General features: G+C 40.0%; 1 long non-coding RNA gene and 1 other non-coding gene across 2 annotated transcripts; one reads left to right on the forward strand and one right to left on the reverse strand.

The window, feature by feature from the left end:
• The first annotated feature begins 4,213 nt into the window (after positions 1-4,213).
• On the forward strand, positions 4,214-4,339 carry LOC120362268 (U6atac minor spliceosomal RNA). Its single transcript, XR_005578224.1, has one exon. It is a non-coding gene; the product is annotated as a U6atac minor spliceosomal RNA (small nuclear RNA).
• Positions 4,340-6,895: 2,556 nt separating this feature from the next.
• On the reverse strand, positions 6,896-35,609 carry LOC141585723 (uncharacterized). Its single transcript, XR_012519391.1, has 3 exons — positions 35,523-35,609; positions 32,189-32,246; positions 6,896-7,648 (listed from the first exon to the last, which is right to left on the reverse strand). It is a non-coding gene; the product is annotated as an uncharacterized LOC141585723 (long non-coding RNA).
• Positions 35,610-72,089: the final 36,480 nt, after the last annotated feature.

Here is a 72,089-nt window from a genome sequence, read left to right on the forward strand (position 1 = left end):
GTCTTGAGCCCCAGAAGATTTTGGAGTTTGCAGCTGCGGATGACAATTCCTATTCTTTTCTTTCTTTCTTTCTTTCTTTTGTTTTCTTCTCAAACTGAATTTCAACAATGAAGCAAGTGATTGCAGTGTGGCAATAGACAAAAACTGTTTTCAGAGGATTGCCTGCTTGCAGAGGCCTGGGAAATCCATGCTTCCAAGTCACAAACAATAGGTCTTTTAACCTAATGCTTTGCCCTAAACTGGGTAATAAACACATTTCCCAAAATTGTCACAGTCCAACATATCAGGAAACCTGCAAGAAGAAAAGCTTAGCATAGTTTTCTGTGCTCCAATTAAAAAGAAGAATCTTTTAGAAGAGCTTTCACAAGCTGGATAGCAGCTTCCTCCAATCAGGAATTGAAGTATGAGTCTCACTTTCACATGTATCCTTGGGCAGCAGGATCATTCCCACAACATAAAGATGAATGTGTGGTCCGGCTGTGTGGGGCACACTGGGGGAGATGGCAGGGATTTATATGGATGAAGGAACATTCCCCAGGGAACAAAGACAATCACTTGGATTATTATTTCTCTATTTACCCAGTCCTCCAATTAAGCTGTATTTTGAAGGAAAGAAATGATTAATTTCCTTCTGCCCTGAATATCTTGTGCATTTTAATGGTATTTTAAAATATATTTAGAAATGGGACTGACCCCTGCTAGATAGACAAAGACATTAAAAGGTCATTCATGCATTCTTTCAATCAACCGACTGAAAATACAAAGTCACGGCATTACTGTCCTAACTTCTGGAGATACAGAAATAAATATGGGGGGGGGGGCCTTCCCTTGCTGTTTATCAGGGAGGGAATATGTTTTAGTATTCTTACTCTGGAGCCAGTTAGATGGTTGAAAAAAACTGAACTTAAAATGCCTGATGGTGTGAATAATCTCTAGGTTTCTCAGAGAAGGCAGGAGTTGAACAGATAGCAGTTGAATAGTAAAAAAAGAGTAGGAGTTTTCTAGATGGGCGAGGATGGGAAGGACATTCTAAGCAGAAGGAATTGCATAAAGACACAACACCGTGAGATAATAATAATAACTTGTATTTACTCAGCATGTGCTCCAGGGCTAGGTTAAACACTTTTCAAGCACTATTTCAGTTATTCATTGAAATCCCCTTACAACACAAGTGCTATTATTATGCCTACTTAATATAGAATAAATTGAGGCTTTGAGAATTAAATAATGTGTTCAAGTCAAATAGCTAATAAGTAATGGAGGTGGGACTCAAACTCAGGTCTTATTTTTTATTTATTTTCCAGAAACTGAGCTCCTGATGCTATATTGTCACATGGTACATGACCCGGAGGTGTGGAGTCAGGACAATAAGAAGCCCCACATTAGGCAGGGACCCTCCAGCTGCAATACACAGATAAGTGGAGTGTTTACAGCACTCCGAAGAAGAGAGTGAGAAGACCATAGGGATGTTTTCAAAAGATTCCTTTTGTAGCAATTGTGCAGACAGGATTGGTGAGGAAGACTATGGAGGGAAGGAAAGCAGGGAGAATAGTGGGAAATTTCAATCCCGATGATAAGTAATGATAACTAAACAAAGGCAACTGTGTGGAGATGGCCTGCAGAGGACTGATTTGCAAAATACATAGCGTTAAAGAGCTATGTGACTTGGGCAGAGGAGAGAGGACTCAGAGAAATGCCAGCATCTTGCTTGGTTGGGAGCCTTGGTGAATTGAATGACCTATAACCAAGATTCTGTAAACAGAACAGCTAACAATAACTACAATGATATGCTGTCTGTCAGCATCAATCAGCTGTTCCCGGGTGGCGACATGATGAGGGGAGGTGAGCGTAGGCAGAGCAATACGGCTAACCTCAGGGCTGCAGGAGCCTCCACAGAGGTCAGGAGAGAGCAAACAACACAAATAACCCTGCAACAACACCGGATCATACTCTACGAGGGAATTGGAGGGAGAACAGAGGTAATGAGTGCTACAGGAGATCAGGAGAGAAATGCTCACCAGGGACTAGATTTATGGAGGAGGTGGAAGGGCTGTAAGCTTGGAAGATGGGAGAACACCTGAAGCAGTCAGTGTATTCACGCATTAAAAGTTGGAGTTCACCTTCCCTGTAGAACCTGTCTGCAGCATATAGATTAAATGGTACACTTCACTTGGATTGTAGAAACCCTTGAAGAGGCCATATTAAGTGATTTGCTGTTGTGTATTTTCTGCATGTGTTTAAATTGCTTCCCTATTATTGTGAGCAGTGCTGCAATAGACATATATGTGTATGTGTCTTTATAGTAGAGTGATTTATAATCCTTTGGGTATGTACTCAGTAATGGGATTGCTCGGTCAAATGGTATTTCTAGTTCTAGATCCTTCAGAGACTTAGAACCAACTCACATACTCACCAATGATAGATTGGATAAATAAAATGTGGCACATATACAACATGGAATACTACACAACCATAAAAAAAGTATGAGTTCATGTCCTTTGCAGGGACATGGATAAAGCTGGAAACCATCATTCTCAGCCAACTAACGCAAGATCAGAAACCAAACACCATATGTTCTCACTCGTTAGTGGGAGTTGAACAATGAGAACACATGAATACAGGGAGAGGAATATCACACACTGAGGCCTGTCAGGGGCTGGGGGACTAGGAGAGGGAGAGCATTAGGAGAAATACCTAATGTAGATGACAGGTTGATGGGTACAGCAAACCACCATGACGTGTATACCTACGTAACAAACCTGCACATTCTACACGTGTACCCTAGAACTTAAAGTATAATTAAAAAAAAAAAAAAGAAAGAAAGAAAAGAAAGAAATTGCTTCTCTAGGCATTCATGTGCATCAGGATCACAAGGGGTGCACATTAACATTGAAGTTACCAGATTCCACCCCAGGGATTGTGAGTCAGGAGAGATGGGGTGGAAGCAGGGGGATCTGACCCATTAACAATAACTGCTAAAGTGGTTCTGCTGCAAGTGTGTGAAAACCATACTTTGAGAAACACTGCTCCGGGACAGGTTTCATCAGGATACTGACACCTAGGAAATTGCATATTAGAAAGTGTAAACATTGCAGTGGTCACTAGATACTATGAAATAAAAACAAAAACTCTTTAGATATTCAGAGCCTTTCAAATCCTTTAGCTGCCTCTTTAATTCCCTTAGTCTTCACCTTTCTCCCTTCTCCCTGCCTCACATCTCTCCTCACATTTTCTCTCTCTTTTTTTTTTCTTTGCTACTTGCTCAACTTGTGGTTCTCCCTCACCTTCTCTACATCCCTTTCAGAGCCTCTACCCCCTCACTATCCTGGTTTCACCTTACATTTTTATTCTTTCTTGTTTTTCATTCCATCTTCTTTTATTATTGTAGTGCCTGTCTTAGGTGGCGATTTTTACATTGATTCATTTATTGCTCTCTATTGGTATTTGATTGTGTCAAATACTTTTTTCGCATGTATTGAGATGACTATATGCATTTTCTCTTAATTCTGCTGACATGGTAAATGGCACTAATTGATTTTTGACTGCTAAACCAACTTTGCATTTACTTGCTAAATCTTTGCATTTCCTTAGCCATGACATGGCATTTTATATACCTACATATATACATACACACATGCACACACTGAATTTGCTTATAAGTTTTAAAGTATGTAATATGTGGTATGTGTCCTTGAAGCATATTTGTCTACACTTCTTGGTTTTTGTAAAGCCTCGGTCTAGTTTTGATAGAGGGTAATTCTGGCTTCATAAAATTAGTTGAGAAGTGTTTCTTACTCCTCTATTTTCTGAAATAATTTTTGTAGCATAGCAATTATTTCTTTCTTAAATGTTGGATAGAATTCACCAGTGATGCCATCTGGGCCAGGAGTTTTCTTTTTCAGAAGGTTTTTAATTATGAATATGATTTTTTTAATTGACAGAAGTCTATTTTTTTCTATTTCTGCTTAGGTTAGTTTTTTAAATTAGTCTTCAAGAAATTTTTCCACTTTATCTAATTTTTAAAATTTATTGGAATAGAATTGTTCATAATATTTTCCTAGTATCCTTTTTAATTTCTGTAGTATCTTTCATGATGTTCTCTCTTCCATTCCAGACATTACTAATTTACATCTCATATTTAATTTCTCCATCAGTTTAGCTGGGGGGCTATCCTAGGTATTATGAGTAATGAGTTGTGAAAATTCTGATTTCTGTGTCATATGAAAGGAGAGAAGGTTAGTGCTCCCTTTGACAAAGCTGGAAGGGACCCTCAGCCTGACACCATGCATACAGTTAAGGCATTGCCACCTACTTTGTGGCATCAAAAGTAAAGTGTTTTTGGTCAGGTGTGGCGGCTCATGCCTGTAATCCCAGTACTTTGAGAGGCCTGGGTGGGTGGATTATCTGAGGTTGGAAGTTCAAGACCAGCCTGGTCAACATGGTGAAACCCCGTTTCTACTAAAAAATACAAAAATTAGCCAGGTGTGGTGGCAACCACCTGTAATGCCAGCTACTCGAGAGGCTGAGACAGGAGAATTGCTTGAACCTGGGAGGTGGACATTGCAGTGAGCCAAGATCATGCTGCTGCACTCCAGCGTGGGTGACAGAGCAAGACTCTGTCTCAAAAAATAAAAAAATAAATAAAAAACAAGATTTTTTCTTTTATAAATTCTGATTTCTGTTATCTTTTTCCCCTCAATATGTCATGTTCAAGCAAAAAATCTTCTCAGCTGGACTCAAGTTGAAAATTGTTTTGCTTTGTTTTGTTTTGTTTAGCTCTGATCCCAGTTAAGATACTATTTTTCTTTGGCTGAGCTGCTTTTGGTTTTTCAGCCAGAGATGTAGGCAGATACAATGTTGAGAGTTTCTGACTCCTTTTTTTCTGTCTCTTTTCTCTTCCCTTTTCTTCTTCTCATTTTCCATTTGTGTCTGATTTCCCCATGGTCCATGCCAAAAACTGTGACAATGACAACTCTCCATTGTAATTCTCTCCACTGGCTATGCACTACCCCTCCTAATCTTAGTGCTTCTGTGAATTCTCCAGTGCCTTCAGGTACCTGTTCTTTTATGTTATGTTCAGAGTTTATACTTGTCAGTTACAGGAAAGTTGGTCACATATGATGCTACTTGGCTGTTACCAAAAACCGATCTATATATTTCTCTGTCCTCATATTTTAAAGATTTTTTTTTGCTAAAAAATGAATTTTAGCTTTGTTTTGGTTGGATTGGATTGAGGTGAGGTTTTCTTTCATTTGTTTCTTTAAAGATCTTGGTCTATTGTGTATTATCTTGCATTGCTTCTGACAAGAAGTCTGCAGTCATTCTTACATATCTGCCCCTCTGTTTATAATGTGTCTTTCTTCTCTTGCTTTTTAAAAATGTTCTGTTTCACACATTGTTCTGTAGAAATATGATTATAATGTGCTTCTGCATGGCTTTCTCTGGGCTTATCCCTCTTAGGTTTTCTTAAGTTTATTAGATTTATGGATTGTCATAAAGAGTTTCACTTTATAGTTTGAAGTTTCAGTGCTGAGAGCTTTTAATCCCTTGGATTTCTTCTTCTTCTGCCTGCCTCTAGCAAAATTGATAAGAAAACCTGAGTGCTCCCTTTTTTGGTGAAACTTCACCCCTCCTCACTTCTTAGTAAAATCCCCAAGTCAACTTTCTTTTCTCCCCTGTTCTTCCAAGAACTTCTTAAAAGAACTTTTACATATATTTGTTCTTTTTGATACTTGTTTCTGGTGGAAGGATAAAATTAACACCATTTCCAGACCAGCTTTGGAAACCTACCTTAGTCTTCTTAGGTGCTTTATTCTGTGAGTAATAAACCTTTTCACAATCTCATAGTATGTGCAAGGCATCATCAGTCTTGACATTTAAATAAAATTTTGAGTTGGGATCCATCCTGTATCTTCAGATGGCTAAAATACAAGTTTATGATTCTCAACAAATTTTCAGAATGTGTGTCATTATTTATTAAAATATTTTTCTCTTCTACTTTTGCATATAAAATAGGTGTATATAATATTGTCCCACAGGGCACTGAGCTTTTTAAAACGTTCTTTGGTATTTTTTATATCTGGATCTGTGCTTTGATTTCTATAATTTCTGTTGCCTGACTTCAAGTTCTTTGATATTTTAGTCCATTGTACTTAATATTCAATTAAGATCACTCAGTAAGCATTTTACTTTGGATAACTTTTAGCTTTAGAAGTTCCATGAGGTGGCCGGGCGCAGTGGTTCATGCCTGTAATCCCAGCACTTTGGGAGGCCGAGGCAGGTGGATCACAAGGTCAAAAGATCGAGACCATCCTGGTCAACATGGTGAAACCCCGTCTCTACTAAAAATACAAAAATTAGCTGGGCATGGTGGCACACGCCTGTAGTCCCAGCTACTAGGGAGGCTGAGGCAGGAGAATTGCTTGAACCCAGGAGGCGGAGGTTGCAGTGAGCCGAGATCGCGCCATTGCACTCCAGCCTGGGTAACAAGAGCGAAACCCCGTCTCAAAAAATAAAAAATAAAATAAGAATTAAAAAAAAAAAAATAAGTTCCATGAGGTTATTTTCCAAAGAGGGTCCATGAATATTCTTACATTCATGTTATCCTTTAAATCTTTCAGTATATTTGTTCTAACAGTTTTACAGTCTTGGTTAGCTAGTTCCATAACTTCTGTAATTACTAGTTTCATTTGCATTGGCATTTTTTGCTCTGGTATGTGCCACAGTTTCCTGCTTCTTTGTAAGCTAGTGATATTTGATTAAAGTCTGCATGTTATGACATTATGTTATTATTTATTTATTTGTTTTTTATTTTTTTTTGAGATGGAGTCTCACTTTGTCTCCCAGGCTGGAGTGCAGTGGCATGATCTCAGCTCACTGCAACCTCCACCTCCCAGGTTCAAATGATTCTCCTGCCTCAGCCTCCTGAGTAGCTGGGATTCCAAGGTGTGCACCACCATACCCCGCTAATTTTTGTATTTTTAGTAAATACAGGGTTCCACTATGCTGATCAGGCTGGTCTTGATCTCCTGACCTCATGATCCACCCACCTTGGCCTCCCAAAGTTCTGGGATTACAGGCATGAGCCACCGCACCCAGCCTGTTATTTAAGATTTAATATTACACTTTGTCATTTTCTTTGAAGACCATCTAAAAACTTTGTTTTGAGAGGGATTTAAGTGATTTGTGGATCCCCATGATTATTTTAAGCTTGATTTTAAGTTTTTTTGGGAAGTTCTGGATAAACCTTGACTCAAGGCTTAATTTAACCCCATATAAAATGTGATTCTTCTGGAGCCTCTACTAAATAATCTGGGCACTCACTAAGGTCTTTTTTGCTCTGGTTGGTTTGCCTTCCAAGCATGCATGTGGTCTGGGAATTGATTAGCTTACAGCTTCTCTGATTCTTTTTTTTTTTTTTTTTTTTTGGCCAATTTTGTAAAATTTTATTTTGTGCATTTAAAACTTAGACTTCAGCAACAGACTCAGTGGGACCTATTCACACAAAGATAGAATCTCTTTGTCTAAAATGCTTTTTTTTCTCTTTGGTACGCAGTTTTTCAAATTTCATTCACTTGAGCTGTCTGAACTCCCATCTCTGCATCCTCAGCTCAAACGTTCTTCCATTCTCTGCTTTAGTTCTTCCTCTCTGCAACAAGATCCATCAAATGCCACCAGGAGAAAACCAAAAAAGAAACACAAAAACCACAGAGTGATCATATGGCTCAACTTGTTTTCCTGATCTCAAAAAATCACAATTTTAATTATTTCCTTGCCAATATCTGAAAGAACTTTTACATATATTTGTTCTTTTTGATACTTGTTTCTGGTGGAAGGATAAAATTAACACCAAGAACTCTTTCATTGTTGAATATAAAAGTTTTTAGATCTTTTATTTAAGGGCTTTAAAAAAATCTTTCAGACAAATATAGATTTACATTCCACTTAAATTTTAACCATATTTGACACTTTCAAGGAGAGCTCAGCTGAGATGGTGGTAAAATAAACAGAAACCTTCACACATGGTTGAGTTCACAGTGCCCCGGCTACAAATTATAGTCTGTTTCTCTACCTGGCCTACAAAGAGGTGTGTTTATTGTTTGTAAAACAATTGTAAAATCTGTTTCACAAATATTAAAATTTAAATGTTGGCATGTTATAATTGAAGAAATGGTATTATTATAAGAGAGAGGGAGACAGGAAAACATGAAAACAAGATAGAGTTACAAACATATACATAAAATAAACTTCAGTAAAATGGCAACTACTATAGAGTGATGAGTTTCCACATATCTTTTTCTTTCTTTTCGAATTTTTCTTGAATGAATGCATTTCTTGCATAATAAAGCACCTTTTTAGCAAATGGTGCTGGAACATCTAGATACTCACATGGGAAAAAGAGTAACTTCATCCCTACCTTGTCCTACATACAGACATTAATTTAAATTGGATAATATATTTAAGGATGGCCAGATCTCACTTCTTTTGTTGTCAAATTTTAAATTCTATTAAATTATTTAAATCTTCACTTAGAAATAAATAGAATTATTTAAATCTTCACTTAGAAATTATTAAAGTATGATGGGGTGATAAGCATCAAATAATCAAAAATAACACAGTGTTTTGACCACTAGAGTGGTGAGAAAGTATGTAAGTTGGAAAGGTCTGTCTGAGTGTATTGAAGACAGTGCCTGAGGAAGACAGATACGGCCTCTTAGAATGGATTCTGAATAAGGGAAGGAGTTAGCCAAGTGGATAATGGAACAGAGGAGCATTTTAAACAGCAAACACCATGGGCAACTGTACTGAGACATGGTATTGCACAGTGGTTTCTTTTTCTTTTTCTTTCTTTTTTTTTTTTTTTTTTTTTTTTTTTTTTTTTTTTTTGAGACGGAGTTTCGCTCTTGTTACCCAGGCTGGGGTGCAATGGCGCGATCTCGGCTCACCGCAACCTCCACCTCCTGGGTTCAGGCAATTCTCCTGCCTCAGCCTCCTGAGTAGCTGGGAGTACAGGCACGTGCCACCATGCCCAGCTAATTGTTTGTATTTTTAGTAGAGACTAAAAATACAAGACCAGGATGGTCTCGATCTTTTGACCTTGTGATCCACCTGCCTCGGCCTCCCAAAGTGCTGGGATTACAGGCATGAGCCACCGCGCCCGGCCCTTTGTTTTGAGTGTGTTTCTTTGACCGCCTACTGGGAGCTAACTCTGGCTGAGCACTGTGGTAAGATGCTGTCATACATCCCCTCTTCCAATTATAAAAACCACATGTATTTCTAGGTTATTCCTTCAGCATCTGTCCACCTCACTCATACTAAAAGGAAGTCTGGGGACTGATGGCAATTCCCAAAATGTCTTTATCACATTTTCTTTAAAAGATGTTGTAAGCTTTTTAATATTGTCATATGTTGGTACACAGAATGTTCTTAGATTATTATTTTATATTGTGAAGAGGGAATTACATCAGTAATGGCAAGCCCTAAGAAGGTAGTTAAGTTTCTGACTTCATTCTGTTATTTGCTTTAATATCATATAATATGACCCCTCCTTGTATTATCAGGAATCAGATTTTCAAAAAAGCAAATGTGGTCTCTCAGATCTTTTTAATGTGATTAATGGGAAAAGAAGTGCTGAAGCAGAAATCAAGTCTAGCATGTGTTTCTGCCAAAGAAACAGAAGCTGTCCTGCCCCCAGCCATGCCTACCAGCCTCAGCCAATGCACAGCCTACTGGAATACTCCCATTCCATCCAAGTCAGTCCCAGGTCTTGCTTCAAGGTCATGACGCCAGGCTCGGATGCCTCCGCCATCCATAACCCTAAGTATCTGCTATCAAAATTCCTCCAGCAGAGAGGTGCTTGAAGTGTATTGCAGGAAAGCCTCGATGAAATCCTGGCAAGGAGAATTTTCACCTGGGTGCAGGTTCTGGCCTCACCTTGGAGCCAGTACAGCAGACCATCTGTCTCGAGTTGTCAATCCCTCAGATCTTCAGGGATCAGAGAAATGGGCTGGTTTCATTCTGATCCCTGTGCCAAAGTGCCTCCTGACATACTGAATTGAAAATAATACAGTGTAATCTGCACAATGGATAGCCCCCAGTGATGGGGTTTGGTAAATTACTAAATTACTTTCTGTATCTTCTAAATGTTTACAAGGAATTATTTACAATCAGGAAAATAGTTAAATATATTTTAAACAATGAATATAGTACTGATGCCATTCCCTTTCCATTTATTTCATTATTATTTATTTCCTATTATATTATTTAAAACCTTTTAATATTTTCACTATACTTTTGTTTCAAAATTCTAGAAGAAAATTATGTAACTAGACATTGAGGAATTCAATACTACCCATGCAACCTTAAAAACGTCTGTGATCTCCTTGTTAGGAGCAGTTTCACATGTCTGTAGTTTTTTTTTTCTTTTATTTTACATTAAAAGTTGTTTTAAGTAAATATTCTATACAAGAGGAGCTCGTTTGCCAACCGATATGTCACAGTTATTTTATATCCATGAATAAAGAAATGATATTAAAGAAACCATTTTCTCCTCTGATTACAGATGGAAGATAGTGTCAGTGCATACCATGTCGATGTACTAATTCAGACAAAGAAAACATGATTTTAATCACTGTAAACATGTATTTCATTATAATATTCAATTTTAAGCTAACTTTGGCAGCAATTCAATGATCAATCCTGCACTAAAAGATAAAAAGTAAATATAGCATGTTTTTATTTTTAAGAAATGTATAATTAATTTTGTAACTAATATGATAGGCAGCCTCCCAAAGCAGTTTATACAAAATGATATGTGACCTGACAGAACTGTGAGGTAAATCTAATCATTTCTGTATTTGTTCCTATTTTGGAAAATTTATTACTTTAACCTTTGATATTATCTGTATTTTTGTTTTGTAAACAAATGAATTTAGCTTTAAGCATTTTACCTCAATAGGTTTGGTTTCTGAAACAAAACCTACCTCATCATATGGTAACTGCCATTCAGTAAGGTCAGATATTTGAACCCTCTTTTCTGTTCTTGGTGCTTGTTAGTTTTCCTAAACAAATTTCCAAGGATAGAGGATGGGAAGAAGAAAGGGGGAGAAAGACAGAGAGAGAGAGAGAGAGAGAGAGAAGAGAGACAGAGAGGAGAGACAGCGAGAGGGAGAGAGAGAGAGAGAGAGAGAGAGAGAGAGAGAGAGAGAGAGAGAGAGAGACTCAGCTCATTCCTCCTGCTGTAGCAAAATGCTTTTGATGGCAATTTATAAAGAAAAGAAATGTGTTTCTTGCAGTTGTAGAGAATGAAAGTCAGTGTCTGGTGAGGGTCTGCTACTTGTTTACTTTGCTTTCTTTGCATCCTCACATGGTAGGAGGAGTGAAGGAAATGACTGCTGTGATCTTACATGGTGGAACAGATGGAAGGGCAAAAGGGCCTCGCTGTTCCCTCCAGCATTTTGTGGGGTCCTAATCCCATCCACCAAGGTGGAGCCTTCATGACCTGATCACCTCCCAAAGGCCCCACCTCCTAATATCATCACTTTGGGTTTTGACTTTTTCCATATGAATTCCAGAAGGGCACACATTTAAATGATAGCAGAGAGAGAGGGAGAATAAGAGAAAGAGGGGATACTTGCGGCATAAGAAACGGGAGAAGGAATGGGAGGGAAGAAGTCAGGAAGGGAGGGAGGGAGGGAGGGAGGGAAGGAGGGGAAAGAGAAGGGAAAGGCAGGGCCGGGCTGGGAAGGGGTGCAATGGGGTAACCGGTGATAAAGCAGTTTCAAGCATTGATTAATTTACATCATATTTGTTTATGGGTTTTTGTCTCCAGCCTGAACTATAATGAGGCAAACAATAAGTGATTGATTAATCTGTATAGTATCCCAGAAATAAAGGCAAATCTCTTTAATGTTCTCCAATCTATTCAATCTTCTCTATAATTTACTCTTTCCAAAAATGCCTGATCTTCAAATCTTGTTTGCTAATCAACTCTACATGAGGTGAAAACTATTTCTAGCACCAAAAGACCATCATCCCAGGCATTAACAAAGACGAGAGAAACCAACTTAATGTGCTAAAGGACAGCAAAGGTATGGCCAACAGAATTAATGCCAGACATGGGTTGGTATCACTCCCCGCAGATGAACGAGGAAGAAAACACGATGTTGCAGGTTGGAATGACTGAAACTGACAGCGGTCCTCTCTGATTCTGGTGATTCTGGCCACAATATATGATTGGAATTTTATTTGAAACTCATCTGTGTGTTTTCTTTTCAATGTGGATTACATTTTAAAGAGGAGGAAAAAGGATAAACATATGTTGTTACTGTTAGGTGTCAGTGCCTGTCCCTGCTTCATTGGGCAAAATGAACCAACATCTCCTTTGTAGCAAATAAAAGCTCTGCTTTTAGCTTTTATCACCTAAGTCTAGAAACTGCCACACAGCCACTACCTCATAGAAATAAGTCAAAGGGAGAATTAGTCAAATGCCCTTTTCCCTCGTTTCTCTGTTTTGCCTATTTTTACCAACTATTCTATAGGCAAGAAGGAATATCCTAGATTGAATTACTTCATCCAAAACTATTCATTGATTAACTTTCTTTCTCTGGGTTCTCTCAGACAACACCATGCATTTATCAACAGGGTCAGGATGAAAGGACAGAGAAAACCATTTTGCTTCTGTGCCTGACTGTACTAAACACAAGAGATAAAAACATGAGTGAAACTGGCAAGACCTTTGATATGGTTTGGCTGTACCACCACCCAAATCTCACTTTAAATTGTATCAATCCACATGTATTAAGTGGGGAGCCAGGTGGAAATATCTGAATCATGGGGGCAGCTCCCCCATACTGTTCTCATAGTAGTGAGTACCTCTCATGAGACCTGATGGCTTTATAAATGGGAGTTTCCTGCACAAACTCTCTTGCTTACCACTATGTGAGACATCCCTTTGCTCTTCCTTTGCTTCTGCCATGATCGTGAGGCCTCCCCAGCCATATGGAACTGTGAGTCTGTTGAACCTCTTTCCTTTATAAATTACTCAGTCTCGGGTTTGTCTTTCTTAACAACATGAGAACGAATTAATACAACCCTACCCTTCTGAGGCATAGAGCTTAGTGAGGGTTACAGACAATTAGAGTAATTATCCTGCAATATTCCAGTATTTCAAATATGTAATTGTAAATTAACTGTTAAGGAAAAAATAAGCAGTGATAAGAGATCTTGGCCATGAGTGAGAAAAATCTCCTGTAATGTGCTCTTTCATATGCAATCTGATGAGTGAATAAACCTTTGTTAAACTGCAAAGGGTATAGACCTCTCTAGAAAGAGCCAAACCTGGCCAGGTACAGCAGCTCACACCTGCAATCCCAGCACTTTGGCAGGCTGAGGCAGGGGCATCACAAGGTCAGAATTCTGAGACCAGCCTGACCAACATGATGAAACACTATCTCTAGCAAAATATAAAAATTAGCCGAGCGTGGTGGCAAGTACCTTTAATCCCAGCTACTTGGGAGGCAGAGGTTGCAGTGAGCCAAGATGACATCACTGCCCTCCAGCCTGGGCAACAGAATGAGACCCTGCTTCAATAAATAAATAAATAGAAAGAGGAAGAAATTCAAGTCTATGTAATAGGCTTTGCAACAACAAAAATATCCTCTAAGAAAATGATAGATTGCTTTGGTGTCATCAAAGATAAGAAAGTTATACCAAATATCAGAAGTTGTGAGAGGCCAGATGACGGAAGCTGTGTTAACAATTTAGGTTTAGAATCCTAAAAGCAAAGAAACTTATCCAGAGCAATAAAATAATCAGATTTTATATTTTTAAAAAGTCACCCTGCTGCTGGATGCAGAATAATGGGAAAAAGAGGAATGGTCCTAAAATTGACCCCAGGGTTGGACCCAGCATCATGTAAAGATGTCCGCTTGACTGCCCTGTCCCTAACCTCAGTGCATGGATGGACCATGTAGCATTATCCCATTGCTTCCCCATTTGCCAACTCTGGTGCAATTTACAAATAATATATGGCAAATGGCTCTACTATCTTCATGCTACTTTTTGGCAGCCTAGTCCCAAACAACCCAATCTCTGGGTATGTGAGATTGCCGCTTCCATTGAGGTTATACCCCGGGGAGTCTTATACTGGATCCTTGTTTTCTGTATGTCTAAATCTGCCTGTTTGGCTTCGGATCATCCAATGCCTTCATATTTTCTGAGTTATTTTGTTGTGGGTTTATCTGTTGTAATTCAGGCTTTTAGGTTTTTGACACCATGCAATGTCTTTCTATACAGCTGTTTCTTTTTCTATTTGCACTTATGTTTAGAAGTGATATGTCTTGTCTTCCAACATTGCCTCTTCTTTTGTTCTTATTTTGCTGTGTTACTTGTTTATCTTTTGTTATGTATTTTCAGTTTTCCAATTTTTACCATCTGGCTAATTCTAAGGTATATATTTTTTTAAAAAAAATACTATTTCTACTCTGAAGACTTATATATACATATATATATATATATATATATATATATATATATATATATCTCCAGCCAAGAATTTTCCTCTGGATTCCAGAATCAACAACGTCTCCATTGCTATTTCCACTGGGACCAGTTTCAAGAATTGCAAAATTAACTTGTGTGAAACTAAATTCCTGTTCTGGTACCTCCCCTTCTTCCCTCTGTCTTTGGGATCTGAAGAAACATTCTTTCTATGCATCAGGTTTCTGAGGCCAAGATATCTGGACATCCCTTCCTCCTCATGCTCATATCCAATCCATCATCACTTTCTGTGAGCTCACCTCCAAATGTCTCTAGTAGCCACTGCAACAAGCCCACAAGCCCAGCTCAAACCATCGGCATCTTTTGCCAACAATTGCAGCTTCTTAGATCATCTTGTTGAACCTAGTGTTGGCCTCTTCCTACTAGTTTTCCACATGGAAGCATGATCAATTTAGAAGTGTAAATTAGGATTTTAAAAACAATTTATTTTAAATAATGACTTCATTAAGTTTCAACATTGCCAAGATGAGTGAGAAAATGAGAAACAAAGCATGATTGTGAAGGGGAGGAGCTGACCCTCAAATGTTGTTTAATTTACCCACTTCCAGCCACTTTTTTGGAAAGTTGCATTTTAGAAATACCTTGTGTAGTGCACTGCCTGATAATTCAGACAGCATACTTTTTGGAGTTTATTTCACACAGTTTCAGAGAGCGAACAGTCTGAATGCATGCCACCATATTTCCTGGAATATGGGTCACACATTTAAGCTAAACCTCTTTGCCATATGTTACCTCCGTGTGTCAATTTGCTATCATGAGCTTCTTCATCCTGGTCCTATGGTTTCCTCCAAAGTAAAGGCAGCAGCTATCTCTTTTAATTACCATTCATTCATTGTTGATTGAGCACCTACTGGTACGACAAACTGTGCTTTTTGTATGTATAAGAGATAGAGATATAAATAAAGTTCAGTCCCTGCCTTTAAGGAATTTAGAATTCAGTGGGGGAGACGAAAGTGCCATATGCAATGATGTATGCAAAGTTGAACTGAAGTTCAGAGGAAGGAATGGCCACTTCCAAAGCTGTTAGAAAGGAGAGCTGGAAACTCCATGACATGATATTGATTAGACATTCCAATCTCACTCTTGGCTTATTGCTATTTTTTTTTTCTTTAAGTTACTTTATAAATGTTTAGAAAGTAGCTCAGCATATGTCCCTGCCCAAAAGTTCACCCACAATATTCCATGTTTTGAAAGCTTTACCTTCTAAAATAGGACACAATTATAACTGCTTCATCCAAGTTACAATTACTCCTTAATGAAATCAGCTTTCTTAATTTATAAAGAAAATCAAGATAAAAGAGTTTGAATTTATTCCTGCCTTCCAAAGAGAGGAAGAGATTTTTTTAAAATATTTCTCTGAAAATAAAAATATTAATGTTTAACAAGAGTTTTTACATCTTTCTACCTCCATTGTTTTATTGTTATTCAAAGGTCTTTAAGGACTTTGAGGGTCCTTAAAGTACATGAATGATAAATGGGTCAATACAACTTCTATCTTTAAGGTAGAATATTCTACTTTAACCCATGATGTGAAACCACAGGACAAATACATTTATTATTATTATGTTTTGAATTATTTCCTTTTGTTTTTAGATGCCACATAATAATTCACATATTGATGAGATACACAGGGATAATTCAATATGTGTCTACAATTTGTATATGACCCCCGTCTCTAACCATATAAAAAAATCAACTCATAGATTAGAGACTGAAATGTAAGATCCAAAACTATAAAACCATTGGAAGAAAACACAGAGTAAACACTTCAGGTTGTTAATCTAGACAAGGTATGTCTAAGATTTCAAAAGCACAGGTAACAAAAACAAAAACAGACAGATGGGACCGTACTAAACTAAAAAGCTTCTGCACAGCACAGGAAACAATCCATAGAGCGAAGAGACAACCTGTAGATTGGGAGAAAATGTTTGCATACGATTCATCCAAATTTCTTTTTAAAATATTGTGCGAGTTCAGTGACTCATACATATGAAAGTGTCGTGTAAACTGTGAAGAACCAAATCAACTGTGTGAAGAGTCCATAAGCCAACAGGATGACAATGCACAGAAGCAATGCCTTAAAGCCAGTGGAACCAAAGATAAACGGATGAGGAAATAACGTCCTCAATGTCAAAATCACAAAGACATCCTTGCTACTGTATTTTTGTCCTTCTTTGGGCTAATATTTTCCTCTTTTGGAGTAAGATTTATTGGACTATGTTATCCCTGGCAGAGTTTAAAAATGGGAATATGAGTATCATTATTTGGGGTAGAAAGTAGATGCATAGGAGGATCTCACCTGTGGATCTTACTAACTCCAGCATGAACCATTTAGAATAACTTGCCTGTAGAGTCTAAATGTGTTACTGAGAAATGTGGACAAGAGAGCGGTAAGGCCTAGGCGAGACCAAGTGCAAGGTTAAGACACAAATTTAGGCACTGCTCCTCAGCAGTGGCAACCTCATTCTAGTAATTCATTTTTGTATACCATCTCAAGACTTAAGAAGCTGCACAAAATTGGATTTGACCTCTCTGTTTCTGGATTTATAAAATTTGGAAGTTGGACTCGGTACCCAGTAACGAGTACGATCATGAGATGCTGATTCTGGGAAATACTGGCAGTTAACTCATCCTCTTCTTTCCTACCTTGATATCCTTAAATGCAGCATCTATGGAAAACAATCATGTATATATAAACAGATACTCAAACAGGACATTTATATGGTGCAAACCTCAGGTAAGCTAGATGAATCCCTTAGGATTTTTTTTTTTTTTTCTTAAATCAAAAAAACCAAAAAACAAAAAACAAAAAACTCTTGGAATTTTGAGCTTCAGAACCCATACCTTTAACAAGGTTTCAGGTTGGGTCTAATGCAAATGAATGTTGAAAAGCATGGCCAGTGTTAAATCTGTAAATTACTTTCACAATATTGATTCTTCCTAACCATGAGCATGAAATGTTTCTCCATCTGTTTGTGTCCTCTCTTATTTCGTTGAGCAGTGGTTTGTAGTTCTCCTTGAAGAGGTCCTTTACGTTCCTTGTTAGTTGTATTCCTAGGTATTTTATTCTCTTTGTAGCAATTGTGAATGGCAGTTCATTCTTGATTTGGCTCTCTTTAAGTCTGTTATTGGTGTATAGGAATGCCTGTGAATTTTGCACATTGATTTTGTATCCTGAGACTTTGCTGAAGTTGTCTATCAGTTTCAGGAGATTTTGGGCTGAGATGATGGGGTCTTGCAAATATACAATCATGTTGTCTGCAAATAGAGACAATTTGACTTCCTCCTTTCCTATTTGAATACCCTTTATTTCTTTTTCTTGCTTGATTGCTCTGGCTAGAACTTCCAATACTATATTGAATAGGAGTGGTGAAAGAGGGCATCCTTGCCTACTGCCAGATTTCAAAGGGAATGCTTCCAGTTTTTGCCCATTCAGTATGATATTGGCTATTGGTTTGTCATAAATAGCTTTTATTATTTTGAGATGCCTTCCATCAATATCTAGTTTATTGAGGGTTTTTAGCATAAAGCGCTGTTGAATTTTGTCAAAGACCTTCTCTGCATCAATTGAGATAGTCATGTGGTTTTTGTCTTTCGTTCTGTTTATGTGGTGAATTACATTTAAAGACTTGCGTATGTTGAAGCAACCAACAGAACTGGAAAAAATTTTTGCAATCTACCCATCTGACAAAGGACTGATATCCAGAATCTACAAAAAATTAAAACAGATTTACAAGAAAAAAAACAAACAAGCCCATTCAAAAGTGAGTGAAGGATATGAACAGACACTTTACAAAAGAAGACATACATAAGGCCAACAAACATATGAAAAAATGCTCATCATCACTGGTCATTAGAGAAATGCAAATCAAAACTACATTGAGATATCATCTCATGCCAGTCAGAATGGCAATCATTAAAAAATCTGGAGACAACAGAAGCTAGAGAGGATGTGGAGAAATAGGAACACTTTTACACTGTTGGTGGGAGTGTAAATTAGTTCAAACATAGTGGAAGACAGTGTGGCAATTCCTCAAGGACCTAGAAGTAGAAATTCCATTTGACCCAGCAATCCCATTATTGGGTATATATCCAAAGGATTATAAATCATTCTATAAGGACACATGCACACAAATGTTCATTGCAGCACTGTTTACAATAGCAAAGACCTGGAACCAACCCAAATGCCTATCGATGATAGACTGGACAGGGAAAATATGCACATATATACCATGGAAAACTATGCAGCCATAAAAAACAATGAGTTCGTGTCCTTTGTAGGGACATGGATGAACCTAGAAACCATCATTCTCAGCAAACTGACACAAGAACAGAAAATCAAAAACTGCGTGTTCTCACTCATAGGTGGTTGCTGAACAATGAGAACACATGGACACAGGAAGGGGAGCATCACAGACTGGGGTCTGTCGAGGGGAAATATGGGAGGGACAGCAGGGGGTGGGGAGTTGGGGAGAGATAAAATGGGGACAAATGCCAGATATAGGTGATGGGGAGGAAGGCAGTAAATCACACTGCCACGTGTGTACCTATGCAACAATCTTGCATCTTCTTCATATGTACCCCAAAACCTAAAATGCAATTAAAAAAAAGAAAGAAAAAGAAATGTGTGGCCATAGAGTATTATCCCTTCAGGTTAGAATAGTCTCATCACACCAACGTAAATACCAGGGGCCTCTCAACACCATCTAGTGCCGTCCCTCCAGCCCATCTGGTGTAGGTCCTGCTCACACAGCTCTGAGTTGCTGTGAGTTTCAATGGCTCCTCTTAGTCTCGCTACCTTAAGGAACCCTCACCACCCTGAAACACTTCAGTTTGCCACAGGGATGCTTCCAGATGAAAAGCTCATCCCTTTGCTAGCTTGACTAAAACCATTCATTAATGGCTCTCTAATACTTCGCTGATGAAAATAGTCAAACTCTGTAAAATATTTGAAGACATTTATTCAGAACCAAATATGAATGACCATGGCCTGTGACACAGCCCTCAAGAGGTCCTGAGAACATGTGCCAAGGTGGTCGGGTGCAGCTTGGTTTTATATAGTTTTGGGAGGCATGAGGCACTAATAAAATACATTTAAGAAACACATTGGTTTCTTTCAGAAAGATGGGACAAATCAAAGTGGGGAATGGTGGACTTCCAGGCTATAGGAAATTTAAACATTTTCTGGTTGACAATTGATTGAGTTTATCTGAAGACTTGGGATCAAAGGAAATGTTCAGGTTAAGATAAACGATTGTGGAGACCAAGTTTTATTGTGCAGAGGAAGCTCTCAGATAGCAGACTTCAGAGACAGCAGATTGTGAAATGTTTCTTATTGGACTTAAAAGGGTGCCTGGCTCTAAGGTGACCATCTACTGGATCTGGAAAGGAAGGAAGGAATGAAAACAAAGGGGAAAAAGGAGTCTCCATAGAATGTGGATGTTTTCCAACAAGAGACTTTGAGGTGCAATTCCAAAGTATGGCAAGGAAATATATTTTGGGGTAAAACATTTTGATTTTTTCCCTTGTTATGCCAGAGTCAGATTGGAAAGTCAGCCCAGACATACAGGGTTAAATAAAACCCATCTGATGAGAATTTTTGCTTTGTAGGGTGTGACTCCTCAGACCCCTTAGACAGGAATTTGGGCAAGATTAAAAAAAAAAAAAAAAAAGAGAGAGCTTAGTCCTCAAACCTGAGCATAAAATCCAAACATTTTAACAAAGTCTGCTTCTAGCCCACCTCTCTCCTTCATCTTCTGCTACCCAGCACCAGCCCTACCCTTCCTTCTACTGACTGGAAGCAGCACTGGCCCCTCAATTTCAGGTCTTTGGGCAGTTTTTTTCATGGAGTGTGAGTCCCTCTGTCCCACTCCCTGACACTAAAGAAAACCTGAAGCAAAACAAAACAAAGGAGAAAGGTTTTGAAGGAATTAAATGAGTGTTACTTCGCTTGAAGTCTCGTTTTAGGGTTTCAGTGCCTGAATCCCCCTCACCTCCCACACGCAGAGCATCAGCTGGGTAGGGTCACCTGCCCAGTCCACCTGAACTGCCCTCTCAGAGTTCACACAGCCTTGAAATCAGGTTTTGCTTGCAAGTATAGTTCTGGGCAGCCTGAGGTTCTTTTAATTTTGTAGTCTGCTCTTTCTGCAGTGCCTAGCAGAGTTCTTGCAACATTAATGAGAGGGCAGGTAAATGAATTGGGATCTGCAAATGGGCCAGTCAACAAGAGAAGAAGCTGGCAGTGGGGAGCTGAAGAAATAAACATAAAAGCAGCACAAAGCAGAACACAATTGGGTTCTTGGTGAACACATCTGTGTTCTTGGAGAAATTGATGGTCAGGACAGGGAAGACAGAGGAGGCAGGAACAAGTAGTATCATAGGAAGGACTAGGTGGGAGGACAGCAGGTCAGGGGCACCCTGGGGGAAGCACAGAAAGCAAGTGAGTCTATATTTCTAAATCAAAGTGGTTTCCATGTTTCTTTATGTCAACTGAAGATGATTTGTTTTTAGATTTTCTTTTTGTTTAGGCCCTTAATCTTCAGTTACTGCTTTCAGCTGAATTCTAAAATTACTTAAATTAATTTAGCTTTTAATTGGAGACTTTAGGTTTGATGGATACCCTACAGTCATGGTTCTCAAACCTGAGGGTGTATCATCATCCCCTACAGAGCTTGGTAAGAAAAACAGAAATTACTAGACCTATCCCTGGAGTTTCTGACTCAGTGGCTCTAAGTCAAGGTCTGAAAATTTGCCTTTTTAACTGGTTTCCCAATGTACCTGACACTGCTGGCCTGGAGACCCCAGTTTGAGAAACACTGCACTACAGTACAAACTGTTTACTTTTCCAGCAATATTAGCTAAGCCAAGCAATATTTATTTGGGGAGAAGTATGTGGAATGCTACTAATGGCTCAAAAGCAGATGCAGATTTCCCAAGAAACTCAGTTTAAGCTCCATGCCCATGATTTTCATGGACCGCTGCCAAGACTCTCTCTGTACCTAATTTTGAGCCCATACAATTATATTTTCTTACTTATAGATCCCTACCTCCCCAGCCCACCACCAATTATTTGTATAAGCTTCAGGCTCCACATACTGCTGGCCTACCCTTGCTCCAAATATATATATATATATATATATATATATATATATATATATATATATATATGTATATGTTTAACTTACCTCTCTGGAGAGCCTTAGGTTTTTTTAAGCAGCCAAAGTCCTGGCCTATCGGTTCTTCCCTGAAATCAGATCCATTTCACAAGGCTTTCAGCTCCCATCTACTTTGGAACACTCTCCCTCTAGAATAGTTCACAACCTGGCTCCCACTGGCTCCCCTCTCCTGCTGTTCTCTCATTTCTCCTCTAGCCTTTGCTATTGAGCAAGTTGCCTCCACTGAATTTCTGATTTTTCTGTAGGGTAGTAGCACTTTGTGTCCTTCTGCCTCCATTAATTTGTCAGCATTGTTATCGATTCTTCAGCCTAGCTTAAAAAAGTGTAGTAGTAATAGTTTAAGCCACCGTTAACATGAATCCCATCTATTTATATGTGAATAGCTACCTTCCCACAATGATATGCATGCTAATTTTGTATGGGTTGATTTTGCTGATATTCCTGGATTTTTGCTGATGTATTAGGTGTCGGTTCAATATATCATGATAAAAGAAAATCAGAGTTCAATAGGAATAGCATGGTCTGTAATGGAAAGAGCAGAACAACACTCTCACAAAGGCTTAGAAATCTCTTCTAAAGAAGTGTGCTCTAGGAGCAATAGGAGTATCTGTATTATTGTCTGACAAAATCTGAGGAGCACCTTGTCAAGGACAACAGCACAGAATAGGATCAATTTAAGACATGCAGTTATACAATATAAGACCCCAAAATCCTTAAATGACATGAGCACATGCAAGCCTTCAAGACAGCTTTGCATTGCCAGCCGGAGGATGCTCCGAGGCCAGCATCAGCATTATTAAGAGAGCTATGTAAAGACATCTTCCTGGATCAAATGTGCCAGGATTTTTGCTCACTTCTTTGTTTCCCTGTTCCTTCCCATTTGCTCCTAATTTCTGCATCAAGCACAAGGTAGAAGGAATCTGAGATGAAACTTTGTATCTGATCAACTACAAAGAAGTTTTCTAGCATCTGTTGAGCTCAACTAGTAAGCACAATTTATAAAACAGGGAATGACTAACCCCTGTAACCATTTTAATGACCCTAAAATAAAGTGCTTAGAGCAACATCTGTCCCAGCAGCTGGGTTCTCTGCATGAGTGGGCAGAGCGACACATTGGGACAAATTCTGTTCTCCCTTTTGACAGAAACAATTGCAGCAGATCATTTTTATCGTAATCAATTTAGGTACAGTTTCTTGGAAACCATCTGTGTAGTGTTCATAGATTGTGCTTAAGAATTTAAATGTGTATATTTTTGGTCGCTTGATGTAGCATCTGCTAATGGCCACATAAGTTCCACTTTTTATGCAGAAAGCTGTTTCCTTGTAAAGGGATTAGTAGAATGACTACTTGATTTTATCCTTTTAACTACCCAATAAGCTTCTGCAGTTTGAATGACATCCGCCAGTGTTAGTTGTAGAATTAATTGCCTAAAAAAATAAAAACTGGAATTGGAATTATAAGACCAACAAAGGCTTAGTGAAACATTTTAATGTATTTCTATCTCTAGCTCATAATTTTAAATTAATATGGTTCTGTATGGGCAATTGAAACCAAAGAAAAACATAGCTTTTGATAACAACTCTTTTTCTTCCATCTTTTCCAGTATTCATTTGTGGCTTTTACAGCTATCAGTTAAATAACTCTATGAAGAAATCAAATGGCTAAATCAGCCAACATTGACTTTAGCTTTGAGAATAATTTTAGAATCATGTTAAAAGAAAATTGCTCTTAAAATACAAGATAATGAAAACTGAGTGGCTTTGGTGTAGATATAAAGGATTTACCTTAAAAAATGCTGTCAGCTGTATTTTGGGGATGAAGTGAATTCTATAATATACCTGAGTCTTTACAACACGTTTTGAGTAGAGAGATTCCTAGTCTTGCTTGAGAATTACTCATGAATTTAGAAAAGACATTGCTATCCAGATAATCCAGAATAATGTTGGATTTTCATAGTTTGGAAAGAAATGTTTTTTTTTTTTTTTTCTATTGTTATTCCTGATAACAGGCATGCTTGGCCTCTTCTCTACTCAAAGTATTTGAAACCACTAAACCACAAACCTAAGTAGATTAACAACTGGCTAAATAAATAAAGAAAATAATGTCAGAATTCAAATTGTGTGAGAATATACAAGTCTTAAGCTTTGCTTTCATAATTTTTATTTTCATGGAATACTAAGCAGAAACTTAGAAGGAGTATATGTTTTGTATTCAACCCTAAAAACACGTATTAAGTGCCTATTATGTCTGTGTGAAGTGCTGGAGTTATAGGTTGAGTGAGAAGCAGTTCCACCAGTGAGGTGTTCCCCAGCTAGTGTAGAGGAAAAAGCAGTCTGGAACTGGGATGGTTTCCTCTGTGTTCTCAAGGTTCTATTACAGATGTACCTCCATTTGGCACAAACATTGAGTGGTCTGGGCAGCAATCAACCTGATTGGATTCATCTCTTTTCCTTTCACTCCCCTGTGGTGAACAGTCTTGGTTTTCGAAAGAGTAAGTAGTGAACTGCTTGTGATTGTATGCAGGTGATCCTAATAATCAATTATTATTGTTTATTAAGTTGGTTGTATGGCTTTGCACTAGGTAATTGAACCAGTAATAGAATGTGAAATGAGGACGGCTAATAAAAATGTTTCTTTGTTAATTTCTGTCCCTGAAGTTTGCAAATCGTGTACTCACCAAAGCGTGAAGAAAGAAAGAAAGATGGTGGTCACACAGGGTTGAGTTCAAAATAAGCACAATAGAGGGGAGGGATCACATTTTCCAAGGAGGGTTTTGCTATAGATAATTTGAGTGTATTTCAGGAAACATATTAGCAGAAGTAATTTATGGTAAGTTCTGAATATGGCAGGAGGTGAGATTACTTCAAGCATGTGCCATTTTTGGCTCCCTGGTCTAGAGAAGTTCTTTCTACCCAAACTATCAATCAGCTAAATCATTTTCAAACTTAATTAGATGAAAGAATTTGGTCCTATGATTTGAATGTGTTGGAAGGTGTCCAGGCTACTAGAAACGTTATTTCAATAATACCCGTCTATGCCATCTGTAAGAATCACACCAAACAGACTTAATGCAGATGAACATAATACAAAACAGAACCTACAGCCGAAGAGGGAAACAGAGTTCATGCAGACATACACAGACACACATGGACACACATGGACACACACGCTCCTCAGATCCTGTGGAAACACACAGTGACATGTAGGGGCCACAGACAAAGTGAGCAGCAGCAGGCAGGAAAGAAACTTAAAGAAAAGGCTTCCTCCATTTTGAGATCAACATTCCTCCAAAAATAGTTTCATATTTCAAGCTTCCAATTAGTCTTTTCTCAGATTATCTTTTGGGATGTGGTCCTTCGGAAAAGTACATTTTTCATTTAGATAGATATGTGTGTGTTTGCGTTTCTAAGTGTGTGATGTCAATATTCAGTCATACTTTAAAGCAGTGTTTCTTTTCTCAGGAGTAGAAATCAAAGGTTGTCTGGTGCTTTTGTGGAAAGACTTATGCCTACTTACCAGCTTAGACTTGATTATCCAGCATCTTCTGGGGCATGGAAGGTGAGAGATTTGATACATATAATATGTCTACAAAGACATGAATACTACCAGGTAGACAATATGGGCACTGTGAGAATGCCTGCTGTGTCTGTTTATGGAAAGAAAGACTCCTTTCGATTGGAAGATTAAGGAAGTCTTTGGATGAGAGAGATGATGTTTTGGGAAATCTTTCCTTGAAGAAGGGGTATTCTACTTGACATGTACAAGGTAGGTAGATTTGGACTTGCAGGTGATGAGAACAGAAGAAGCAAGAGCTAATAATTCCTGTATCTTCTTGCCTGAAAGTCAGGCAAGAAGCTATTATTAGTAATTTTTTTTTTTAAGACAGAGTCTCGCTCTGTTGCCCAGGCTGGAGTGCAGTGGTGCGATCTCCACTCCCTGCAGCCTCCACCTGCCAGGTTCAAGCAATTCTCCAGCTTAAGATGGGGTTCTGTGGTGTTGGCCAGGCTGGTCTCAAACTCCTGACCTCAAGTGATCCACCTGCCTTAGCCTCCCAAAGTCCTGGAATTACAGGTGTGAGTCATTCTGCATGGCCCATGTTAGTAATTTTTAATAGCTGAGGGCTGAAAACACCAAAGATTTTGAGGCAATTTAACTCACTTAGAGGTTCACTAAGGGCTGAGGTGCCCAGGGTTCCTGCTGTACAAGTTTTTGTTTTGTTTTTAATGAAACATTGTGTGAGGCATTGATTCTCACACAGCCCTGTTCTTGGACAAGCAACATGATCATCACCTGGACATTTCTTAGAAACATAAATTCTGGGTCCCTACTCAAAACAAAACAGAAACTCAAGGGATTGAGGCCAGCAATCTAGGTTCTAACAAGCCCCACAGGTGTTTCTGGTGCTCTCTAAACTTTGAGACCCAGCATGAAATCCTGCTGATAAAATGTCCCTTCTGTTGGCAGAACTTACTGATCCTTACCTTTCTTCCTTATACAGTCAGGGCCAGGTTACCCTGCTTTTCATGTGCCTTCACAGAGAACTCTGATAGGTGCTCATCACTGGCTATATTTTTAGGAGACTTTTGGTAGTTAATATTACTAAATATGTTTGCTGCTTTGACTTACAAAACAACAAAATATGGCAATGCAATGAGCTGGTACCATAAGGTCAAAAATCATATCTTCACCCTGCTGAGCTCAAGACAGCCCACACCTTTAAGGGCCTTGGTGTTAGGGAAGGGGGAATCCAGTAGGTGCTCAGGAGCAGGTGACACAAAGGTTAATTCTAGAATATAGGTGTTGCTCACGCTCTTTGCAGCCTCATCCCTTCAGTTAAACTACAGGACCCTCAAGGGACTATTACATGCCTTGTGCAGGGTAGTTAGATGAGGTCAGTAGCTCTTCTAAAGAAGTCTGTGTGGCTGAACACTGACTCAAAGCCGTGTTGCACTGGGTTTTGGTCCACAGTGGTGAACTTGAGTCGAATGACCTTTTATAGCTTTCCCTTCTGATGCTCTGTTCCCTGCCACTGGGGGCTGGCCCTAGCAGTTAGGTTGGTGCAGAAGTTATTGCTGCTTTCACGATGACTTGTAATGTAATAGTGTGTTCCTTGGGTGCAGTGGGACAGAAGAGTGATGCTCTGCACTGAATCCACTACCCTTGCACTAACCCTCTGTTTCCTTTTTCTCAGTTCACTTGGGGCTGGCCCTATCAATTAGGTTGGTGCAAAACTAATGGCTGCTTTCACCATGACTTTTAATGACTAAAACTGCAATTACCCTTGCACCAACCTAACACACATAAAGGCAAGCTGCTAGTGGAACTGAGCTACCTACCCCCAGCTGGAGTGAAATGATGTTAATGTTCAGAGTGACCTTGGAGAATGTACATGTCTACTCACTCATTGTTCTGATTGCCAGACCAAAGGCCAGAAGGTGAGGGAGCTTGACCAAGGTCAACCGGATACCGGAATGCAAAGATGGTGGTCGGTGGGTCGGCAGCTCAGTGTCATTTCCCTCCAACGTCCGCCTCCTCGAACACAGACTGTGCCAAATGGCCAAGAGCGAGATGAGAAGCTCGGTTGTTTCTGTGAACAGGTAGTTCGACACAGTGCCCAGAGCACACGGGGAGAAAGAGGGAGGGGACCCCCTCACCCCACCCAAAGGAAGCAGCTCTAGCCAGCCATGGCTACATGAAGACACTGGCCCAGGGTTGGCAGATCCTCCTTTTTTTTTTTTTTTTAATGTGAAAACCTCCTGGTTTTTAAATGCTGTCGCAAATGAAAAATGATTGTATAAGATAAACAAACATGTTTATAGGTCTGATGGGGGCCATGGGCCACCAGTTTGAAAACACCACCGTTTCAAGTGAAGTTGTGCCCCACACTGTCTTTTCTCATTTTTTTCTCAGTTCTCTTAGTTTGAAGCCATCTCTTTTCCAGCCCTCCTGCCTAGAGCAACATCTGCTCTCATCTCTATGACCTACTTTTGTTAGCATCATTCTTTTTGCCTGTTATGTAGAACGTCTCTTCCATATCTGGTCCGACTTAAGCATCTTTTGAGATCCAAGTCAAGTCACACCGCCACCGTGAAGCCTTCCTGGGCAGCCTATACTGGTTGGGGACCCTGGCATTCTCAATAAACACCACTTCTGGTGCTCAGCAAACAGTCAGTGGCAGGGGTGGGTCTACGCAACAGATTAGAATCACCTATTAGAGGACCTGAAGTTCCCGTCTCACCTCCAGCAATTCTGGTTAAAATGGCCTGAGGAGGGACATAGGGTTATTTATTTGTTTTGTTTTGTTTTGTTTTCTCCAAAAGTAATTTCATTTTGCTAGAGTTGAAAAGTATTGAGATGGATAATAATAAGTTACTCCTGGGCATATTTTGATTAATCAGGTAGATCATAATTACCAAAAAAAAAAAAAATCCCTACAAAGGGCAGGGAGGAGGTTTTATATTTATATTTTACTCATAAAGGAACTGGTACAGTGCCTTACCTATAATAGATGTTCCATTAATCCACATATCAACTAGCAGTTTTATATTCCACATATGGCCAACGAGCATGGGTTTGGCCTGAGTTGTTTATACTCTGTAACTTCCTATGTTAAGGATTCTTGGGTTTCGACGTTGCAAAGCATAGTCCATGCATGAAATGATTCAGGACAAGAAACTAGGACCATTTTATACAAAGATTTTTCTTCTTCTCTTCTTTCTGTTTTCTGGTCTTAGCTGATGACCCTGGTCACAACATCTTACATAAACACTACTGGAAGAAAGGGCTGTGTGCGCTACGGGGGCAATGGGACAGAAGGGTGATACTCTGCACTGAATGCTTAGGATGTTGTCTACTAAGTCCTTAGAGTGTTGTCCCCTTTTTGAGGCATTAGTTTGGTCCCAAGAATGAATTCTAACAGCAGATATAAAATGCCAAATTAACTCTGGGTATGCATAAATATTTCTTGCAATGTTACCTGTGATAAATAAAATTAAATAGCCAAAATTTCCAAATCTACATGGTAAAATATTATGTGTGTAGCCATTAAAAACATTTTAAAAAATTCTCACTGGACTAGTATATAGGCTGAATTGACTTTATAATAGTAAATTTGTTTATCTGTTCAATCAAACACATATGTATTGGAATCGACCCTGTACAAGGCACAGACCTATGATAGTCATAATCTACATGGTATATTCCTAAATATTATAAAATGTTGCTGCTTTTATGAAAATGTCTCAAGTTTTTTTCATCATATTTTCTGAGTTGATTTGAGGAAAGCCACTAGAATGTCTATGTGTATTTTCTATTTACTTTTAATAATTTCAAAGTAGCAAAAATAGCTTTTATTTTCTTTTAGGTTTTTTCTTTGGGCTTATTTTCTGGGTAAGTTTCTTTGCAAGAAATAATTTTGTTACTTGGATTGTAAAAAGTTATATTTACTAATTGTATTTAATGTTTTTGTTGATAGCTTGGACAGCTTAGAGATGAGGAAAATGGTAGGAAACAAATATCACTATCAGGTTTCCATCTTGAGCAACTGGCTAAATGGAGAAGACTTTTAAAAAGATGGGAAAGTCTGTAGGTAAGTAGGATTGGGGATGAGAGTGTGAGGTCATGGGTTCTACTTGAGGCATTTGAAGGCTGAGATTTCTGAGAGACACCCAAACTGAAATATAAAGGAGGCAGTTGGCTTTGTAAGTACAAAGGCATGAAATATGCATTGGAATCACCAGTCTAGATCTGGTATTAAAAACTCAAGGCATATTTGAGATCACACCTGTAAAGTGTGGTACAGAAGCTATTAGAGGAGAAACATACTTAAGAAAGAGCTCTAAAGTGTTCCAATGTTTAGTATTTGAGAAGAATGGAAGAAAATATATAACTTCATATATATGTTTATAAATGCATATATATGTGTTTATATATGTTTTTATATATATCACCTTATACATTATTCTTTTAGAGTACTTAACACATCATTTTGTGTGTTTTCTTTTTTATGTGTCTGTGTCTGCACTAGAATGTAACTCAGTGGCAAGTATCTTTCTCACTCATCTCTGTATCCATATTGTTATTTGATTGGATACCAAGTAACAGATGGATAAATAAGTGACTCAATGAATGAAAGAAAGGAAGATGCCATCTAAAATACTAGCAAGTATGATCCAGGGGCATATACAGACATTTTATCTTTTGACATAGAAGTTCCCAGCAATACAGTTATCATTCAACATTAAAATAACTTACAGGGCCTATTATAATCATATTATAGATGAAGTGATAAAAACAACATGGTCTTCTTGGTAGAAAGAAAAACATTTGAAAACATGTACTTGTTTAAAGAACCATTGATAGCAATCTAGGAATAGAAGTCTGATAAAATGTAACTATTCAAAATACAAATAAAATGTTATAGGTAATGGCAAAATTTTAGAAGCATTTGTATTTAAATTAGGAGCCAGAGAGATATTCTTGGTATTATAATTACCATTCAGTAATCTTATCCAATGCAATAAAACAAGAAAAAAAAAACTACTAGAAGAGACATTAGAATAATGATTTGCAGGTATTTTTTAAAGTCATCCTCACAAGAGTTTTCATGGAATTAAAAAAATATGTAACTGAATCTAAAATTCATAGATGAAATTGAAGGTACAGATTATCCAAAAAAAGTTTGGAAATTTAAAAAAGCAAGGCTATAAATTATTCAATTAAATATTCCTCAAGATTTTTAATAAAACTAAAGTAAAATAAACAGTATTATATTGATAAAGAGATAGACAAATACATTAGCAAAACTAAACAGAGATTTTGGAAACTAATCAAAAGTGAAGGTGAGAACTTTGTGTGTTTTAGAGATCCAGTGAAAGGATATATTATTTAATAAATGACTTTAGGAAAATTGGCTTTCCTTTTGGCTAAAAGGATGAAAATTAGACTCCCAAATTTATATGCATATGTGTTCCATATATATATATATATATATATATATATATATATATATATTCCAAATGGATTAAATATGTAAACGTGAAGACTATATGTTTACTGTGTTAGAAGAAAACAGAGAAGACTATATTTATGACCCTTGAGTTAAAAAAAAAAGTTCTAAACAAGAAACAAAATACACAACTCATTAAGAAAATGATTAATCAATCAGACTACTAAAAATTATATCTATATAATAAAAGGAACCACAAGTTATACAACAAGTCAAAGCATGGAAGAAATTATCTACAAACCCAAAGGACAATTAAGCATGTAATTGTACAAATGCCTATAAATCAATAAGAAAAAGAAACTAATAAAAATGACCAAAAGACATGAATAAGTGTAGGAAATTAATTATAAATTAAGATGTACAATAATGCACAGTCTTATTTGTAATCAGAAAAATATGCAAATTAAAGCAAGAAGAAGATGCTAATTTTAGAACCATTAGACTGATCATCATTTAATTATATGAAAATATGAAATGTAGGTAAAGATATGAGGGAGGAGAAAACTCACAGACACTGATGAAAGTACAAACATGTACAACCGCTATCAAGTAATTCAATCACTTGATCCAGTAATTCAGTTTTCAATGTATAACTTTAGGGGAAAACTCTTGTATATGTGGGCCAGGAATTACATACAAGGATACTCATTGAATCACTGTTGATTTAACTATCTAAATGCCCCTCAATAACGGGATGCATATGTGCACTGTTTAAATATCTTTGTCCTATTACTCTACAGCTTCTAAAAGGAATGAAACAAAGCAACATTGATAGATCTTAAAAGCATTGTTTATGGAACAAGCAAGTAGCAAGGAGTTCCACAGAGTACAAGTGCAAAATCTAAAACTAGGCAAAGAATCCCTCTTATTCATGAGGACAAAAAGGATGTGGTGAAGTGTGAAAACACGAGCTGGAGAGATAGACATCAGATTTGCAATAGGCATTGCATCTTGGGAGGGAGAAAGGTGAATGCGGACTGTGTGAAATACAACTTTATCTGTAAAATTCTATTTCTGATTAAAGTAATTTGAGCTAAAATTAGCACCATTATTTCAGTGTTGTGTATGTGACATTTTGTTATACATTTTCTACCATTTATTTTAAACACAGAGAAAGAAGGGGAGGTAGAGTCAGGGCTGTAGTACAGGCTCAGTTCAAATATACAGGGACTGAGGACACAGCTCAGCTCTGGCTGAGATCTGCTGTGTTTGATCAGCAAAGCAAGGCAGCTGACCAGCTGGGTGGACCGGAGAGACTGAGCTGTACCCTGGGGCTGCAGTCCCCAACCTGTTTGGCACCAGGGATTGATTTCGTGGAAGACAATTTTTCCACAGACCTGGCAGTCAGTGTGACAGTGGGATGGGGGCATTCAAATACATTGTATTTATTGTGCACTTTATTTCTATTATTATTACATTGTAATAGGAAATAATCATACAACTCACCATAATGTAGAATCAATGAGAGTCCTGAGCTTATTTTCCTGCAACTGGCCAGTCCCACCTGGGGGTGACGGGAGATGGTGACAGATTATTAGCCATTGGATGCTCATAAAAAGCAGTCAACCTAGATCCCTTGCATGCAGAGTTCACAACTGGGTTTGCACTCCTATGAGAATCTAATGCTGCCATTGATCCAACAGGAGGGAGTGCTCAGGTGATCATGCAAATGATGGGGAGCAGCTGTAAATACAGCTGAAGCTTTGCTTTCCTGCTGCTCACCTCCTGCTGTGAGGCCCAGTTCCTAGCAGGCCATGGACCACTACCAATCCATGGCCCAGGGATTGGGGATCCCTGTCCTAAGAGACAGAAGGGCTTGTACACCTGCTGGTTGGAAGAAAGCTCCCTACAAAAGGCCCATCTGAGATGTATTCAATGTTGGCCATGCAATGGACACCAATGATGTGCCATAGTGTGGGTAAGACTGGCTAGTTCAGGAGCTGAGTGGAGGAGATCCTGCAGAAATAGGACACTAGTGATTCTGTCTTATAGTAAAACAAACAGCTTCTCTATTTCTAAGGGTGATTACTGAAGTTTCATTCCACAAATTGCTAAACATAGAAAAAAATCCTTTGAAAAATCTTACCAGGAATATTTGAGAGGGACCATCAGGAAGCTGTCTGCATGACTTTAAGGGTTCAGAGTTGATAACCCAATTCTTAGTATTTATTGGTACTTGGGTTGGTGCCATACCTCCCAAGCAATAAGTATTCTCGATTAGCTCTGAGCCATAGCAGATGGTGAGTAGTTTAGAAATCTGATTTGTCTCTAGCACTCTGTTTTAGGGGAGTGGCTTTGACAGGTCAAGTATGATGCTCAGCTTTGATAGAGAGCTTGTCACTGAGGGCAGGATATTTGGGTGGCAATCATTCATGTGCGTAGAGGAGGAAACTGGGTTTTTGCCCCTCACACTGTCCTTCTGCTTAGCCTGACTTTCCAAAGACTTTGAGCAGCACATTACAAGTCAGAAAATGGGATAGTTGTGTAAGTTATTAAAATGTTTATAAGTCTATTTGTTCCTGGAGAATTTATTCTTTAGCCTCCACATCTAGTAATATTTGAAATATTCAGGTGGATCAAGTTGTGCCCACAAAACAAAGTAAGTTAACAGTGACATGTCCTCGGCTTTCAGTAAAAGGTATTAGAACCTGCAGTGCTGGACAGATGTTGCAGACACTTGACTGTGACGTTTCATCTTCTCATCATACAGATACATTTTTTATTTTTTTTCAAATTCATATGCCAGAAAATGTGTTATTTTTCTTGAAGAACTGACCTTTTTTTGTTCTCTTTCACTGTGTTGTGCAAAACATAGGACTCATCTCTGGAGTTGGGATGCAATTTGGAATTGCCAACATAAACTTTTATGCATCACATGTTCTTAAATAAATTACTTAACTCCCTCTGCCTCAGTTTCCTCATTTGTTTAATGGCATTACTAATAGAGTCTCTCTTTGTACAGAGTATTGTTAGGGACCAAATGAGTTAGAACATGAGAAATGGTTAGAACAGAACCTAGTTTGTTGTATGCATTCAATAAATTCCTATCACTATCAGACAGAAAGTGATTACCGTAATGAACATATCACCTATTTTTAGTTTGGTGACTGCACGGGCTCCATGGCCTGAGTGTTTATGTGCTGGCCGCCCCAGCCACCTCGTACTTTCCAAGGCATTGCTTAGAGCATCTTACTTTTAGTTTTCCATTTTAAAAAATTTCTTTTCAGTGACCTTCCATTTTCTGAATATAAAGGATTAGAACAGAGTGCGTAAGTGTGTGTGTGTGTGTGTGTGTGTGTGTGTGTGTGTGTGTGTGTGTTCTTATGTGCTGGAAGTGTGCAGAAACAACACCTGAGTAAGCAACAGTGCCATTCCCCTTAGTTGATGAAAATAGGCAAGGAAATCCCACCGAGGACAGCCACTGGGCACCTCCTGGCACACGGACCCCAGGTGCTGAAAAGCGGCATCTTCTTGTAGGCCCATAGCAACCTTGTTTTTGGTGAAAAATAGGTGGTAAAAGTTAAAAAAAAATTCTATACATTAGGCAAGACAGTGAGGGACATGGGTGAAGAGTTGAGGAGGAAAAGAAGTTGCTTTCTCTGAATTATTACATAAAAACTGACCGTCGTAAATTCTCAGGGAGAAATCTCAAGGTTAGGCTGTGATCATCTCAGGAGAAAATGCATTCGGTGAAAACCCAGAACCTGAGATTAACCTAAATCTTTCCTACAATTCAGACCTTCATCCATCACGACTGTCTAAGCCCCAGTTCTCTAAAATACTAACAGCAGAGTTCCCTTTCCAAAGGTGACTAAGGATTGAGAGGAGGGCATAGACATGATTCCTAAACTCAAAAAAGCAATCCCATAGAGGAGGTATCATCATTAGGCTCATTCACATTACTATTATCAATTTCTTTATTGCAGACAGGGTGATCTTTTTACAGCTGAAGATAAGCTGAGCCTGTAACTTCTCCCCAAAATGCAGGTAGAGCAGCCTTCTCCATGCTCTTTGGCCAGAGAAATAAAAGGAGTGGGAGAAAAGAACACTCCGGGAAGGAAATTGTACGGTGGGAAGCTCTGCAATTGTCCCTGCCTGTGTTCCCTCACAGCCAGCCTGGCTTAGGGTCATTAGCTTAATGAGCTATTGTATTTTTTCTCTTTCTCTCTAAAAAGTCTGCTGAAACATCCTCCCAGGAGCCAAATGAGGAGGCGAAGAAATAAACAGCAGCTGATAGCTGAGGGAGCTTAGCCAGAGAGCCCGTCAACTCAGGATGTCTGTCCCCTAGTGTGTGTGTGTGTGTGTGTGTGTGTGTGTGTGTGTGTGTGTGTGTGTCTGTGTGTGTGTAGGAGCAGCGATGTAGGGGAGGATGGACAGACAGAGAGACCTGTAGAAGAGGTCTCTCACACTGCAAGTGGGAGCAGCCTTCCAGAAGTTCTGGGGACCTGCCTTAGAGGCGGCTCTGGCTTTCAAGGAAGTAAAGCAAGAGCACAGCTAAAGTGAGAATGTGAGGTGATTTCCCTACCACAGTGATAAAGAAAACCATGGCACATTCCCCCACAAATGAGTCTTATCTTTAGATGTGACATTGGCCAAGTACAATGTTGGCTTATTTAAACTGAAATAAGTTACCGGACACATGTGACAGTAGATTTTGAGTGCTTCTTGAAAAAATACATGAGCTACTCGGTGGCCAACCGTATTATTCCATATTCATACTGCTATAAAAAACTGCTCAAGGCTGGGTAATTTATAAAGGAAAGAGGTTTAATTGACTCACAGTTCTGCATGTCTGTGGAGGCCTCAGGAAACTTAAAATCACGGCTGAAGGCGAAGGGGAAGCAAGGCACCTTAGTCACAAGGCGACAGGAAGGAGAAGTGCTGAGCCCAGGGGAAAGTGCTCCTTATAAAACCATCAGATCTCGTGAGAACTCACTCACTATCAGGAGAACAGCATGGGAGAAACTGCCCCCTTGATTCAATTGCCTCCACCTAGTCTCTCCTTTTATGCATGGGGATTACGGGGATTATAAATCAAGGTGAGATTTGGAGGCAAACACATAACCGTATCAACAACTATGGAGGCAACAGGGCCAGAAGAAATCCAGGAGGACAGAGCTCGGCCCTCACCAGGGGCCAACCCTTATCCTATCACAGACATCTACTCTCCATCCCCATCCAAGACCAAGCCACAACATTTGGGGAGTTTCTATTCCAGTTGTCTTCAAAATGTGTTTTTAACTGATGTTAATAACAGAGCCTCACTGTAGGAGATTTGAAAATTGAGAAAAAAGCAAAAAGGATGGAAACCACATTTAATCTTAAATCCTAAAAGGTTATTAACATCTTGATATATCTATCTTGGATTCACAGTCTCATAGACTTCACAGTTTGCATTTCCCCTCCACAGGACATTTTAGCAATAAATTTCCACCAAATCATTTAAGTTGAAATAACCTGCTCTGCTATGAATGTACCATAACTTGTTTAATCATTGCTCTATTGTTGAACATGGATGCTCGCCATTATTTTATCATACACACCATGGAGTGAATCTATGCTTCCTAGAATATACATTTTTGCCAGTAATGTCATCGATTACTAGAAGTGGGATTATGGGGTTAAAGAATTATATTCTCAAAATCTACACACAAACACATGCACACATACTCCACCTGCTTCCTGGAAAAACCATACAATTTTTAGCCCCTTCTGATGTGTATGAAAGCACCAATTTTTCATCCTGCCTTTCCAATTACGAATATTATAATTTAAGCATAATGTTTTCATTTTCAAAGGCCCAAAATGGTATTTCATTGCTTGAATGGGAAGCTATATTTCTCAGGAACAGGCCTTTGAGCTGCGTAATGAACCAGGATTAAGTGGTGAAGAGGGGCCTCCAGGGAGAAACCCCAGAGACTGCCTGGGGAGCTGCTATGCATGCATCCCCATATCCCACCAGGATTGTGCCAGGCAGGAACATTGTCCCCAGGAGGCAGCCAAAGGAAGAAGCCTTTAAGAACCCTGGGCAAGGGGAAGTCTTGTGGCTTTAGAGGGAAACTGGGAGCTGGTCCCTGATCATGAAAGCTGTGGAGCCTGGGAAGAAAGACACTTGCTGTCTTGACCAGGAACACTGAGCCTGGGTTGGGTGCTCTCTCTCTTACCTTAGAGTGGGATGACCTCCCCTCTTGCTCATCCTGAACTAAAGACAGGAGAGAAGGATGCTTGATTTTGAGTTTCACTTCCCCTTCCTGTGTCCCATATGTGTTCATCGGCTGGGGTCCACCTCCCTGGGGCATCTCCTCTGAGCTCTTACGTCTGCAGAGCCCCTTCCTCTTGAGCTCCGGAAGCATAGCCTTCTTGACTCGACCTGCGGCATCGCTGATTTTCAGCTCACTGCATCTCTTTGAAATGTTACTAAATGCCTTGAGAAGCAAACATGCCTTATATTTCCCTTTTCCCTAGCACAGTGTCTGGCACATAGTATGTGATGAATAAATGAACACAGCTAAGGGATTTTCCACATCCCGCCCAGATGGGACCTTTCTCGGCCATGGTGTGCCCTGCTCACCTTCTTCAGCACAAGGTCCCCCCCTCAGCTCAGAAGCAAGTGCTCTGGATGCGGGCAGCTTGTTTCCCTAGGCAACCTGCCTTCTCTTTCAGAAAGCATTTCTCATTTGCAGTTCTGGGGCCTGCAACTTTTGCCATATGTCGGTTGTCGCTGCCTTCATGATCCCAGCCATATTAATGTTATAATTAGAGCCAGTATTTATACAGACTTTCTTCTGAGCAGCTCCTCACGCTTTGCAGGAATGATTTACTTTCTCTTCCCTGCATTGCTGGTTCAGGGATATTATTACATTTTAGATTTAAGGACAGATTGAGAGAGAGAAACATGCCAGAGACAGAATAGTGAGAGGAGCAGATACCCACTGAGAAGTCACCCTCTGGCTCCGTGAGGCCAGCACTACTCTTGCCTGTGGACAGCTGATTCCAGGGTGAGATTCTCAGCCCATAGTTGTCACTGTGATTTCTGGGTATGCATTTTTTTTTTATTTTTTATTTTTTGAGATGGAGCTTTACTATGTTGCCCAGGCTGGAGCACAGTGGCATAATCTTGGCTCACTGCAACCTCCATATCCTGCGTTCAAGCAATTCTCCTGCCTCAGCCTCCCAAGTGGCTGGGATTACAGGCACCTGTCACCACCCCCAGCTAATTTCACTGTGCCCAGCCCCAGGCATGCTTATTTATACTAAACTCATTGATTTCCACTGGGATATCTTCTTAAACCACGACCTTTTCTCCATTGTGTTATTGAACGATATTATCAGAAGGATCTAAAAGATCTTAATATGTTGTACTTTGGTGAGTTTTGGCTAAATTATTAATAGTGAACAATCCCCGATCACCATGCCTCGGTGACACACAGTAACCAAGGCTCATTCCTTGCTCGAGTCACAGGTTGAGTCTGTGTCAGCCATGAAGACAGCCCTGTTCCTGGTCACGCTCTGCTCCCCGTCTCCGGAATGAAAGAGCAGCCCCTGTCTGCTCTGCTCACCTGGCAGAGGGAATGGGCACCTGCTGGAGAAGGGGGCATATTCTTCAGTCTGTGGGTGGGCATGCATGTGGGGTGTGCAGGCCACACAGCCGTGGGCAGGGGCATATTGTTATTTTACAGGGCGGACGCAACTAACAGGGCGCTGGACTGCCCCTGCCCTTCTACCCTGTGCTGCTGCCTCTCTCGGTTCCTGTGAATTCTTTCCATGCTTTGTTTCCAATTCTGTATTTTCTCTCTTTCCCTCCTTCACTTCTTGTTTTAATCTAGTTCTGGTTCTGGAGCCTTGTATACACCCTCTCATTCTCTCTCTCTCTCTCTCTCTCTCTCTCTCTCTCTCTCTCTCTCTCACACACACACACACACACACACACACACACAGAGTCATCCTGAGCCTCCTCCCGCTGAATTCAGGGTTTGCATTAGTTCTTTGCATGCTTTAGAGATTATTTCTTTAACAGCTTTCTACATTGTTCCTGTCAAAGTAAACTACCCCACAATTTTATCTTGCAGATAATCCAAATAATCACTTAAAAAAAATCTCAGTATCTTTTTTCTAATTGTATGAAATTAAAAGCAACAGAAATGCCCTTTTCTGAATCTGCTTTCTGTGAGCCGCTAACCACACAGCCTGCTCCGTGTTGACGCCTCGGGGCGGATGCCCTTGTCAGTGCTGGGCTTTTCTCGCAGCTCCCTCACCCTTGCCTCGATCCCAGCCCCAGCTTTCTCATCTTCTTTGCCAACAAGAAAGCATTTCTAACTGTTCCTATAGGCAGGCTGCTGCTCTGGAAATAGAAAGAGTCAGTCAGACACTGAATTCTCAGATTGATGTGGCAGCTGGAATTAGTGGCAGGAACCGTGGGCTGAGAGTCAGACAACCCACACAGGGATGCTCGTGTTTGCATAAGCCTGGGCCCTCGGAGCCTGAGCATCTTCAGCTGTCAAGTTGGGTGACTTTAAGACACCTTTGAGCGCTAAGGTTCTTCTCAAGACTATAACATGTAGAAAAATGGAAGAAACCCACTATTCTTACAGGTTGTAGCGTAAATCAGTTATAAGTATGATCACTACCCAGGAGTGAACATGTAAAACACTCAGCCAGTAAAGACGCCACAGTGACGTTCGCAGTGAACAATCAAATAACAAAGCCACAGCTTCCTTCTATTTTTTGACTTTGTTTTTATGGCTGTGTGACTTTTGTCCTCGTAGTCACAAGATGGCTGCCATACCGCCAATCAATGAAGGTGGAAGAAGAATTTAAAGCCCTTCTTCTTGCAAGGCTTTGCATTCTATTTAGAAAAGGAGCCTTTCCCAGATGTCCATTCATCTCTCAGAGGACACAGTTGTCCTGTGTGACTATTGCTAGCTCAAAACTAGAAACGAAAACTGAAAATGAGACATGGGGCTTTCCTGTCTTTGTTTGTTTGTTTGATGGTTGTTTGTTTTTGAGACAGGGTCTTTCTCTGTCACTCAGGCTGGAGTGCAGTGGTGCAATCACGGCTCACTGCAGCTTCAGCCTCCTGGGCTCAAGTGATCCTCCTTGCCTCAGTTTCCTGAGTAGCTAGGACTACAGGTATGTGCCACCAATTCTGGCTATTTAAAATTTTTTTTTTTTTTTGTAGAGACAGGGTCTTACCATGTTGTCCAGGCTGGTCTCAAACTGCTGGACTGAAGCTATCTTTCCTCTTCGGCTTCCCAAAGTGCTGGGATTACAGGAATACTATGCCTAGCTACTTTCCTGACTTTATAAAAGAAGAAAGGGTGAAGAAGAACAGGAATGAGTACTAGAGTGAGTCAGCCTATGGTCATGAGCTACAAATACTTGAAGTTTTTATCTGAAATTCTTCAGTTAGGCAGCATGGTATTGTGCAAAGACCATGAAGCCTGTCATCAGACAGAACTGAGACAATGTGTGCTACTTTAGTTATTATCTTTGAAACCTTGGGCAAGGTCTTAGAGTATTCGGGCTTCAAGTTTCTTTATCTCTGGAAAAGGATAATAACACCAGTCTTTGTTTCTTGTGATAATTAAATGAGATAACTGGTAATACGTTTAGGACATTGCTTGCATTTCGCATGAATTCATAAAAATTGGTAACTCAGAGTTACGTTTTGTTCATAGGTAGGATGTGTCAATATCATACACACCTGTACATGCATAACACAGAAAATCAGTAACATCTGAGCAAAGCACAATGTCCAAATTATTAAATTCCTCCTCTGAGGACCACATGCTATGTTCTGAATTTTCACATATTCTCTTGATCCCTGTGTGATGTGCAAACCTCCAGGACCACCTAGAATGTCCCACTGGCTGTGGTGAACAGGGCCTTGTGCATATAATGCAGGTGTGTTGATTTCAACAGGAGTGAAGTCCTTCAAAGCAGACCCCAAGTGCTGGGTCAACAGCTCTTTCAAGGGACATCCTGTGCCAGTAAGCCCTTAGCTTGCCCCCCTCCCCTGTTGCTCGTCCCTGGACTGTTGGAATGGGCTCCTTGCTGACTTCGTCACCTCAGCCACCCTGGTCCTCCTTCTAGAGATGGGAGTGAGCCATTGATAATTAAATTAGGTAGCAAAGTTCTTCTACTGAAGACCGCCCCACAATGGCTTCCTCGCTCAGCTAAAACCCATGGCCTCAACAGCACCATGAGGCCCCTCTCACAGCCTGCCAGTCACCCCTGCCTGAGGCCCACCTCCTCCTGCTGTTCCATGGACTTTCTTCCTGATCCTCAAACAAACCCAGCAAAGCCCTGCCCCAGACACATGGTCTTGTGCCCACAGCCTGGCTATGCTCATGGGCTCATGCTCTCTTCGTTCAGGTCTGTCCTCAAATATCCCCTCCTCAGAAATCTCCATCACGCCTTCTCATCACGTGACATCATGAGTTTATCTGGTGGTCTGAGGGCTGCCCCCTCTGCTGAAATGTTAAGTCCTAGAAGGGGGGCGACTGTGTCAATTTTGTTCCCTTGTATGGACCCAGCATTGAGAATCATGTCAGGGACACAGGGTACACCTAGGAAATCTTAAGTGAAGAAAAAGTAAATGAATAAGTAAAGAGATGAATCTATCCCTCCTGGAGTAGATCCTAATTTCCACATTATTCCTGCTGATTTAGTTTACTATGTGCGGTCCTGAAGAAGCACAGGACTAATCCCTCTGTCTGTGAAGCAACCCAGGTAACAAAATGTTTCACATCGGCTGCCACTGTGGACTCCCTCCGTCACCTCATCTGCCTTGTCAGGCTGGCGAGACAGGGGGAGATTCTGACACTCAGGACCTAAGCTGCAACCCAAGTATCGCTTAGGTACACCCAAGTTTTAGTGCCGTCTTCCAGAGGAGGAAATACTTTGGTTCTTTGTTTATAGACGGCATTGCTCTCCATCCCATTCTTTATCGAACAGTCTCACAGAATGGGGCCTCCTACATCTGTCTCAACTCTCCCTCTTCACCTCTATTGATACAACCCAGCACATGTTAATAACAACATCTGTGGCAATAGTTGTTGAAATGGAATATGAATAAGATTTGTAGCCATGTTTTCTTCCTGCTGTAATTACTGATCTCTATGTCCTGGGGGCAAGGGAAGAGAGAGAGAATTTTTCATTTAGGTTCCATCTTGGCAGCACCCAGGTCATGTCAGGTCTCATAGGTTTTTTCAGGTTATCACCTACTCTGTAATCTCCCTGGTACCTTACTCCAAATCCGTGTTCCTCCCATTAAATATGGGTTGCTTCCTCCGTTATTTGTTCCATGTAAACTTCATGAATAAGGGCTGTTCGCCTCCAAACTGCATCTTTTTCAATCAGTCTAAAATGGTGACGTGGACTTAACCGATTGTGTGTGTCATGGTGAGGCTGTCCAAAAGATATTTAAATTTCTGTAAAGACAATCATAGTGAAACTCTGGGTTTGGTAGCTGTGATAACTGGCAGAGCCTGGAAGAGGCCAGGAAAGGCTTCAGCAATCTTGCTCTCAGCCCTCACCATGACCCACACTCCTGCAATTGCATAAAAATAGGCCTGCATTTGCAAAGATTTTAGATAATCTATGCCTATCAACTAGTTTCCATCCCTGAATACTCAGCCTTTTACTCTAAACACACTTTTATGAACCACTCTCTGAGTGAGTAAAAGTACTAGGACCATTGGATATACTGAAGATAATTTAATCTTCACCAGGATCCTATGAGGTAGGTATAGCCATCTCCATGTGCAGGTGAGAATATGCACCCAAGGTCTCATCTGCCAACTGCTCAGCTCAGATTTGAGCTCTAAGATCGCCACAGTCAAAGCCCATTCTTATACTGTCCAAGAAGGCTGTCTCATTCAGCCACGTCTCTCCTTCTGGAAAGATAAAGGCAATACTCAAAGGCTTAAAAGAGATTTTGCATGGTGAATACTCTTAAACATTATAAAAGTGCACAAAATTATTAGCTATTTCTTTTTTTTGAGACGGAGTGTGGCTTTGTCACCCAGGTTGGAGTGCAGCGGCACGATCTCGGGTCACGGCAATCAAGCGATTCTCCTATAGCCATGTGTTGTGAATAAAGGAATACACTATTTACTAGCAAACTTTTTTCATCAAGTCAAACTTTTTGCCCTTGAATCTCCTTTATCTTTTAAAGAAAATGATTCTCAGAAATTCGTTTTTGTTTCATCAGATATATGAAGGCAATATGGAGCTCCTCTATCATGTCTAAGAGTTCTGCATTAATCAATGTATTTAAATCTCTATTTTATGATTCAATGCAATATTAAGGGCAAGCTAATAAACATAACAACTTCAATTAAATAGTGCATCTAACCTAGTGTTTTTCTCTCTAACGATCCTATATTCTTCATTAATTCAGCTAGTAAATACCACCCCATCTGAAACCAGGTATATCTGGCAGATGGAATCAAAGTAGTAAACTCACTGTATTAATAGTGCAGGCAAGCTGGGGAATGTTAACCGCCTGAGTTATTTTTGGGCAGTTCAGCAGATTTCTTCTTTCCATAATAAGTGAATTTTCTCCACAGAATTTTAAATTTAACGGATTTTTCCTCAACAAAACAAAGTTACTACAAAAAGAAATGTCTATTAACTCTTTACCATAAGTTACTTTTATCACCAAACTTCAAAAAGAGAAAAGATCAAATTTTACTTTGGGGTTATATCTAATACTCCATAGTCTAGTATATTAATACGATTATCTTAAAACTTTGAAAATTACTTAATCTCTATAGAAGAAGTTTGAAAAATGAATAGGCTGGTGATCTCTAAATTAACAAATAATAGCAATGTCATCAAAGGGAGAAAAAAATCAGTGTTTGAATGAGTCCCCTCTAAGATTCATGTGTTGAAATTTAACTGCCAGTGTGACCCTAGTAAGAGGTGGAACCTTTAAGAGGTGATTAGGTCATGAGGGCTCCTCCCTTGTGAACAGGAGGGATTACGGGCGTTTAAGAATCTTCACGCTATGTTTGGCCCCCTTTTTGCACCTTCATGGCTTTGTGAGGATACAGTGTTTCTCCCTCCAGAGAATGTAGCAACAAGGCACCATTTTGGAAGCAGACAGCAGCCCCCAGCAGACACTGACCCTGCCAGCACCTTGATCTTGGACTCCCAGACTCCAGAACTGTCAGACACAGATTTCTATCATCTATCATCAACCAGTCTTGGATATTTTGTTACAGCAGCAGGAATGGCCTAAGACATCCTCCAATTGCCATTATTAGCAAGAGTGGAGAGGTGTTCTGGATGTGTGCCTTCTCAATAGGTTATTAAATGTTTGTGCATTGGAAGTACAATAGGCAGCTTGATTTTGCATGTGTGAAGCTGACGGAATGTAACCAGTGTCCTGGAAATGAGAAAACCTGATTTTTCCTGCATTTGTTATCCCTAGTTCTGTAATTTTGAATGGGACCCTCAGTTTCTCAACTATAAAATGGGAATAACAATACCTCCTTACATTTGTAGGATGATTAGGTGAGAACAGAGCTCCCCAAATCACAAATTTAATCAGTTTTATTCCCTCATGACATATGTCAATTCCCTTCTTATTTATAATAAGCAACCACATTTTATTTCTGGATGTGACCCCAATCTTTCTCAGGGCTTGTTGTACTTGTTGATTGTTGCAGGAATGGTTTAGAGGACAGACATTCTTCATGGTGTTTCCTCCCCAGGCCTCAGTCGCCACCCCCTATATCACATGCAGCTGGGTAAGTCACCCTGCTCTGCCAGATACTATTGTGGGAATCTTTTTTCTCAGCATGGAGAGTGTGAGTAAAGACTCTGAAGCAGCATGTTTTATGTAGAGTTAAAATGCATAAGCAGGATAAATTTACTTCAGTAAAATACCTACTATCAGGATAACATGTTGGCTAACATTATTAAATTAGATGTGGACATTTTGCCTGGAGAAAGATTTCCCCTAATACTGCAAGCCAATCATCTATCAAGACTATGATCTTTCCCTAGCCACCAAAAATTAGTGTTTTCCTTTATAGGCAGATAGGAAAGTTACACACCAAACCCTCACAGAGGCTGAGGGTTCAACCTTTGGGCCCAGTGGTTCAAGCTTCTGCTTAGCCTGCCCCATGTCATTTATTTATTCATTCATAAATAAATGAATAGGAGAAAGATACATAAAAGAATAATGAAGAAGATTCAAAGATGTCTTTCCCATGGAATTGTAGGACAGCACTCCTGCCAACAGATTCCAACCCTGGAGTGCAAAGCAGATTGAGACAGGCTCGCTACCCAAAATCCTTCCTTCTTTGCTGTTGGGTGGAAATGAAGAGCCAGCTGGAATCACGCTCAACTCTGTGGCCACTCAACACCCCTTGCCTTCTGACGCCAAATGCACAAAGATGGAAGGAGGAAGCAGGAAGATTAGGCAGTTCCTAGGAGAAAGCACGGGCCTCTCCATTTTCTAGGTTCCCCTCTACCTGACCTCAAGGAAACTTGATGCTAGAAGAGACACAGGGAGCTCCAAATCAGCTCTCCTCTGCCAAGGCTGCTCTCAACCTGTGCCTTTACTCTCACAGCAAGTCCGTCCCATTGGCTGGGTTCAGTGTTCTTTTCTCTCATGCCCAAAGTTCCATATTCTTCCTCAAACACAGTTTGTCATACTGTATTATAATTGCTTGTTTTGTGTCCCCTGCTAGGTCAGATGCTTTCTGAGAGGAAGGCATGCCTGTCTCGTTTACTATTTCAGGTGTATATAGTATTGGTTTGTCTGTCCTTAACAAATCAATGAAGGAATGGATGTTACAGAGTTAGCCGTGAACTCTGATGGGACACGTGGATAGGAGCTGCTGTTTTGAATCATTTAGAACTCCCATTCAGCTCTAAAGTTCTGCAGTTCCCTATCATGTAAAGTAAATAATATAATCCATGCTCTATAAGAATTTTAGATAATTCATTCAGATGCCTGACCTTAAGGACCTAAAAAGAGAATCTGTTTTTGCTTTTTTTTTTTTTTTTTGTCTGTTGCTATTTAGCAACTGTATTGAATGATTTGACTTGCTGATTAGACGGTCATTTTATTTTTCTTAGGCAATGCAGGTTAATAGGCACAAGCTACAGGTGTTCCTGTATGCAGTTATAATGACAGGAACCATCGATTACACGGCAGCTCCAGAGTGGAACACCTTTCACTGTTGAGGATCAAAGTTCCATTGCCAAATCTTGTGCCTGATCAGAATGTCACACCTAGTTTTTATAAAAGGCATTGCACTCTTAACTAACTTCTCTATGGCAAAATAGACAAGGATTCTTCTACACAACTGAGCCAAGAATGGCTTTCTACCATATGAAAGGGGTATTTGGTGCGGACTTTTTGTGAACACAAAATCCAAATTACCTTTGAAAAATAAGTAAAACAGCCATCAAATCAGTCATTATGCTGAAAACCAAAAATCTGTGGCTCCTGGCATCTGTGTCACCCATTTCCTCCTCCCCTGTGAGTGCACGCACAGCCCTGGACCATTTCAGGTGGCACTGAAGCATGTATTTCGCAGAGTTCCAGGCAGCGCAACTTACGGCAAGTTATCTCCCATTGCAGCCCTAACCCAGAGATTTTGAGCACTGCTTGAGTGACTAAATTGGCCATAGATTTTTCCACACACCCCCTAATATTATTGCAGAGTTACATTATCATGTGGGCAATCACTGGTGAGGAAGCCACAGCTACAGCCTGGCCAGACAATGTTGTGCCCACAGTACTTTATGCCTTTCAAATAGGGGGAGAATAAAAGAAAGAAAACTCATCTTTGAGTCATTGGCACTCCAGTCGAAGCAAAACATGGCCCCACTGCTGCGTAATACATTATGCATCATCAAACTGCTGTTGCAGCTTCAGCAGTATGTTGGCTGCCCTGCACCCTTTCATGAATGTTTGGAAGCTGAATCCAGCATGGAGTTTGAATGTGACTGTTCTGGAAGAGAGACAGTGCTGAATGGGAAGCAGAAATGCCAATGTGCTGTAAGGGACTATTTCTCCTGCACAGTTATAGAAGAGAAATGTGCACATTCTGCCCTTCCAATTGCTATGGGTCATACAAGACTGGGGAGGTTTTTGTTGCTGCTGTTGTTTGGTTGTTGTTTTAGCACAGGATGGGAGAGAATGCCAAGGGCACCAGGTTTGATGAAAGGAATCTGGGTCATTGAGGTTATGCATCTTCCTCTGGGAAATATTTGTAGAGGTTGTAAATACCATTCGGGTTTCTATTCCTTTTTAGGTAATTTATGGGGCAGCTATCTTAAAAACTTGCCTACTAAATAATATAGGATCTTTCAAGGAACTTTAATGACACTTGCCAAATATGGGTTAATCAGAAATTATCTTTATTTGCAAAAAATAAAAAGAAAATAGAAAACAGAAAGAATTTGGGGCTGGTGACACCCAATATCATGTTTGAATAACATGACAACAGAATATCATCAAAATGTTGTCATCCCTATGCCATGTTAACCACTTCTTTGGACAACTCTGGCCTCTGAAGAATGACTCATTTCTTAGTCACTGAGGAGCACCATGGCCTAATCCTTAGAGTCAGATGCATAGCTGACAATCAATTCTACACAACAGCATTCATTCAATAATCAAACAGGACATTCATAAAACAATGTAGAATGATAAGGTGAGAGACATGCAAAGTTTGGGTTGATATGATATCTTTATGTTTTTCTTAGCATATTTCTGATGATGTTTTATGCCTCAACTTGTAACCTATTTTGAAATATTAACATTATGCTATGTATTTTGCAAAATGCAGGCAGAGTAGTGATTCCTACACTATAGTTACATACTCCAGTGAACAAAACCTAAGTGCTTGGGTAAAACTCAATGGTAGAATAACAGTGAGTAGCTTTTCAGAAATGAACAGATGATTACATCTACTAAAGTTCCTAGACATATCATTAATTATTTTATCTTATTATTTTTAGTAGATGGATGATTTACATCCTCAGAGAAACTGAAGAAAAGGAAATAATAAATAAATAAAGGCAAAATGGCAAGGTGATTGTTAACTTTACAAATCACAAAATATTCTTACTGTATAATCCTGTATGTTATCTTTGTAGCATGCAAAATTATCATTAACGAATAGTGGGATGAGTTGTTTGTTGCAAGTCTCAGACACTAGACTCTATAGTCAATCAGAACAAGGACTTTTCTCTGCCTTGTTCACTGCAGTTCCTTTAGTGTTTTACACATAACCAGTGTTGACCCACATCCTGTCCATTATCTCATGATCTGCCATCTGCTAGCATGCTATACTTGGTACCATTTACTACTATTGTGGGTAGACCTCTCTCTGGGCAGTCAAATATCTCTGTGAATTCTACTTATATACAGACTTAAATTGTATGTGAATGGGAAAATTCAGAAATATATATGACTCATCTCTTTCCCTATATTTCCTGATATTTCATTTCTAAGGTAGCAGAGTCTCAAAATAAGTGTAAAAATAAATTTCTTTACTCCTCTTTATTTCCTGAACCCTTGCAGTTAGGTAGAGCCATGTGACTAGTTTTGGTTGGCAATATTTTATAGAAATAATATATTTTTTTTCTGTAGTGAGGGAGTGAAAAGCCACCTACAATCGCCAGACTTTCTTTCTCTGCCAGAGTAACTAAGGAAATCATGTGTTCCAGATGGTATAGCCACAAGACAGTGGAGCTTCCATCAGCCTGAGTTCCTGAGTGACTGTGTGGAGTAGAACTATCTGACAATTCACACAAATCGTGTCATGTAAACCAAAGTAAACTTCTCATTGCCATTGCTGTCATGTTAAGCCACTGAAAGGTTGAGCTTATTTGTTACCTCAGTATACTCTAACCTATTTTGACTAACATGGGCACCTAACGTTATTAATTCTTTCTCAAACTGACTTTAGTCCCTTGCCATTTTACTTCTTTACAAGGGGCCACGATCTCCTACATGATTTCTTGACATCAGTCTCTCCTGTTCTGTTCTAATTCATTCTGTTCATGCTGCTGGAAGAAACCTTTCTGTCTAAAGATTTTGTTGGGTCACTCTTCATTTCAAAAACTTCCAGTGATTCCCATTTGACTTTGAAGCTATCAGTATAAATTCCTCAAATAAGCATGTGAGTTCTTTCAATATTTGACTCCTTATAGATTCAGTCTCATCCCTTTCCTCCAGTCCATATGATCCATATGCTCTAGGAAACTAGTCCATTCATTCATTTGAAAAATAATCTACTCTCCATTTTTTCTTTAGGGTATTAGATTGGTAAGCAGAACTCACCAGGTAGGTGGATTTCAGTAGCTTGTATTCAAGAGCAGCAGCGTGCAACAGAACTTTCTGTGATTACAAGTGTCTTCTGTCTTCACTGTCTGATATCACCATCAAATATGTGACTCTGAAGTACATGAAATGTAGCTACTATGACTGAAGATAGAAATGTTCAATTGCATTTAATTTTGTTTTAAGTATAATTTAAACAGTAGATATGAAAGAGCCCCAAACAATAACCACCAGAGTCTGGTGCATGAGGAAGAGCGAATGCAGTGTTGCTGAGCATAGTGTGCAGGTGAGAGAGTTATTTAATGAGATCTCAAGCTCCAGGGCTTTGTATGCCATGGTAAGGGATATGCTTTCCTCATTCTACTGACTATTCCCTCAACAATCCTTGATAACTGTGAACAGCCACATCTGGCTAATGTTTACTGTGTTAGGCAGTATAGTTCCACAGATAGGAAACAAATATTCCAAATAAAAAACAATGAAGGTAAAATAGCAGATTATGATAAGTACTACTAATATAATTTAATTTGTTGTAGAAAATAAGTTGAGGCCGGGAGCAGTGGCTCAAGCCTGTAATCCCAGCACTTTGGGAGGCCGAGGCGGGTGGATCACGAGGTCGAGAGATCAAGACCATCCTGGTCAACATGGTGAAACCCCGTCTCTACTAAAAATACAAAAAATTAGCTGGGCATGGTGGTGTGTGCCTGTAATCCCTGCTACTCAGGAGGCTGAGGCAGGAGAATTGCCTGAACCCAGGAGGCGGAGGTTGAGGTGAGCCGAGATCATGCCATTGCACTCCAGCCTGGGTAACAAGAGCGAAACTCCGTCTCAAAAAAAAAAAAAAAAGTTGAAATGTGAATGCCATTGGGAAGTGGCTATTTTTGCATTGTTGGGACAGAGAAGGACCCTCTGGTGGGCTCACATGCAATTGGTAAGAAAAGCAAGTTCTGAAAACATCAGAGAAGAATATTTTTGACAGAGGGCACAACCAGTGCAAAAGTAGACCTGAGTCTGGCGCACGAGGAAGAGAAACAGCAGTGTTGCTGAGCAGAGTATGCAGACAAGAGAGTTAACCAAATAAGATCTAATGTTCCAGCATTTATATGCCATGGTAAGGGATATACGCTTCTCATTCTACTGACTGTTTCTCAATAATCCTTTGTAATTCTTGACCTCAAGCATTTGCAATAATGTTTTCTCCCCATTCTTTTCTCTCTTCCCATTCACAAAATATTTATACTTGAGGACTGTTTTCTTCTTGCATGAAACTTCTCATGTAAGATAACACAAAATGCTCTTTCTTATCAAATATGTACATCTTATATCCTGGGACACAATGCAGCAAAATTTAGTCTGTTGTGACTTTCCATATCTATCATTATTTTATTTAATTTCATTTAAAAATTTTTGTTTTGTTTTTATAAATATGTGAATCACTTTCCTACGCAAATTCAAGCACCTTGAGACTGGAACCCATGATTTTAATTAATTCTCCAAAATATCTCATAGGGTTATGTTTTATAATAAGTATGTGGTAAGTTTCATTGTCTGTAATCTGTTAAAGGTAGAATATATATACATATATATATATATATATATATATATATATATACACACATATATATATATATATATATATGTTTTCTATCAACTACCATTTTAGGCGTATTAACTGAAGCACACATTTATTGTAATTAGTCTTAGAAGTGAGCTAGACTTTCAGATCCTCTGAGAAACTGAGCGACCTCATGGGAAAAGCTACAGTTCATTTTGAATCCTCAGCACCTAGCACAAAATAGAAACTCAATAATATATTTCGAATCATATAAGAAAGTCATTATGTCTTGAAAATGCATTATGTAAAATCGATGCAAACCTTGGCACACAAATCATCAAATGGAAATGGAGATATGGCTTCATCTGATATGCAGCTGTGGCACCACCTAGAACAAGGACATTGCCATACTGTGGAAACTCTCCAGGGTATCCTGTGTCTGTCTACTCATACAGGATGCTGTGCTTTCTCGTCACTAATAAAGCAGGAAGGATTTGGAATCCTAAGACTTTCTAGTTCACCAAGTTACACGGTTCCATTGTAGACTAGGCAATTTCATAGAAAGCTTAGCGCAAAAACTTGGTAAATATGTTTTTTTGAATATGTAACAGTGTCTTTCATCTGTGAAATTTTAAAATAAAAAAATACATATATTTTAGAGAGACAAGGTTTCACTCTTGCCCAAGCTGGAGTGCAGTGGCACAATCATAGATCACTGTAACCTTGAATTCCTGGGCACAAGCCATCCTCCCGCCTCAGCTTCCCAGGTAGCTAAGATTACAGGCACATGCTACCACATTCGGCTATTTATTTTACTTTACTCTAAAGATGTAATCCACTATCTTGCCCAGGTAGGTCTCAAACTTCTGGCCTAAAGTGATCCTCCGGCCTCAGTCTCCTAAAGCACTGGGAAAACAGGTATGAACCACCATGCAAGGTCTGAAATTTTTTTAAAGATGTTTCTTATTCTTTTCAATTTCTTACATGTTATTTTGAGGCCAGAAGAGGGAAATTCATGACAGGGTGAGAAGAAAAAAAGAATATTAGATTTAAAAAAAAAATGTCTAGCTAGTGAACAGCAATATGCCCATTAATATAGGTGGCAAATACTAATTGGAGGAGTGAGAACTAAGTCTGACCACTTGCTCATAGTTCTGTTACTCACATTGTAATTCAATTTGTTAAAAGGGCATAATGAAGTCTCTGAGGTGTAGACAGTGGCAGGTGGTGACTTGGTAGCCTCACCCCCACCTTCCCAGTCCTTCCTCTCCCTTCAGTGATTCTGTCCCCAACAGTAGCTCTCCCTTCCCAGCACTAACTCATCAGCCCATTGCCAATCCCTTCCTCCATTCATTTCTTCCCTGTGCTTCTCTGTTTAAAGAAAACAGATTGCATTGGGAGTCACAGGAGCTGCATGCTTCTTCAGAGCCTCCACCACCATTATCAGTGTTGGTCTGGCCACCACCTCAGTTCTCCATTTTTCAGTTTCTCAAATCATGAGATGGAGGAAATGTTCCCAGATCTTCACACACAATGCTGAGATATGGGCTACAAATAAGGCCCAGTTGGCATGTTATAAACTACTCTACTGGCCTGAATTACAGAAATGTCTCTGAAAGTGTGTTCTCTCATTGGTGGTTCTATCAGTGTTCACAAGCATGATCAGAAATGGAAGATTCCACCGTGAAGTGGAGTGAGAAATAGCGGGATAGGCGGTGGTAGAGAGGACCCTCGATGGCAGAGTACCTTACTGCCTGGATGCTGATAAGAGCTTCAAGACCCCAAAAAGGAGGTAAAAGAGGCAGCATTCTCCACTATTGTTCAGCAAGCAAAACTTGTCGTTTTGCTGAGCATGTCCTGTTCCTGGGCTCTTGAGATCCTTTAGGTCATGTGTTCAAGGAGTGGAATGCTTAGAATGGAGACTGTAGACACCTGTAAAGTTCTTTCTGTCTATATAATGTGATGAAGTTGAAGTCCAGATCATTGGTAAATGAGAAGTTTTCAGGGCCATTTGCGGGCAGGGTGCCAGACCTGCCCTAGTTACAGTGGTGTTTGCCTCTCCAAAAAGAGGAATATGAGCTCCAGGGAACACATGGTGGTTGGTAAAATAGCTTTCACTCTTGTCCTACCCTCCCCAGTGAATGAATCCACCTCCCAGCCAGTTCCCTGCTCCAGGTAGAACAGTTGAGCTTCCCTGTTTGGTTTAATAGATAGTTAAAAATCAACTCTAAATATAGTGGAGTGTAACTGTGTAATGATATGTTTATGTTCAGTGAGGGGGAAAAAAGGAAGTGAAAAGAGCAACAGTTAACAGTGTCACCTCCTGTTGTGCCCAAACTGTGAGCTGCAGAAATTTGATACAGGATGAATAAAATTAAATCGCTGGTCCCTTTCAGCAAATTTGTTTCTCCAGACCTTAGCTGTTCAGCTTGAGAGTTTAAGGTATCAATTACCTGTGTTCCTAAGGAGAGAATAGAAAGCTGGATACCCAAAGACTTGCCCCTGGAGCCCCACTCCACCCTATAACATACCCAATAATATGACCTTCAAATGGGGTAATGCCGTGAGCCCTGCAGGAACTCAAGTTTGAGCAAAGTAAGTCTCCAAACCAGTTCCTTGCCTTGGCCAGTCACCTATATGCCAATGATTGCACGTATTGTAGATGCACCATAAGATCCTTGGATTTGTCATAACTAGGGCTCAAAATGCATGTGGAAGCCTCCCAGTGGGGAAAATCCCCAGGCATGACTGGAGTTTTAAGACTGTGTCTCATTCTTCAGTCCGTAAGGACAGAAAAAAAAAAAAAAAAAAAAAAAAAAAAAAAAAAAAAAAAAAAAAAAAAAAGCCTGCTGTGCTTAAAACATCATATTAACTGTTTTTCCTCCAACAAAATCCATCTCCCTAGAGATGCAGAGGAATGCAAGGCTCTGCTGATGGTCTTAGTCTATTCTGTCAGCTTCGTCTTCTCCTCCGTCCAGATGCTGCACTCCAGCCTCATCAGGCACAATCCGCCTGTTCATCTCTAGCTGCTCAGCGCTGTGGTCTCTAATTGTCTCCTGTTCTTGTTCCTTCTCGTTTCCCGTAGGAGAGAGCCAAGAATTTAACTTTTGTGTCTCTTTTCATTTTTATTAACATCACTGCCTTGATGATCTACTCAAGCACTGCGGCATTAAACCACATATGCAATGCCTCCCAAGTTTATCAGCAGACACAAGCCCTTCCTCAACTGCTGAATTCCATTCTCAGATTGCCAACTTCCTACTGGAAGTTTCTCTTGGGCATTTAATAAGCTTCTCAAACTTGTTGTGTACAAAGCTGAACTCCCAATTGTCCTTTCCCAACTGCTCCTCTTTTCTTTCTTCATTTCGATAAATGGCAACTCTGTATTTCTAGTTCTGCAAGCCCCAAACTTGAGAGCTTTCCTAGAGTGCTCTCTTCATCACACTCATTTTCATATCTGAGCACATTATCTTCCAGTTACATCTAGAATCCAATAAACTACATCATCACATTGACTCTACTCTCATCTCTCACTTGGATATCCCCTATGTCAGAATGATTTCAAAAATGACCACAATCTTAAATCTCTCTATAACCATCAACTATACAACGTTTCTTTGCATTTGCTCCAATTAAGAGGTAAACTATACCTCCCACCCCAACACATACAAACCTAAACTATGCCTACAACTTGTTCAAAATGTAAATAAGTGTTAATTCTGAGCCTAAGCTTTACTCCACTTTTTTTTTTTTTAATCCTGCCATTATATATGGATAAGCCCAGCTTATCCTGCAGGAGAACCCAGTTATCCCAGTGGAGAGCATCCTAGAACAACCTACACCTAAAAAACCAGCAAACATGTGAGAACCACTCCCAAGATTAGCAGAGGTGCTAACCTGATCTACAGCTAAAAGTAGACCCCTGTGCAAGCACAACCAAGCAGGAACTATGCCATTGACTTGTTTAGTAATAGTGAATGCTTATTGTTTTATACCAGTGAGTTTTGGGGTGGTTTGTTATGCTGCAATTACCAGCTGATATACCCACTACCCCCCACCCAAAGTGGTCTTCCTGCTTCTGCCCTTCCTTGCCTAACAATCAGACTAATTTCATTAAAATTTTATATCATTCTACTTGTAGCTTCAAAATCCTGTAACACTAGCTCTTTTTGTTTGGAATGAAAGTCAAAGTTGTTAAAATGGCCCACAAGGTTAATCCGATCCACACCCACCACCCAACTACCTCTCCAGTGCTGTCACTTTTCCCCATCTGTGTTTCTGTTATATGCATTCCAACCACATTGGCCTTCCTGCTATTTCTTAAATACTACAGGCATCCTACCTTCTTAAAGCTTTGGCGTTCAGTATTCCCTCTGCCTAAATTGTTCTTCCTGTGGATTATGATGACTCAACTCCACCCACTTCTTCAGCTTCCTAGCAAGGCCTCCCCTGGGCACCCTATCTGAAATGAAATGCAAGTACTCCTTCCTACTCTACATCTTTGTCTTTCTCCCCTGCTCCATATTCCTCCTTAGTACTTTCACTCTCCTACCAAATATAGATTTTCCTTTTTCTCTTTTCTAGCACATTTCTATAAAATCCAGTTAGGCCGAAATTTTGTCTGTTTCCTGCCTTGCTGCATCCTAAAACAATGCCTGCCATATAGCAGGAACTCTACAAATATTTGCTAAATGAATGAATGGATAAATATATCAAGTTAAATTTTTAAGACTCAAATGCAGTCTCCTCCCTGCTCCTCTTGGCTCTTGACTCTGCACTCTCCCGTATGTTGTTGACATGTAGCTGTCTCTCTAAACTTTGTATTAGTCCATTTTCACACTACTGATAAAGACATACCTGAGACTGGGAAATTTGCAAAGGGAAGAGGTTTAATGCAGAACTCATAGTTGTGCATGGCTGGGGAAGACACAATCATGGTGGAAGGCAAGGCGGAGCCAGTCACATCATAAGTGGATGGTGGGAGGCAAACTCTTGTTTTTAAAGCCATCGGGTATTGTGAGATTTATTCACCATCATGAGAACAGCACAGGAAAGACCTGCCCTATGATTCAATGATCCCCCACTAGGTCTCTCCCACAACATGTGGAGATTATGGGAGATCCAAGATGAGATTTGGGTTGGGAAACAGAGCTGAACCATAGCAAACATACACTAATTTTACTGAAGTAATACTCCCATCTCTGCAGCACTTGGCATTGATTACTGAATTTCCTTCTAATAGATAACACATTTTATTGGAATTTCATGCAAGTCTAAGTTCAAATTCTACCTATTTTTAAAAAAAAAAACTTTTAAAAATCTCCCCCTTGTTCTTTTGATCCTCTCCTCTAAGTCTTTAAAATGTTTGAAGCCTATTTAAAGCAAGGTCTTACCTAATTTTTCTCTGCTGGTTGACTTCAATTGTGCTAGAGTTGTTTCATCAATTAGAAGCTAAGTTCTTTCAGTTTCCCCCTATCCCCCAAGGTGTCTTGAACAGTCCTGACTGGTATAAATCTCTTTTATGTCTTGCATCAAAAGATAGAGGGATAGGTAAGAGTAGTGAAAGAAAAAAATAAAAAACAAAAAAGTTAATGTGGCCTGAAGGACTCATTCCTGTATTTTCATCAAGAATTTTACTGAAATATAAATGATATGTTAATTAGGACACATAAATATTAAACAGCAAATGTACTGAAGTTCAGAGAGTCCAGTAGATTGAATTATGAGGCAAACCTAGGGATAAAATCTAACAAGGACAAATATGAAAGCCAGCATTGAAGCCCCAGCAATCAGTAGTGCAGGCATACATACAGACTGGGGGAAACCAGAGCTGTTAGCTCTGTGAAGGAAAAACAAAAGGTCCCTGGCTTTAGAGATTTCAAGATCAGAAGTATCTCCAGTATGAAATAATGATGACAGAAAAAGCAGTAAACAACATTAGGGAGCAACATGGTCCAGAACAAAAGACAAAATAATTCTGTGCCAGTCAAAGCACATCTGGAGCCTTCTGTTTAATGATGGGTGTCACATTTTATGATGCTGAAAAGCTGGAGCTCACTGAGAGGAGGGGAGAGAGCTGAGAGGTGGCTTAAGAACTGGTCCACTGGTGGGTTGGTTAGATAAGTTGGGACAGTGTTGTCTGGAGAGGAGAGATGAAATCAATTTTTTAAATACCTAAAAATTAAGAAGACATGATCTGGGCAGTCATCAGGGAAAGAATCAGAACCGAACAGAAGGCAGAAGAGGCCACTGCCCTGTCTGTTGTGGAAGGAGGCACCACCGACCCACCAGACTTGCTTCTCAAAAACACAAGTCCCCTTTCAGAGTCAGTGTAAATTCAGAGGGGGCTGACCCTGTCCCAGGGAGTTGTAGTGGGAATTTCTGGAGTGTAGTAGAAGGTGAGGGAGGTGAACCCTTGGGGGCTCACAGCACTGGAATCATACAATTCTGGGAATTTTGTGGGACTGCTTAGAACAGGCCAAGTTGATGATCGATCCATGGCTTGTGAAAGTTTGAGCTGGAGTGTAGGTAAAGGGTCCAATCCAATTAGATACACCAGAAAGGGACCAGAGGTGGACAGCGTGTGAGTTCATGATTCTGATTCCGGTCAAAACTGATCAATGTGATTCTCAACTTTCTCACATACAAAATATAAATGGGGGAGGGTGAGGGTGTCTTACTTCTCTTCATGGAGTTGCTAGAAATTCCAAGTAAGATCACAAGTGGATATGAGCCTTCATGGAGTAGACATCATACACAGAGACTAAGTTTCACATACGTATGTAATTATTACTGCATTTTTAATTTTGTTCCACCTTTAAACAGGTATTTCAGAAAAAAAATGAGAGATCTGAATTTTAACAAGGAGATTTGCAAGACCTCTAGTGATATTTTGGTCTAAATATAGGGATATATCTGGGTGCTGGTAAACTCAGAAGGATTTATCACTGGATGAAGGGTTCTGCCCCAAATGATGCTGATTAATAGATCAATACCAACCTAGATAAAATTGTTTAATGACAGAGCTATGTCCTCAAGCCCTGCTCTGGGTCATAAAAAGATCAAAACAGATGGAAGTAAATCTAACAAAGTTAAGTTTAACATAGGTTGGAAACTAGGTCTTATACTGGATTCTAAGAAAGCAACTTAAGCTCTGAAATGTGAAAACTATATTTAAGAGTTTAATCTGTCATAAATTTAGTCAGTTGAGTGTGAGTCAACATTGAAATGTGGTACCCAAGAAAGATAATGTCTTCTGAGGCTACATTAATAGAGGCATAGCTTCTTAAAAAATAAAGCAACAATAGTTGAGTTCCACTCTGTACTGGCAGGCTGCATATTCACTTCTGCACATCTCGATTTTAAAAGAATTTTTGACCAATATGACTGGTGTGAGCAGACACTGAGAAGAGCAGCACAAGGTATACCTGAAACCACTTGCATGAACAATGGGGTTGGGGAAGCTATTTATCCCCCAAAAAAACCCCGAAGACTTACAAGTTCTAAGAGCACTGTAGCTTGCTCTCCAAATCTAGGTTCAACAGTGGCCATCCATGTCCAACCTTTTTGCGAAGGTCTTCTTTTCGGGTGTTCACATCTTCTTTTCTTTTCCTTTTTTTCTTTTTTTAGATGGGGTCTCCCTCTGTCACCCAGACTGGAGTGCAGTGGTGAGATCTCAGCAACTCCTGCCTCCTGATTTCAAGTGATTCTCCTGCCTCAGCTTCCTGAGTAGCTGGGATTACAGGCACACACCACCACACCTGGCTAATTTTTGTATTTTTAGTACAGACAGGGTTTCACCATGTTGGTCCGGCTGGTCTCAAACTCCTGATCTTGTGGTCCACCTGCTTTGGCCTCCCAAAATGTTGGGATTACAGGCATGAGCCACCACTCCTGGCCTATTCACATCTTCTAAGCAAGCTTTGGGGTTCACTACTTCTGATTTTCCAAAAGCATGCATTTGAACACACACACACACACACACACACACACACACACACACCTCTTCTAAAATTAGCAGTGGTTTTTAAAGGTGCATCTTGACCTGGATCTGGGAAATACAATTTTCTTTTAAATAGAAGGTAACCCATAGAAAAGTAGCTCTGCCCCTTATGAAGAGAATCTTTCAAATTTTTATTCACAGCAGTTTAAATACATTTCAGAAGAGGGTCTTTGATCTATATTTGCATATCTAAAGGTCTTTCCGGTGGTTCTCCCAGAGCAAAAAACAGTCTGCATCAAAGATAAATATAGGCCTCTACCTGGTAAGAAGCATAACACTGCTAGCAAATTTTAAAGACCATTTCTATCCATCTTTTCATCTAGCATTCAAAAATCAAATCCTAAGTTTTATCTTCAGCCAGGATCACTTTGTCATCTTTAATCAGTGTGAAACAAAAAGGGGGTGGCCACACAGGAGGCAAAGTCATTGCTTCTCAAATCAATGACCCAGCAGCCATGCCTCTGTGTAGTACTGGAGCAACTCTGCTTTCTGCCATGGAGATGGTGGTCTCAGTCTAGCTGTTTGATGTATGTTGGGGATCACTCAGGATGGTGGCAGAAATATTAAAGGAAATTTATAGAATATAGTCACTTCCTTTGGAAAGGCCTAAACGTTTTTTTGTTACTTGGCTGAAGGCAACCTTGTCCCTTTAGTTAAATAATTAAATTCCTCACATTCCTTTGTCTCTACTCTAGGTTATTTACTCATGTAACCTTTGAGCTGGATGGTCCTCTCAGGGAGAGGTCAACCAAGGAGATTATCCTTTAATGGTATTTGCTCTAAGCATTGGTGCCTGAGCTTTAATCTTTCGAAGACCTACTCTCGATAATGTTAATTATCCACAAATGTGTTTACTCAAGGCTTTTATCATTAAATCTATACTAAATAAACATGAGAAAGGAAAACTAGTAGATGTTACGTAGCTGTGATCTTGCTCTGTAGGAACTGCAAGACCCCCAGTCCACTTGTTCACTGTATTCTATGTTTAAATGTATTTCTTGTAGTGACCGCAAGGTGATCAATGTCACAAGTGTACGGAAGAGAAAGAGGTGAATAGGTAGATTTAAACCTTAATGAACTTGAGGATCAGCCTTTTAAATTGTGTTCTGAACTGGAGTTTGAGTTCTGATAAAAGGAGGGGAGGTGCTCACTGAAGTAGAAAGTGGTTAGAACTGAAGATGGTCTAACAGATCTGGAGAGGATGGTTTGTAGAAATAATGACATCAGTTTTGGAAATGCTGAGGTCAAGGGTGCAATTCCAGAGGAAATATGGGGCCAGAGCTCAGGGGACAGGTCCTGCCTCCCACCATTTGATTCATTGCTCTGTATTCTCCCAAGCATTGTGGTTCATCTTGGGATGAGTAGCAGTACTGCACAGCTACCTCCTTAGCACAAAACTCTTCCCAAATTTGGAATGCCCATTGTAGCCCATTTTCCTAATGACATCATCAGTTACAACCACATGATGTCACCTTGTGTGGGTGGAGGGGAGCCTGGTATCTCCAGACCTCTTCTCTGGAATCTGGAATGCCACAGTGATAGCTCTGGATATGACACAGGACATAATTCTACATTTATGGCTATGAACACAAAGCCTTCTCAAAGGAGCAATTGAGATAGTTAGCTCTTCTGCTATTCAAACATAACTCAATTTCCTCTCTCTCATTCAGGCTACAACTCTATGGTAACATTTTACTTTATTTTATTTCTCTAAAACCACTCAAATGAGGAATCACTATTTGTTTCCTCTATTTGAGTTTTGAGAGCTTTACCTTTTGGCTAGGATCATGCTCTATCCTAGGTCTTTGACATCCATTAGATCTGTATCCTCTGCTTCCTGCTCTTCACTGTCACTTACACCTCCCCAGGGCTCACTTAGCTCTGCTTAATTCTCATAATTACATGTGGGGTGGTCGTGAGTGTTGATGGAAGAAATAGATCCAGACATCAGCTAGGTCCTGTGAAAGGAAAGAGAGCAGCCACCATTCATTTGGGGGATGACAGCAAGTTCCTGTTGACTTCCTTCAACACATCATTTCTCTCTTCACAAAAACCAGAGAACTTTGACATCAATTATCTCATTCTGTCCCTGTAAGGATAAATGAGGTTGAATATTGACTCCATTTTACAGATGAGAATACTAAGGCCCATAGAGGCTATGATAGTAAAGTAATGCTGAAGATTCTAAAAACACAGAGAGTAGAAGTTGCATGTTGTCCCCTATGTCTTAACTTTCTTGTGCTTTCTGCTTCTTTTTATAGTATTAAGTACTGAGAGTAAGATACACTGATATTGAGGAGGTTAATGTTTCTATATCATCACCTTTGTGCAGAGCATTATGCTGGGTGCTTTACATATACTATGCCAGTTAGTCCTCACCAAATCATGTGCTATCTCTGTCCCCATTTTAAAGAAGAGAGAAATTAAGACTCAAGAGGGCTAAACAACTCTCCCAAGAGCACCTAGTGAGATTTTGGTTTAGATTCAACTCCTGCCCTGCATCATGTTTTGGCCTGTGCCATCTGCCCATGAGGCAGTCAAGTTCAATGCCCCAGCAGTGATTCTGAGCAGAAGGGCAATGGGAGTTCAAGGAGTCCCCACTTCTCCTGGGGGCAGACTGGGCAGACGTCCCAGAGAAAATGGGGTTGACCTGGCAGCCATCCAGCTCTGACAAATACGCATCCTGGGGAGGGGGGTCAGTGCTTAGAGATAATAAGCACAATCATTCCTTATTTCCTCTGTTGGATGACTGCAAGAACAAGGTCTCATAAACAGATTTCACCTAGAGCCTCAAGCTGGGCAAGAAGAATGAGTAACTAGTCATGCTGGAGGTGGGTGTGAGGCAGCCTTTACTCTCCTTGGGACACGGGGGGAATAGCTGAGCCCAGCTGTCCACCTTTAAAGATAGCACCCTCTGAGTTTCAGATTCAGCTGAAGTTCCCCAGAGCAAACAGTGCTCCTGGTAGTAAGACTGCTGGTTTTAATTAATTAAGTGAGAAAATAGTCTTAATGATATTTCTCTCTCTGTCTCTCTCTCTCTCTCTCTCTCTCTCTCTCTCTCTCTCTCTTTCAATCTTTCCCCCATCGCTATACCACGTCATTTGCTTCATAGTGGCTTCTGAGTTGCCACCACACCAAGTCTGTGATCGGCAAAACTCTTGTATTTAATACAGCAGCGATACCTATAATGGGGAAGGGGTGGGGGGTTGGGAGGCCGCACATTTCACCATTTCCATCTAGATGAGGAGCAAACAAAGAGATAATTATAAACTGTTTCTCTTATTGTTGCACTTGCATTAGACATGTGCATCTCTCTCTCCCTCTCCCTCGCTCGCTCTCCTTTTTTTTTTTTTTTTTTTCTCCACAGAAAAGTAATTCTGTTGTGGAGATGGCACCAGGTGCACGGGGTGACCTCACACACACCAAATCGGGAGCTGACATCCATCACACTTTGAAATTTTGGATTTCATCATTTCCTGATCTTTCTAAAGGGATCACAGCACCTGGCCCTCACAGCTGTAGTTCATTTAGAAAGCAATTTAAAAACCGAGAAAAAAGCAAATGACATCTTGCTGTCTCAGCCTTGTCATTAAGTATAGCAGAATGGCCTTCATTTATGAGGCACATGGCTAAGAATTAATATCTTTCAGGGCTTTCTCGAGTAGAGATTACAAAAGGTTTGAAAGACCACTAAATAATTAGTGGTATGACTGAGGCAAGCAAAAAAAAGTGTGTGCCGTGGGCGGGGGGGAGGGGGGAAGAAATCCCTCTTTTGCGTTCTGCAGAAGAAAATCGGAAATGACACTGACTTTAGTGTGCCCTGAATGTGGGAAGGCACCCGGGCAGCACCCTTTGTGAGCCATATTCTGTGCTGTGGGCTTCTTCTGCTTGCCCTGGCATTTTTGGCCATCCCCGTGGGTGTATACTCTTCATCTCCGGAGAGTGTCCATTCATCCAAAATTAAAAATAATATATTTTTCCCAAATGTTTTGCTGAGTGAAGACTGCTTTAAACATCTTCAAGTAGTCTCACAGACTTCTCTCCCGTTTCTTACTTTGCAAGTCTCTTTAGATCAGGGCGACAGGGAATATAGAGCAGGTTGATGGAGAACAGCTACAGGGTGGACACAGCACCAGGTCAGGCTCTCTGTGTTCTAGTTTTTCTAATATATATATATTTTTTAACCTTTTAGCCACATGAAATGTGGAAAACTGCTTCTGTTGTCTGAGTCTCAATTTTCTTATTCTGCAAAATGAGTGGGTTAAAAGGCATGACTCCTGGAATCTTTTAGGCAGCTAAGTACACAGAGCAGGATTTCTAAGAACCATTTGGAAATCAGTTCAAAAGTTTTGCCAGTACCATTCTAGCCAGACTTTCTTGGTCTCACACTAAGGACGCGTGAGAATAAGGTGCTAAATTGCTTTTAGACCTGAGTCTTATTTTTTAACAAAAATCATTTTGTAGAGTACCACGATATGTTGGTGGTATACTTACATGATCTGTAATCAATACGTTGGTATACTTACATGATGTGTAATCAATACGTTGGTATACTTACACGATCCATGATCTTCCTTATCACCCTTCCCAGTGGACATAATTATTCCCTTTTTACAAGTGAAGAACTGAGGCTCAGTCAGCTTCGGTAATGTGCCCAAGTTATTACAAGGTACAACTCAACAGATCCTCTATCCCCCTCTGAGCAATGCCTTTAGTAGCTTTCAGGGAGTCACTCCAGTTGAATTCCTAGAATACCGTCAATTTGGCCTGCTGAAATCCCTGGAACTAAGAAGCCTCCCACCCCGGCTACTCTTGCTCTGCACCGCACATTCACTGATATCTCTTTCAGGCAATTAGTTTCACTCATCAGTGCTGAGTGGTCCTCTTTCCTAGGTGTTTCCCAGCATTCATGAAAACTTATGAGCCCCTAAATACATCAGAAAATCTCCTGGAAGACAAATAGCATGTGTATTTGCACAACATTCTAGGAGCCAGCCATCATTCCTAGATGCCATCTATGCAGATATAACTTAATTCTCTCAACAATCATACCAAGTGGGTTTTACAATCCACACTTGACAGCAGAAGACATGGGCCAAGGCAGGTGAAAGCTTTCTGTGATGGATTGCACTGTTTCTGATTATTCACTTGCTTTTCCTGTGAGACAATGTTTGGGTCCCAACTCCTTGCTGTGTGACTTGCAGCACCTCCTGTGTGGGGAAAGAGGTGTCCCTGACCCACTTATGGGGCATGTGGCCATGTGACCTCCTGTAGCCAATGAAAAGTGAGCCAAGGCAGCACGGTTCTTACCATAGCAGCAGTGTAATCCCTTTTTGTGTGCCTGCCAGTTCTCATGTTCTTTGTCTCTACCAAGACAAGGCTGTGCCTCCTATGCGGCTGCTCCTTGAGCCTGGGTCCCCTGGAGAAAATACAGGCAGAGCAGAACTGCAGGCAAACCGCAGTAGCCATTAGACAACTGGAGCATAAAATAAAACTTTTTGTGTATGTGGACACCACTGATGGATGTTACCACAACAAACCCAGTGAAAGCTGCCTAACACACTCGCTTACAGTCTTCACGAAAGCGGCTGCTTCTGCCCTGACACAATTGGAGGAACTCATGACGTTCTGATTGACTCGTGTTCTATTAAAAAATACAGCTACATAGTGTCACTAGTCAAATGGATTACAAAATCAGGTAAAACGTTTTTTGGATTTCACAGTGGATAAATCCTTGAGCTGCATATAGTAGATAAATCCTTGATTTGAGTTCAATATTTTTATTGAATAAAAATTTTTTTTTATTTTGGACAAATGGACACTCTCTGGAGATGAAGAGCATACCTACACCCACAGGGACGGCCAAAAATGCCAGGGCAGGCAGAAGAAGCCCACAGAACAGAATATGGCTCACAAACGGTGCTGCACGGGTGCCTCCCAACATTCAGGTCACACTAAAGTCAGTGTCATTTCAGATTTTCTTCTGTAGAATAAAAAAGGGATTTCCTTCCCCCTCCCCACTTTTTTTGCTTAGAGCTTTAGTGCTTGCCTCAGTCATACCACCAATTACTTAGTGGCCTTTCAAACCTTTTGTAATTTCTACTAAAGAAGGTATAAAAAGGTCATTCACCTGGAAAGCAGATTTCTCCTAGCCTTAGTGTGTAGTAGAGACACAACCAGGACCTTCAGAGATATATAGAGTTGTGATCACTTCTTAAATAGTCAGGTAACATTCAGCGCAGTCACTGCTATTAATTCTTCTGTAGCTTGGAGACAGTAATCAATTCAGACATTAAATATCAAGTATATGGAGAGCTCTTGTTCTTTCTTTCTCTTTGCATTTATTCATCTATGTGTTTATTATGTTTAAGAAATCCATTGGCTAGTTTGAAGACAACTATTAACAGCTGCCAATGAAAGAGCCTCTGGTTATGAGTGTGCACCTTATTGCTCCTACACTGCATCAATTCAACCAAAAGTTATACCCAGTTTTGAAAAGTAAAATTAAATGTATTGGGTGATAAATCCTATCAGTTTACTCGGGGAAGAGGGGTTTCCTGAAAAGTGAGAGTTTCTTTTATTAAACCAGGATAATCCCAGGTAAACTGGGATGGTTGATCTCCCTAAGGTGTGGGATACAAATCTTTATATTGATGTATTCTCCATAGACGTATTGCTGAATCCCTGCATCCACTACAAAGTTTCAATGCCTCCTCTTTCATGAAGACTATCTCCTTTATACTATCTTCCAAAATTATAATGAAATTGTCCTTAGAATATTGAAAAGCCCTCAAACTTTGTCACTCATTCGAAGATGAGCATTCGCATTCCTTTTTATTGTTTCTTTTGTGTCGTTTGTTATTACTGCTATGAATTCTCTTAGTGATAATAGAGTAAAATGACTCTGATTTACTAGCTCACTAGTCAGATATTAGAATGACTTGGCAAACTTTCCAAAGCCTCATTCCACGGTTCATCTCTAATTAATCAAATCAGAATCTCTGGGGATAAAGATGGGGCCCTAATTTCATCCTTCGTGTTTGTTGTTTGTTCTTATTATGCTTTGTTTTTTTAAGCTCTGTTGGTGATGTTAGCATGTAACAAGAGTTGAGAACTACTAATATGGCTCAACTCCTTAACTAAAAACAACAAACAAGCTTTGTCTGACAGAAGTTAACCATCTCATCCTAGATTTCTACAGATTGTCAGCAGCAATGTTAGCACCTCTTGCTGCTTAGAAGTTTCTTCTGCCTAAATCATCTTTCTCAAGTTCAACGTTCCACAAATCTCTAGGGCAGGAGCAAAATGCCACCAGTGCCTTTGCTAAAACTTAAGAGTCATCTTTACTCTAGTTCCCAACAAGTTCGTCATCTCCATCTGAGACCACCTCAGCCTGGACCTTATTGTCCATATCACTATCAGCAGCATTTTGGGCAAAGCCATTCAAAAAGTCTCTAGGAAGCTCCAAACTTTCCTATGTTTTTCTGACTTCTTCTTAACCCTCCAAACTATTCCTGCCTCTGCCTGTTACCTAGTTCCAAAGTCATTTCCTGATTTTTTAGTATATTTTCAGCAACACCCTACTCTACTGGTACCAATTTACTGTATAAGTCAATTTTTACTCTGCTGGTAAAGGCATACATACCTAAGACTGGGAAGAAAAAGAGGTTTAATTGGACTTACAGTTCTACATGGCTGGAGAGGCCTCAGAATCATGGCAGGAGGTGCAAGGTACTCCCTGTGTGGTGGGTGCAAGAGAAAATGAGGAAGAAGCAAAAGCAGAAACCCCTGATAAGCCCATCAGATCTTGTGAGACTTGATTCAGTATCATGAGAATAGCACCGGAAAGATTGGCCCCCATGGTTCAATTACCTCCTCCTGGGTCCCTCCCACAACACACGGAAATTCTGAAAGATACAGTTCAAGTTGAGATTTGGGTGGAGACACAGCCAAACCATATCAGAATCATACATGTGGAGAAACACGGAGAACTTGGGTATGCCTGTCACTGGCCTCCTTGCTAAGAACAGATACGAATATCAGCCACAGCTCTTAGTAGGACTTCATAGTTATATTACTCAATGGAGAGGGGAAAAGAGAAGAAATTCTGTAGAAAAAGTAGAAGGTTATAGTTAACACATGGTCAATTGCTTGAATATATAGTTCACACATAGTCAATTGCTAGTATCTAGCATTGCTATAGACTCTCAAGGATGACTGAGGAATGTAGGAGTCAAGTCATTTTTCTTTTACCATTAATACCCTTGAAATAATAATCTTGCCAAGGGCATTTACTCAGGAGTAGATTAATGTTCACATGCTTGGAAGATAAATTGGCTACTGACATACTCCTATTGTTATTTATTTTTTCCTATACAGCTGCAAAAATCTGCCAATTTCATAGTACTAAGAAGTTTTTCTTAGGCATGATAGATCTTAAAATCCTTGGAAAAATGAAACCATTTCTGCTAATCAGTCCTTTTCCTTTTTTTTCTGCACTTTGTTTAAATAATGAAACCAAGCATGCATCACACAAGCAGGCATTTCTTTCCCACTCCACACAGCATTGCACTTCATCGGTTGGTGATGCTCATTTTAGCTTTGTAAAGATTACATTTCAGAATGAAGTTTTACAATCATTTTTACAGTGATAGTTCAAAATCAATGAGATGTGTGACATCAGAAACTAAGGCAGCTAAAGTATTGAAGGATGTCATCCTAAATTATGTCAGATTAGGATATAATTACATGAAATATGATTATTGTCAGTTGAAAAAATTGGAGAAATTGTAGTTTCAGAAGGGGCTAGCAGACCTCTTTCTTTCTCCATCCAGCAAGCCATAAAGATGCCTCTAGGAGGGGCACCCTCCCTGTGCCAGGGCGAGAAAACCGTCCTCATTACCAGAGACTTGGAATTGGGGATTGTAACAAACTTGAATAAATCTACTTTCTGATGTAACTCTTTATCTGCTGCTAGTTTTACACACATCCAAACATCTATCCATGACTCCCCTAGAAATTTACTGCCCCATCCAGATCCCCTTTATCTTATCATTTCTTCTCAAACTCATTGTTCTTTGACTAAGAAGTGTAAAAGCATCTTGCTTTGGCCACTTCTTGAAACTTGACTCTCTTGTGAAGATCCCCAGGTACATAAAAAAACAAAATAAAATTAGTATACTTTTCTCTTGTTCATTAATCTGCCTGGTGTCAAATTTGGCTTCTAGATCCAGCCAAAGAGCTCATATAAGAGTTAACGGGAGGTATGAGGTGATCACTGGCTACTCTTTACAGCAAAGAGCTAAACTAACATTCTTAAAGATAATTATTTTTTTGAGATAAGGTCTCAGTCTCTGTCACCCAGTCTAACTACAGTGGCAACATCTTGGCTCACTGCAGTCTTGACTTCCTAGGCTCCAGCAAACCTCCCACCTCAGCCTTTTCAGTAGCTAGGAATACAAGCATATGCCACCAAGCCTGGCTAATTTTTGCATTTTTTGTAAACATGGGGTTTTGCCATGTTTACATGGCAAAAGTTCAAGACCCAGGCTGGTCTTGAACTCCCAGGCTCAAGCAATTCACCTGTCTTGGCCTCCCAGGGTGCTGAGATTACGGTGTGAGCCACTATTATTTAATTTTCACACTACTGATAAAGACATACCTGAGACTGGAAATAAAAAGAGGTTTCATTGGACTTAGAGTTTCACATGACTGGGAAGGCCTCAGAATCATGGCAGGAGGCAAAAGGCACTTCTTACATGGTGGCAGCATGAGAAAAATAAGGAAGAAGCTAAAGCAGAAACCGCTGATAAACCCATCACATCTCATGAGATGTATTCACTATCATGAGAATAGCACATGAAAGACCTGCCCCATGATTCAATTACCTCTCCCCGGGTCCCTCCCGCAACATGTGGGAATTCTGAGAGATAAAATTCAAGATCAGATTTGGGTGGGGACACAGCTAAACCATATAATTTCATCCTTGCCCCCCACAACACTCATGTTCTCACATTTCAAAATCAGTCATGCCTTCCCAACAGCCCCCAGAGTCTTAATTCATTTCAGCAATAACTCAGAAGTCCACAGTCCAAAGTCTAATCTGAGACAAAGTAAGTTCATTCCACCTATGAGCCTGTAAAATTTTATTTTCTATATACAACGGGGGTACAGACATTGGGTAAGTACAACCATTATAAATAAGAGAAATTGTCCAAAACAAAGAGGTTATAAGGCCCGTACAAGTCTAAAATCCAGTGGGGCAGTCAAATCTTAAAGCTCCAGAATGATCTCCTTTGACTCCATGTTTCACATCCAGGTCACAGCCCGATACAAGAGGTAGATTCCCATGCTCTTGGGCTCCATGCCTGTGTCTCTTCAAGGTACCACCTCCCTCCCAGCTCCTTTCACAGGCTGGCATTGAATACCTGCAGTTTTTCCAAGAGCACAGTACAAGCTGTCCGTGGATCTACCATTCGAGGTCTAGAGGATGGTGGCCCTCTTTTCACAGTTCCACTACACAGTGCCCCAGTAGGGACTCAGTATAGGGGCTTCAACCCCACATTTCCCTGCTGCAGAGTCCTAGCGTTGGCTCACCATGAGAGCTTCTCCCCTGCAGCAAACTTCTGCCTCCAGGCATTTCCATAGATCTTCTAAAATCTAGGCAGAGGTTCCCAAACCTCAATTGTTGACTTCTGTGAATCTGCAGGCTCAACACCAGATGGAAGCGGCCAAGGCTTGGTGCTAGCACCACCTGAAACCCTGGCCTGACCTCTACATTGGTCCGTTTCAGACATGGTTGGAGTAGCTAGGACATAGGACTCAAAGTCCCTAGGCTGCACACAGCGCAGTAACCCTGTGTCCGGCTTACACAACCACTTTTTCCTCCTAGGCCTCTGGTCCTGTGTTGGGAGGGGCTGCCATGAAGACCTCTGACATGCTCTGGAGACATTTACCCCATGGTCTTGGGGATTAACGTTTGGCTCCTCGTAATTTCTATAATTTCTGCAGCCTGCTTGGATTTCTCCTCAGAAAATAGAATTTTCTTCTCTATCACATTGTCGGCCTGCAAATTTTCCAACCTTTTATGCTTTGTCTCCCTTATAAAACTGAGTGCCTTTGACAGCACCCAGGTAGGTTTTTGAGTGCCTACTCCTTAGAAATTTCTTCCTCCAGATACCCTAAATCATCTCTCTCAAGTTCAAAGTTCCACAAATCTTTAGGGCAGGGGCAAAACAAACAAGAGTCACCTTAGCTCCAGCCCCCAGCACGTTCCTTTTCTCCATCTGAGACCACCTCAGACTGGGTCTTATTGTCCATATCATTATCAGCATTTTGGGCAGAGCTATTCAACAAGTCTCCAAGAAGTTGCAAACTTTCCCACGTTTTCCTGTTTTCTTCAGAGCCCTTCAAACTGTTCCAATCTCTGCCTGTTACCCAGTTCCAAAGTTGCCTCCACATTTTTGGGTATTTTTTTCAGCAACGCTCCACTCTACCAGTACCAATTATCTTTATTAGTCTATTTTTATGCTGCTGATAAAGACATACTTGAGACTGGGAGAAAAAGAGGTTTAATTGGACTTACAAATCCACATGGCTGAAGAGGCCTGAGAATCATGGCAGAAAGCTAAAGGCACTTTTCACATGGTGGTGGCAAGACAAAATGAGGAAGAAGCTAAAGCAGAAACCCCTGATAAACCCATCAGATCTTGTGAGACTTCAATTCACTATCACGAGAATAGTATGGAAAAGGCCAGCCCCCATGATTCAATCACCTCCCCCTGGGTCCCTCCCATAACACATGGGAATTCTGGGAGATACAATTCAAGTTGAAATTTTGGTGGGGACACAGACAAACCACATCATCCACCTCTCCTAGCCCTTAAAAGCAATTTTTAAAAAGAAGAAAAATTTCAATTATGGTTTATTCTGTGAACCAATGACATATGTTAATTTAAGAAGTATTGGAGAATTTGAACACTGTCTCTATTATTTTTACTCTAAAGCTGTATTTGTTATTAAAATAAACATTGCCCTAGTTTCACAAACCTTTTAACTGAAAACACAACAGACAGAAAATTAGAGACTGGGCCTTATGGAAATAAAGCTTTTGCTCATATTTGTATTTCTTGTTTTGTTTTGTTCTGTTTTCAGGGAGACCTTCTTTGAAAGGACAAAGGTTTAAAAAGAAAAAAAAAAGTAAGAAAGAAAAATGTTTCCAGTAGTACACATATTCAGAGATACATTAGCAAGAAACAATACTCTGAATAAGGTCTGGGGAGATCTAGTGAAAGTGGCTCACTTTATGAACTGCACAGAAGCTGAAACTGCATATTTTCAAACAGATTGTCTCTGCAAACCAAGATAACAGCTTGAATTAGGAGAGGGCTGCACTGACTCAAGGTTAGAGGTGTGAAGCGCAAGGGGAGCACTGGGAGGCGGCCATGGCACATGGACCATGGGATGGATGGATGCCTTTTCCAGAACTACAAGGGAGAGGGTAACATGTGACATTCACCACAGTGACTTTCTGGAAACAGCTCACTTCATGGATTCTTAATATTAAAAAAAAAAGTCAAAATTATGTTTACTTTAAATAGGGCACATGCTGATTTCTCTCTCATTTGTGTTCTCTTGATGCAGCAGGAAAGATCCCCTGAAGGTTAGTGGTAAGAGGCCCACATTTCCATGGTTACCTCCAGGATTCCTTTCTTCTCTGCAAAAACACAAGTCATCACAAACTTAAAAGCCCAATAATGAGTCTAACCAAGGAGGAGAAATAAAATACTGTCAATAGTTTTGACAACACATTCTCCATCTCCAGCTGTAAATTGTGTACTTTCGAATACACTTTGGAAATGGTGTTACAGCACCCTGTGACTGCCTTGGCATGGAGTTGAGCTCTTAGCATTTGGGAGGGGAAATAATATTAAATGGATGAATGGATGCTTTGAATTGTCTGCACTTCCTTATTTACATCTTTTCATTAATGCTAAGGTTTGATGATACTTTATTCAAAGTGAGATGTAAGGGCTCTTCAAAGACTCATAGGGATTAAGAGCTCTTCTGATTATTGGCTCAGTAGTAGTCCAGACCTTGGTAATAATTTTTTTTTTGAGACAGGGTCTCGCTTTGTCACTCAAACTGGAATGCAGTGGCATGAACACAACTCACTGCAGCCTCCACCTCCCAGGCTCAACCTATCTTCCCACTTCAGCCTCCCAATTAGTGGGGACTATTGGCATGTGCCACTACCATGCCCAGCTAATTTTTGTATTTTTTTGTAGAGTCAGGGATCTCACTATATTTCCCAGGCTAGTCTTGAACTCCTGAGCTCAAGCAATTCTTCTGCTTCAGCTTCCCAAAGTGCTGGGAGTACAGGTCTGAGATGTTCTCAAACGGTAATGATTTTATTACTTCCTCTCTGTACTGCAACACTTGTTCCTCATACCCCTCTTGATGATCTTTATGCACT

This window comes from Saimiri boliviensis, chromosome 1 (assembly GCF_048565385.1).
Source record: "Saimiri boliviensis isolate mSaiBol1 chromosome 1, mSaiBol1.pri, whole genome shotgun sequence".
NCBI lineage: Eukaryota > Metazoa > Chordata > Mammalia > Primates > Cebidae > Saimiri > Saimiri boliviensis.